This window comes from Coenobita brevimanus, chromosome 43 (assembly GCF_032717465.1).
Source record: "Coenobita brevimanus isolate Jiangsu-jjx chromosome 43, ASM3271746v2, whole genome shotgun sequence".
Lineage (NCBI taxonomy): Eukaryota > Metazoa > Arthropoda > Malacostraca > Decapoda > Coenobitidae > Coenobita > Coenobita brevimanus.
In genome coordinates this window covers 1,477,197-1,549,285 of record NC_136996.1, presented here as the reverse complement: position 1 = coordinate 1,549,285, position 72,089 = coordinate 1,477,197, and the positions used below count along the sequence as shown (strand labels likewise).

Here is a 72,089-nt window from a genome sequence, read left to right as displayed (position 1 = left end):
CGGGTGTTAGCATGAAAACATACTATGAGCACATATGTACAGCTAATTATACACTGAAAATCGTAAAAAAACGACGTACTAGAAAATATGAAAAATTAAGTTCTTGGTTACCACAAGCGTGGTATTGGTATCGGCTTAACACGGTCGCAATTTCGTGCTGGTAATCTGACCGGTAAAGAAATGTCGTCATCAGCCACGTCCTATGAACATGAAGGTTGTGACCGATTGCGACCTCTCAAACAGCAGCACGAAACTGTGGCCTTAGTGAGAACTGCCAACTGTTACGTATGTTCGTTGTGTGCCTCTATAGCATGTGTCTGCTCCCTCCCCTGCATTTAATTTCGCCCTCACCATTGCACATACACTTATCACCCTAAATGACTCTCCCAGACTAACATAATCACTTCACAACGTGCGTAACAGGAAAAAAATCGTCTGCTTGTTTACAAATAAAGGCCGCGCATGCGCAGTGGCAAGGGCGGAACCAAATGCAGGGGAGTACGCCACACAGTTCATAATCTCAATCAAATCACCACAGTTAACTCACTTCATAGCTTAGACATTCAGATTGTAGTGCGCTTGTCTCCTCTCTGGCATACACAGCAGTAATCTGTCACTTTACAATATACCTGTACAACGTGACTGCCTAATAGAAATCGGATTCCCCCGTCTGACTCACAGCTGCCAAATAAAAATCGGATTCCCCCGTCTGATTGCCAAATAAAAATCGGATTACCCCGTCGTGTATCAACATTGCGGCGTACCAAAATACCAAATGCTCTAGTATTGTGTACCAAACCCCCTCTCATGTCTATCTGAATGGAAATTTCAATATAATTAATATTCAATTGCAAGCATATTTCGCAGCAAAGAAAAGTTAGTACAATTAGAGAATAGCTATACAGACCGACTGGCAAAATCTCAGAATTCCATAGGGAATTCAGGTCGAATGGAACTATTACATTTTGTTTTGTATTAACACTATCGCTAAGGCAATAACAATCTGAATGTGAATAACCATGAGCTCAGTTTATCCAATGTCTAAACCAGTATAATACTGTACCTTGCTTCTTCCCAGCAGTCGCCATCATCGTCCAGAGAAACTCCAATGACAGAAATCTTACAGAATCCGAGTTCAGTATGCTTTTGGTGTGGTTGGCGAAGTTCAGTTTTTCATATACAGTATCACTAGTGGTTTCAAGACATCCTTTCCTCCATTCGTCTTTAAAATGTTCAAAAAATATCGGTTTTCACAACACACTACTCTGACCACACATACTGCTCTGCTGCGTTTTGACGAAGACTGAGCAGTGACAACAAAGACCGTCGCTAAGTTACAATATCGCAGTAATTCCGCTTTATGATACGGATAATTGAAAATTCATTACGTGATTAATATAGATATTATAAAAACTTAGTAATATAAACATATATTTGTGTCAGTTCAACAAAGAACTGTAATAAAATAGTTCATTGTCGACGTCGGTATTCAAGTTTGTTATGTCAACTGGCGTCTTGTCGCCATGGAGTTTCATTTCCCTCCTAAGCAATCCTTCCATTTTTTCCATAATCATCCCTTTGTCAAGAAAACATTAATACGCAAATAACTAGAGCATGTGGCACCTCCGTCACGCCTGAATCAGTGAAGGACTGAATGCATTCTCTAATAGTGTACAGTAGGGTCTGACGTTGATATACTGCGGTCGTTTGATCAGAGTTGGTAAAACGCTAACAGATTGGTCCCTACCACACTAAAAAAAACTATTTCAGTAGCATCGATAACCTATCCAAAACGTTCGGATAACTGTAATGAATAAAATGCCATGACTGTGTTATCTGAACTACACCAACAAAAATAAACACAGGTTGCTATTTTCTGATGGTGTAGAAGGCAAGTAATTTTTCAAAAATCGGTTAAGAAGATGAAAATAAAATATTGAGTTCCATATTGGATCAGATATTGCTGTTCGTCTTCTGTCGTCGCTTTTGAAACCTACGACGCCTGTATGTTGTCAAAGGAACCAATTTCAGCCACTGAGATGCCTGATCTAGCAGGTACATTAACTCTTGCTGCAACACAGTACACCATTTTGCATCACATTTTTTATTTACATGCCTTACAATGTAGTTATTCACTCAGAAAGCAAAAAATGGTTTGTGATGTAATAGAAACTTTTGTTTTTGGTCGGTTGGTTGGGTGCCAGACACTGACTTTTCGACAATTTTGCATATTATTATAGGCTAATGATTTTTAGCAACTCTGAAGAAATTTGTTTCGGTACTTGATATACATTCATGTATATTCGCCACTGAACAAAGAATTATATGAACGAATGCTTCTGCACAATCTACCTTTAATTTAATTCTTTATGCGTGTAGTCATGTTAATGCTTCGTTACAGAGAAAAACCGAAGTTATCATAATTGTTATTGCTTTCACGTTCTTCTGCATAGAATTTACAGTGACGCAGGATATAGATATAAAAGAAATAACTCGTTTCCATTCAGACATTTTTTCTTATAGTGCGCCATGCCGTGTGGGTGTATTATGTTCTACACTAGCATTACACTACCACTGGTCATCCCAGCTGTGGCCCAAAGCTCATGTGAACGTGAACCAGGTGAACTACATGATGAAGATGACCCTCTTCCTCAGTCCACCTTCCTCCTTTTGGGGGATAGGAAGGGAGCTGAGTGACAGACTGTTCTCTCTTTATTCCAGGACTACTAACCCCCCCCCCTTCCTTCTACCTCAGGCCCTGCTTAACGAGGAGGGACCCAACTACGTGCGTGACCCGCCCACCTCACACACGTACAGCGGAGGACTTCAACTGACCGTACCCTACCCCAGCCACGTCACTAAGCACAGGGTACGGCAGGCGGGGAGGTGGATTTGGGCACGACAGGGAAGATAGGGCAAGTCTTGGAGAGTTAGGGCAGGGTAGGACAGAACAAGGCTGGTAGGGTTAGAGTAGGGGAAGGACAGGGGAAGGCGGAGGGTTGGGACAGGGAAGGGGAGGGGAGGGAAGGACACAAAAAGAAAGTATGGTAAAAGAAAAAAGAGTTAAGGCAAGGGGGAGGGAAAGGGTAGGATAGGGGAAGGGTAGTCAAGACAGGGTAGGGGAGACTGGTTCTGTGCAGGGCAGGGAGAGGTAAAATAGAATAGGACAGGGTAGGAGAAAGTGAAATTGGCCAGGGAATGGGGGACAAAGCAGGGCAGGAAGAGTAAAGGCAAGGTAGGTGAGGGTGGATCTGGGCACGGAAGAAAGGGGATAGATAGATACATAGGTAGATAGATAGATTAGATAGAAGTACACAAATAGATAGATATATAGATAAGTAGACAGATAGATTTCATTACTTCTTATTTGATATTTTCCTTTGTTAATCTCAGAGTGCAAATAAGTTAAAACAGAATCCTAGGGAAGTGAAAGCCGTCTGAGCAGGTGGACGAGTAGGTAGCAGACAATATTAAGAGGAGCAGTGGCTGTAAATTAAGTGCCCGACGAAAGAGGAGAAGACGAAGTAAACATAGATAAATGAGACTGTTAATGTGTATGAAGGTGTGAATTGAGAGAAAGTGAGAGAGGATGGGAGCGTAGAACTGAAAGTAAGTGTGCCGAGATGGCATCTTTGGCCACGTGAGCTCCTCACGGTGGAGGCCAACTTTCTCTCGGGAAAGCTGAGCGAAAGTGATGGTTGTGGTGGTGGAGGTGGTGGTGGTGGCGTGTGTGTGTGTGTGTGTGTGTGTGTGTGTGTGTGTGTGCACTAGGATAATACCGTAACACTACAGAAAACCATGTGCACGGTTAAGTAAGAAATGATAATAACCTTATTATAACATTTAGGTTCCACCTCATAATTATGTACCTCATTGTTGATGCAGACTATACTTACAGTAATTCTTATTAAAAAAGTTTCTTCAAAGCTGAAAAATCGTTCATTGGTGGCAGCAGCAGCAGCAGCTGCAGTAGTGGTAATAATAGTAGTAGCAGCAGAAGCAGTAGTGGTAGTAGTAGTAGCAGTAGTAGTTGCAATCCCAGGTTCGTCTGATTTTGAGCCAAGTGTGCTGCAAGCTGACATTGCCCTTTTCCTACAAGTCTACCATCCTCCTTTCGGGGGATTGATTATTTATGGGACACTTGCATTACTGGGCAGCGGAGCCAACTGGTTATATCAGTGCCATCGCTAAAAGGTATCCCTCTCCAGCACCAGCAGAATGGAAAACACATAGCTGGAGTGAAGTGGTGTACTAATCCCCTTCTTTTTCAGCTGGGGTTACGATTCCACGTTGCCCCCAACCCATATGGTCGCCTCATCCCTCCCATGGGCCTCGGCTTTGACTCACAGGTAAAACTACACTTTCTACTCTAACTTGGCCTAAAATGTTATCTCTCAATCTTGAATGGCGAGTTGTAGTAATAGATTTAGACCAAAAATAGCGCTAGCCATGAAAAACTGCCGTAGAGAGGTTGTAGAGCAATAACATTGCCTTCTTCTGCCACTGAGCTGCGTGAAATGTGCCACTAAAAGATGAAAATCTGAGGCAAATTAAGATGAAGAGTAACAATTTATCGTTTTCAAAGCCAGATTCGAGATATTCATTGCAGCTTAGCAAGTGGTCTAGTGGATTAAGGTGCCCCAACCAGATCTGGCCTATAGGGGTTGGCATCTGAGGTACGGTTTGGGTTTATTGCTTACTTAATGCCACTCTGGGACGAGCAAATGGTCATTCTCGCCTTAAATGTCTGGATTCAGCAACCTAGCCCTTGGATAATAAAGGAATGGGTGGTGACGAGAACGCTTTTAGGAATGTTTACCAATTTTAGCAAATCTTGAGCCAATTTAGCTTATTTTCTTGAGTTTTTTTTGTGTTTACCGATTTTTTAACACTATTTGGGGCGTAATCTGGGTGACATGAGAGGCTTCGTAGCATAATTTCCTTACCGATTTATTTTGCATATTACACCTTCACGTTCGCTTATGTTATTTATATTGCTTTTATATAGACATGGTTTGTGTCCATTATATGCAAGAAATTATTGATGTGAAATGCGCAGAGTAAATCCCTAGTGAAAAACTGTTACGGAATCTAACAAAGCCACTTAAAATCCGACCCTCAGAGAATAAGATTGGCGACCTTTGTGGAACTTAAGTGGGATTCTCGAACAAACGTACGCTCAACTTCCTCTCGTAACTCGAAATTTCTTTTGCAGGAAGGATAGGAGTGTACATAATACCCGACATGTCTCTTGTTCTTCCTCCAAAATAAATCTTATAGTGACATACAAGAGGAAAATTGTAATGGTTTTTGTTTTACAGGAAAGACGAAGGGGGCATGTTTAATTTTCTCATACCTCTTCTTCTTCCTCCAAAAGAAATCTTGAGTTACGAGGGGAATTCGATCGTAAATTTCTCATAGATAAATCTTAATTTTTCCCACCTCTTGTTTTTCCTGAAAAACAAATTATGACTTACGAGAGGAATTAGATGGTAAGTCTGTTCGTAAATTCCACCCCCTGATCTCATAACTTCACTCCTGCAGGTGGTGAAGCGACCCGTGCCTGATGGGAAAGATCCTCCGCCGGCGTTCCTCGAGCCTTACACGGATTCCATCATCACCTACCACCCTCCACAGGCACCTCCACCACCTCCACCACCACTGCCACTATCCCCTAAACCTCCACTACCACCACCACTACCACACAACCCTCCACTGCGCCCATATTACAGGAACAACATCATGCCTCACGTAGGAATCAAGGAGTGTAGTACAAACAAGGAATGTGAGTTGATCTTTTCCACACTCGGCCACAATAACTACTCACTGCTCTTCTACCCTCCACCCGACAGCCACAAAGCTCCTCGTAACAACAGTCCATTCACACTTAACCACAAAAAAACTGACCCTAATCACCCTAAAGCTCACCCACAGAATAAGTACCCACGCTTTAATAACGTATGGCCCTCGGAAGGCCGCCCAAATCACAACCATCAGCACAACACACCCACTCACAAACATAAGACCCTCAATAATAGTCTGAAAACCCATAATCCCACTTTAAATTATCATCACAACACACCTAACCACAAAAACAAACATGGAGACCTCAGCAATCACCCCCAAAACCACAATCCTAGCCTAAACTATCCTCGCAAGTCACCTAATCATAATACCAAACACAGCAACCTCAACTATCATCATAAAACCCACAGTCCTACCTCAGACTATCCCCACAACATTGACGAGATAAAGGCTATCCTCCAGGACCCTTCCTACCCTGGTGACTACTACAGTGAAGCCTTTAAACCCAAACACACAGACGTTACTGACCTTTCTCCAAACCCTGATATGGAACTTGTGGATCTCGACCTTACTTTAGAGTCCCACATTCCCCCTAAACTTGATCCGGACTCAAACCTTCCCTTCACCTCCTTTTTGGACTCAGCTCCTAAACCCTTCTCTGACCTTGATATAAACTCAAGCGCCTCTCCTGAACCCTCCTCTGACCTTGCTGTAAAGTCTTTGGAAACCTACCAAGATCATGCAGCTCATCCTGAAACACTCTCAGATTCCAACACTTCTTTCAAATCTCACCTATCACCTTCCGCGTCCCTTCCCCACCTATCATCATCTACTTCCCACCTGTCATCATTTGCTTCCCTCTCAGACGTCCACACCTCTCCCCCAACCTCTAGTACTCACTTTGCATTCCCTCATTATTCAGTTTCAGATCAAGATGAACCTAACTCACATCCTGATACTCCTTCCACAAAGCATCCTCCCTTCCCCTCACATCCCCATAACATTCCTTTAGTTCCCTATGTTCACTTCACATTCCCTTATCATCCCCATTTACACCCACACTCGCCTCCATCAGATTTTCCTTCTACCCTCTCAGGCTCTGAGGTTCCTCCGTCAGTCAATTATTTTCTTCAGCCAGACATTCATCCAACTCCCCTATCAGAATCTTCCACTTCTCTTTCAGGGACACCCTCTCCTTTTGCACGTTCTCGGAATCCCGTTTCAGACTCCCACAGTTCTGTACCATACCCTCATAGCTCCCTTACGGACATTCACAGTTCCCCCTCAGGCACTCTCAGTTCCCTCATAGACCCCCACAGCACCTTTCCAGACTCCCACAGCCCCCTCACAGACTCTCTCATCTCCAGCCCCATCCTCTTTCCTGGCGGAGTGTCCATAGAGTCTCTCCTGAACCCCTACAGCACTGAGGAGGAGCTAAGGGCGGCCATCATGGAAAAGGAGGAGGAATTTGATGTCTTGAACGCCATTAGTGATCCCTTTGAGCACTTTGATGAGGTGTTGGTGCTGGAGGATGAGGGAGTGAGACGGCTAAGAGGAAAATAGTTTGAGGGGGAGGACGTGGAGTTTGGGAGAAGGAATGAGTAGGAGAGGGGGTGGAACATGTGGAGTTTGGGAGGACTGAGCAGGAGTATGGGAGTGAAACATGTGGAGTTTGGGAGGACTGAGTAGGAGTGTGGAAGGGGAGCATGTGGAGTTTTGGGGAAGGACTAAGTAGGAGGATATAATGGGGATGATGTGGAGTATGTGAGAATTGCATGAAATAGGAAAGGGATGGAACTGAATCCTTAGGTGAGAAAAGAGGCCTGGATGATGATGATGATGATGATGATAAAAGGATAAGGGAGTGAAAAAGTTGGGAACAGGAAGGTGAGAAGGGGAAGAAGTGGAGTATGAGAGAACTGCATGAAGGAAAGGAAGGGAATGGAAATGTGTGTGAAAAATTAAAGAATGGAAGGAGAGCCTAAAGAAAGAGAGACGAGATTCTGGATGACAAACGAATGACATGGGAGTGAGAAAGTTGGGATTTGGAGAGAGAGAGAGGAAGTAGATGTTGAGTTTGGGAGAAGGGCTACATAAGAGAAAAGAAGGAGGGGAAAGGTGTATGTGTTTAGTGGATGTAGAAATGAGATAACCAGTGCTGTAGTCAAGACCAGGCACCTCGAGACCAAGACCAAGACCAGACCCTCCGAGACCAAGACCAAGTCAAGCGAGACCAAGATCAAGACCAAGACCACATCAAACCTGTCTCTAGACCTACAACACTGTGTGCGCCGTGAATCGAATTAGCCATGATTTTTCTCCGTGTATGATCATAAATTCCGACCATCCCCATTCCGCGATGCACTTTGTATTGCTGGTCTCGACCTGGTCTCGAGTCAAAACTCCGAGACCAGAAGTTTCGAGACCAAGATCAAGACCAAGACCACATCAAACTGGTCTCGAGACTTGTCTCGAAACCAAGACCGGTCTCGAGACCCACAACACTGGAGATAACTGAGGAAAGGAGGATAAGAAGGAGAGTATGTGGAGCTTGGAAGAAGAACTGAAAGACAGAAGGGGAGAAAATGGAATGTATAAGTGATAAAAGGACGAGGCTCACAACTGTAAGAAAAAAAATAACAGTAATGTAATGAGCATAACTGTGTATCTTCTCTAGAAAACTACACACACAAAAAAAGTGATTGAGATGGAAATTACCGAAACATTCGTGCAAGAGTTGATTACATAAGTCGTTTGTTATGTTAAAAATTCAAGAGCTGGCCTCTTGATTATTTAATAAAAATCATTCTTAGCAAGCGTAATCATTACCCTGAACTATATATAAACACTCCAACATTGTGAGCTGGGACAGTAGGCCCACTGCTCGCTAACTGGCCAGGGCTGTGGTAAAATGGAGGTTCACCCAATCATTTACTCGATAAGCTACTTCTTTGACTTTATGTCAAACTGCAGCTTACTTCAGGACATGAATACTACATAGATCACTGTGCTGCTTTTGCAACCGAAGGTCTGTAAAGTGTGTAACTGCATGTTGATCCCAGACATGGCACGCATATTACCACTTCAGGATATTACCACTTCAGGAGGTTGTATGGTATGCAGTAGCATCCATCGGGTGCCCGAAAACATGAGGCAACCCACGGAACAACAACAAAAATCGGAATTCTGTCATAATTCTCAGACCTCTGCGTTAGAGTAATGACACCTGATAAGTAAACAGATTGGTGCAAAATATTCTCACAATAATTATTTATGATGTCCTCCCTGTGAAGAGTTATTTCTATCTCAGGGTGAAACGAAAAGGAAGGGTTGCCAACTTAAGATTCTGATGACACAGAATGAGAAATCTAATGGAACAGACCTCTGGAACTGACTGCTACAGAAGGGACACTACCATGACAAAAAATGGATGTTCTGATGCTACAGAATGGACACGTTTTATATGTACTGCTTGCAACTCTTTTTAATTTCATGAACTCAAATTATCTGGTAATTTAGTAACTGTCCTCAAATACGAAATCCTAACAAACAAATACAGAAATAACTAAGTAGTTTAGTAATTGCATCTGAGAATAAAGTACAGATGTGCATTGAGGATATACTCTTGAGTCAAAAAATAATAATAATAATAATAGCAAGGAAAAGTGGAAACATAATTTTCTTATTTCTACATTTCCTGGGATTATGACTGATAACACAGTGATGTATAAAACAAAAGCATTAAGGAAGAAAACACACCCCAGGAATTATAATACACTTTTATCAAAGGTATAAAATATAGATCATGAAAAGTCTGTATATTATAATTACATAAATACATATAAATCTCCAGCATTAAACTGCTCTCAGTACATTACACTTTCGAGCGACAAGTCATTCTGTGATATATGTTTACTGTCTATAGATAGACTGACAGATATTTGCGGTTCATGACACCAGCAATTCCCATCATCCCTGACAATAATCAGTAGCTCACCCAGAGGAGAATCCTGGTTGCCCAGAACCACTGTCCCCTTCAAATGACTTCTCAGGTTGGTAGCTGAGGTCATCAATAGCTAATTAGGTGCACCATCGACTACTCCCTACATACTTCTATAAGCAGTTTTGGGTGATCTAATCCTTGGTGTGTCTACATGATCATAATTATGTAAGCTATCTTTCAGTTCTACAGTGTGAAGCTCACACACCTCAGCAGGGTTAACTTATGTCGGCACGCAGAAAATAATACTGGTATATGTGTTTCAGTCTCAAATTATTTCAGAATGGACCACAAATTTTAGAAACGATGCACTGCATCCTCTTGAGTCCTGAACGCTGTAATGAAAGATTCTTGTCTTTTTACGAGTAACAGAGTTCTGTAGAGAAACTGGAGATTCTAATGTTCCTTTGCTTTGCCGCATCAGTTTTACACCAAGACTAGACTCAGGAACTCTCCTGTTTCTGAGTGCGGCCCTGGTAAGGTAATGGAGTTTTAACTCACGGGATAAATATGGCCACAAGTTCGGACCCGAAATTCTATTGGCACAGAGTTACTACGAGTGGTGTATGGCGTGTAAGGGCGTGGACACACTTGTTTGAGACATGTGACCTACGAGATGAAACGAAGTACTGGGTTGTGTTGCTGCACTAACAGAGTCTGAACTTGGACGGACTCATGCGCCTCAGTTTCTCTTGTTGGTAACATGTTTGGGTCAAGTGTGCACGCAACCTACTGCAATTGTTCAGACCGACTGTGGTGCAGTGACGGTAAATCGAGAAAGTTACTACGAAAGTGAGGTAAGGGACGTAATGCCACACCTCAGGATGACTTTGGAACGGTGACGACTTTCTCCGTGAGGAGGCGGCGGTACAATGAGATGTACCTCGCGGCGGTGGATGTGTGGGGCAGCAGGAGGGAGGCGCACAGGGACAATTTGTTGAGGCTTTTCACATCAACGCCAGGAGGCCTCAGGGTCTGCAGGAACTCCAGCACGAAGGAGTAGCAATTGAATGACTTCTCGCAGTACCTGAGGGTGACATAGTGGTGTAAAGACAATAGTTTTTAAAAGATAGGAGAGGGTTAAGACGACAGATATATAGTTATTCAAAACTATATTGTACCTATATTTCTTTTTTTTCACCTCTCACAGAGTCCAGCTACTGTGGAGCAGCATGTTGGCTATCTCAGGGGCTGGACTAGTAAACCACCTAGAAAAGATAATGCTTGAGTATCAAAAAGATATTTAATGCAACAATAATGAGTGCTGGAGAAAACTAGCAAGAGAGGTGATTTCCACAATTACAGTTTTTATAAAGAAAATGTAAGCTAAAAATTAAACCTAAATTCATTATGTAACATTCTAAGCGCATATAAAATTCATCTCACCATGGGTCTTGTCATGACCTGAGGAAATGAACAAGCCTGAAGCCACATACTGAAACTGTGTGTATTGCGATTCACCCTTTCAATCCCATGGCATTTCTTATTCTGGAACTCCTATCTCCACAAAGTTTTTTTTTTTTCCTTTTTTTCACATTACCAACTGGAGGAGTTTGATTCACCTTCATTAACTCCTTCTGTATTAGAGTTCTTTTCTAATTAAAAAAAAAAAGTAGAAGCAGGAAGAAATCAATATAATACGCCATCGGGCTGGTGGGGGTTAAATACACTTTCAGAACATGAGTATAATTTCTCCCACTTACCTCTCCATGGTCCAGCTTGAGTCCTGCGCCAGAGTGTGAAGGGTAAAGTCCCAGTACTCTCGCCACACAGGGTCCAGACGGCTGCTGGAGTCCGTGATGAGGGGGACGGAGAGGCACTGAGTCCACGAGGCGGTGAGGTCCGAGTGGAGTCCATCACTGTCATACTCGTGTACACAACCCTCGCTGTCCGTCACGCCGATGTGGAGGTCACTGCTGCTGCGGTAGTCACTGAAACACAACACGTATTAGGGTTAGAGGAGAAAGAAGGAGGAGGAGAACGAGGAGGAGGAGGAGGGATGTTCAATAATATATTACCCTTAACGCTACCTTACTTCAAATACAGCCGTTTCACTCTCTTACTCCATGAAGTCTTTGTATTCACTACTAGTAATTGTTGACTGAGTGTCTATTTCTTGACATCCACATAACGTAACCTGCTAAATACATGAAGAGTCGTTCATTTTTCTACCAGCAAAATAAAGACCCATCCTATGATTACATGAGATTGAGAGAAAATATTATCAATTATACAAGCCTATACTATAAATAATGAAAAAAGAAAAATAAGTAGAGGTTGTAAACATACTGTAAAAAATCTCCCTTGGAAGGTTTGATGACGAGACAGCATGGTGCCTGTGAAGCCCGGACGAATGGGTACGGTATCCTGGGGAGAAACACAGGCTCGTCAGTACACAAAAGAAGGTTCCATGTCATCTCCTGGCCAGTTTATTGTTGCCTATAGCGTCTTAACAATCTCCTGCGTGTTATTGATGTTATTGTTTTTCTATTTAACAGGTACCGATATAAATAACGTATAATAGTTAGGTGTGAAGGTGTGATCTGTAAAATGTATCGCTTGAGAAGTGACATTATAGACTCCTGGGAAAACGAAAGTACGCCTAAATATTTGACGACTATGGAGCTTCACAGTGGGGACATGTTCCCATCGGCTCAGGCCGCTCTCGAAAACCTCTTCCTTGATGATGGTGATGATGATGATGAGGAGGAGGAGGAGACGTTAAGAGCGCATCGCTAACCTGAATGGAGGCGTGCTGAGTGGTTGGGTGGTGAGATCGGCGCCACACAGGGTACAAGAAGGCGGCAGGCAGAAGGCAAAGAGTCGACCCTCGCAGTGCTGGTAACATACGATGCCGGGGTCCAGGTTCATGTCGCTGCGTTTCAGTTCTGCGGAGGAATTCACAGTTACGACCAATTCCCTCTCGTAACTATAGCACGTTTACTCTAACCTGACAAGAATCACTAATCCCTATCAGCTCGATTGATGGTCAAGTGTAATCAAATTGTCTATACCCTTTCTAATCTAACCTGACCTAAAATTGCCATCTCTCCATCTTGAATACTGAGTTGTACCAATAAATTAACACTCGAATACAGTGCTAGTCATGAAGAAGTGCTGTGGAAAGGATGTAGAGCCATAGCACTGTCTTTTTAAGCCACGAGGCTACGTGAAATAAGCTGTAAAAGGACGAAAATCTGGGTCATGTTAGAGTAAAAGCACTATAGTAACTAGGTAGACTCATTTTTACCCCATAACTACGGCTCAGCGAATGTCATGCACTCACGAATCAACATTTAAGTTATAGGATTGGGCCAGTTCCGTTAGATGAAAGCAAATTGTCTGGCGGATTTGCTTTTGCTGAAGGATGACGAAATGGGAGAGAGAGAGAGAGAGAGAGAGAGGAAATGAGGCAGACAAGAAGGCAGGAAAGGAGGCAGGTATAATGTTGACCTGATGTAACTTTCATTTTCAGGTAGATAACGTAGAATAAAATTTCCTTTCCCTCTTTCCTCTGAAATTTCCATGAGAGCTTTTCTATGCTGCATGGTGGTCCTTCTCACTCTTTCCTTCCGGCTTTGGCTGGAGGGTTTGGTGGTTGGGGAGGGGGGGGACCTTCCTGCTTTTCTATCCTTGGCTTCAGCTGGTGGAATAGTTTTATTAGTTATAACCTTCCCTATACCAAACAGCCACGAAAGGACCAACATGTCAGCTGGTGTTTGCTTTCCTGTGTACTCGTGTGTGCTCCCTCACGTGGAATATGGCGATGGAAAAATGAAAGAGACGAAGTGGGAGGCGTTAAAAGAATAAAGGTATTACTCCCTGCCTGAAGCACTTGAGGTACTGTTCAGGCTGAGGCTACAGTGGCATTTGGAGCACCGCCTTACGTCGCACAGACCGTTCTTCGTGCATGACTATAGACCTATGCTATTCCTGAAAAAAGTAAGTAATTAAATAAATAAACAAGTAAATAAAATAGAATAGAAAGTGGGGCTGAGCGGGTGCCGTTTCCGTGAAAGTAATATTATATCAATTTATCTTGATATGAGTAATTAGCAAACAGGCAATTAAATAACCAGGCCATTGCAAGACAATACCCCTTCATCTTTATGGCGTATCTAATTGTGTATTGCAGCGATAATTATGGGTAAATAATAATCCGAAATGATTTACACAAATTATCACCTCTCCCCAACATTCAAACAACCAAACCTCTTCCATATCACTGTCTCCTTTTTCAACTATCTTCTCCTTCACCGTCTGTGCCTTGTAACTATCCAACCCTCCCCTTAACCCCTGTGACTATCTTACCCTCCTAACCCCTGTGACTATCCTACCCTCCCCCTAACCCCTGTGACTGTCCTACCCTCCCCCTAACCCCTGTGACTGTCCTACCCTCCCCCTAACCCCTGTGACTATCCTACCCTCCCCCTAACCCCTGTGACTGTCCTACCCTCCCCCTAACCCCTGTGACTATCCTACCCTCCCCCTAACCCCTGTGACTGTCCTACCCTCCTCCTAACCCCTGTGACTATCCTACAACTTCACCTTCACTGCTGGCTAGGATGGCGTTATGTGAGGCGGGGTGGTGGTGTGTCTGGGGTACCTTTTGTCTGGTTCCTATAAAAGTGGGAGAAAGTCAGGTGGGAAAACTTAATGTCTGGCTTGTAATGCTTCACTGCCTGGACCTATGAAGACCCTTACCTGGCGTCCCACTTTCCCTGAGGACTTGCTAACGTGCCATGTCAAAGCCAATTTAAATTAATATATACAAAGTAGTTCCTATATAACGTTCCTCTGCCACTCCCCCCAGGCGATTTCTCGTGTATTCGTAGGACGGCTAAATCAAACGTCATCAATGTCTACCCTGCGTCATTTATCCATTTTATTACTCCCACTGCCTCACCCACACCCACACCAGCAGCCTGAGCCATCCCCTAAGCACGTAAGGATAAGATACTATAAGGCAAATTTTAGTAGAACGCATTTACGCATCGCCCTGCATATACAGTATAATAACGAGATTTCCTCTGTAAATACCTACACTTAAGCTAACGATACGGTACTAAATATTATTCACTATTAATCTTCGTGCCCATTTTGCAGGATAATAGATGCAACATATTATTCGGGCCAGGGGAGAGGGTGGAGGGTACTGAGAGACACGACGGCGCGGCGGGACGTGTGTGTCGAGGGGATGAAAGTGAAAACCCAGCCTGGCCCGGGTACTGGTGGTGGTGGTGCTGGTGTCACTCTCTCCATCCACCGCCCCCACGCCTACCACCTCCACCACCACTGCTCGTCTGCTACTTGGGGTTAGGTTAGGTTAGTGTGGCTAGGGGTTAGTAGCCAGATTAGTTTAGGTTAGGTTAAGGTGTTGGTGCTAATGATAATGGTGTCACTCATCATGGAAGAAGATATTAAAGGGTAGTCATCAAAATAAATCGCTAAGGAAGAGGCATCAGGACACTTATTCCCACGAAAATGAGTCTTAGTTTTCTTCCTCCTCGGTGGCAGAGCTGATTATGTGTTTTCGTTTAATATATTCGTAAATGTAACCTAAATATAATCCAAGTTAATCTTAACTTACAAAATCTCTAATCTTACCAGGAAATAACCGGTTTCATTCCTGTGAGTGTGTGTGTGTGTGTGTGTGTGTGTGTGTGTGTGTGTGTGTGTGTGTGTGTGTAATATAGCAGTCAACGTACACAAACACAGAACAAGGGAAGGGGATATAAGGAAGGAGGGAGAAGGGCTAAGGATCAGGGCTGAGGTGAGGTGAGGTAATAGTTTCCAGCAATACTTCGGAACCCTGCCTTTCCCCCCCTTCCCCCTTCCCCTGAACCCCCTTCCTTCTCTCCCCCTTCTCCTGATCCCCCTTCCTCCCCTCCTCCCTCCCCTGAACCCTCATCCTCGCAACACGCCTCGCAACACAAGGTTACACGCCTTGGATCACGTGCAGTCTCCTAGTGTATTCTTTTAGCCTTAATTTTTGCTGCCCCTCTCTCTCTCTCTCTCTCTCTTTCTCTCTTCACACACACACACACACACACACACACACACACACACACACACACACACACACACACACACACACTGGTTAACAGCTATATGATTTTGTGTGCGATGGTGTCAAAATCATAAAAAAACATACAGTATGGTTATTATTTGATATACACAATGGAAAGTTGTGTAGGAAGGAATGTGAAAGATATACCACACAACCTTGCAGATTTGTGTGTGTGTGTGTGTGTGTGTGTGTGTGTGTGTGTGTGTGTGTGTGTGTGTGTGTGTGTGTGTGTGTGTGTGTGTGTGTGTGAATGGAGGTGACCTGTAGTCTGGTGTATGAATTTCTTTTTATTTAATTTGCTTATCCTTCCTCTGTTTATCTTCTGTACAAAAAACAAAAATGACTGAAGCGACACGACTATCACATTGCCTTTTTATTCATTAATGCAGCTTGCGAAACTGCCCATTATGTTTATCAGATTCAGTATATTTGTTTTGCAGATGCAGGGTAAATGACCACGCTTATGATTCAACTATGCACGTCGGAACGAAAGCAACGGAGCCACTGACAATATCATTTTTGTAGCTAACGGGTGAATTCAGTCTCTTGGTTCAGACACATCATCGCTATATGACATACGGATATTACCCTTATGTTTAGAACTCACCGTTGTTATACGTATCCTGCAGCAGACAGCCAGTGGACGAGTGTATGCCTCACAACACCTCACCTGATGCAACACCGTCCCACACTACACTACACACTGTCAGTCTGTCGCAGCGCCTTCCTTCCTCTGATCCTCTCTCGTGGTCGGGGTCTGGAAGCTGTGACTCACCTTAGACTCGCCAGATCTCGCTGTCACAAATTTTGCCGTGATTATCTCTAACTGTTTAATCTATGGATCAGCTGGGTGAACTTATAATCGCGTATTTTCCAATGTTTTAAGGTGAATTATGTATCATCTGTGGATTTCACACCGAAATGTAATTTTTAAATAAATTTCCAGGTATGTGGCATCTCGTACCTGGGATTATAAGGGTACAACGGGTGCCACGTAGTGTTTTTATCCGCTGTTCTATCTGTCTATCTGTAGCCAGAATCCTTATCGCGTAAGGGATGGCCACGAACAAATCGCCTCCATGTTGCCCTGTCCCCTGCCATGTCGCTGCCCTCCCCTCAACTTACACTCCACTCTGTAATTTTCTTCTCTCCTCCATCCCTCCATCTCATCCCCGGTTTCCTCCTCCCTCTTCCCCCTTCACCTCACTCACATACATTCTCTCACTCCGCTATTGTTGCCACTAATGAACATCCGATACAGCACATTTTTACAATAATACTGGAATGCCGAAACCCATCAAAATTACTAACGATGTCTATGTGTATTCGACGATAAACTATTTTTTTATTAGAGCAGGTGAGATATTTACTACTCTAACGCGGAAGTCCTTGTAGGCTCCAGAGTAAAGTAGCTTCACCTCTTCACCTCAATGACGTCTTTGTCTAGTTTATTCTCGTACCTACCAAACTCTCATGCGTGGGGAGGCTCCCCTCATACAGCTCTTCTCAACAAGGTGGAATAGGCTTTTCGTCCCCTCTTGCCTGGTTCCCTTCAACCTCTGTCTCTTCGCCGCACTGTTGCATCTTCATCTCTTTTCTATCGCTACTTCAATGGTCACTGCTCCTCTGAACTATCAGCTTGCACCCCTCCACCAGTACGACGGGCGCGTAGCACCCGTCTAACAACAAACTCTCACCCCTATTCTGTCCAACTTTCTAATGCAAGAGTTAACCGTTACTCCTAGTCCTTCATTTTATGAAACAGGTCGACTCTGAAACTGTCTCCCTCTGTCTGTATTTCCTACTTTCTGTGATTTCCAGTCTTTCAAACGCAGTGTGTCCAGGCATTTCAAAATGAACGGATCTTGATTTTGGCTCTCTCTGTTGTACTTTTTTTTTTTTTTTTGGGGAACTGTCCTTCTTCCTTGCATTAAAAAATAAAAATGTTTAGCTGAATTTAGGACTGGAAGTGAAGAGGTTAATGAATGTTATGTGTAATACCTCTGGTTCAAAAAGTTTATCCTTATAATAAAATAGGTCAGAAAAAACAAGACTAAAATACACCATAAACATCAAGGTCGAATCATATAATTTCAGATCGTAATAACTTTATCATACCTGGCGCAATGCTCGACAGATGTATGGAATGCTTTGACTCACATTAGAAGTAAATTGCGTGTGTGTGTGTGTGTGTGTGTGTGTGTGTGTGTGTGTGTGTGTGTGTGTGTGTGTGTGTGTGGTAGCAGGGAACGCTTGGAAGTTGGAGGCCTAGATTGTTGACTCACATTAGAAGTAAATTGTGTGTGTGTGTGTGTGTGTGTGTGTGTGTGTGTGTGTGTGTGTGTGTGTGTGTGTGTGTGTGTGGTGGCAGGGAAGGCTTGGAGGCCTAGTTTGCCCAGTAACTTACAGTTCGTCCACCTTAACTTGGCGAATAATTTTTCCCTTTTGCAGTTTATGTCACGTAACTCAGTGACTAAATATAAAAATAATACGGCTCTATATCCTTCACAGACCATTTCATTGTGGGCAACATCATATTCTTGTATAAATCTCATGTCACAGCTCTGCATTCAAAACAGACATATAGCAATTTAGGCCAAGTTAAAATGACGAGAGTATAGGTGCCAGAGAGGAGACAAAAGAGACAGAAAAACACGACACACAAGGTCAGACTGGCTTAGCATCAGTGGACCTTCAACCCTTAAAAATTTCCCGCCCACACACACACACGGACCCTCAACGCTTACCACTGTTTCCCGCACACACACACACACACACACACACACACACACACACACACACACACACCTTAATCCCAATACTCCCCTTTTATGTATTTTCTTGTTTGTTATATCCGTGGTCTGCGTTCTGAAATGGGGAAAACAAAATTCTTATCAGCTGTCGTCAAGCAGAAAGCACTTATCTTGGGTGACGGCGACTGGTACCATTCTCAGCCCACCATATGTCACTTTACACGGCTCTGCGCTGGAGTGAAGGTGAGTGCTTTCCATCTCTAGCAGCGAAACTAAGGAGTAAAAGTACTAGGCATTTATAAGAAGAATTAAAAGAGGTAATAAAGACCAAGGAAGAGGAAGCGGAAGATACTGCAATTAACCCCTTCAGTCAGGTGACGTATTTCATAATTTCCTCTTCCTATTTCCTAGCGATTTTATTTTATGGGAAACCTTTCGAACTGCAAGGGTTAACTGTAACTATATTTCCCCATGACTACTACAATCCTTCCCGAGTTTGATAAAATCGTCTGCAGATAGGAAGAATAAAATAACAAAGTATTGTCATCAGATTTTTTTTTTCTCATAGAATAAGACTTCAAACATATATGCATAAAAAAAAAATCATATAGGGACATTTTTTAACCACGAATAGGATGGATGGACAGTGTGAAGAGAGCACTGGATGTGAGAGGGATGTCTGTTGAGCAAGGAAGAGTGGCTGTGCGTGACAGAAATAAATGGAGAGAAATTGTGAATGAATAAGTGATGACGCAGCCCTGAGGGGATATTCTCCCGCATTTGGTCTGATCAGCTAGTCAGGTCAGGTGCGGGTAAGGGGATGGGTCTGTTATGATGTGGCAGGGGTAAACCAGCTCTGCTGTCGGGTCCTCCTGCGGATGTCACTGATTGCATTGCGCAGTTGACCCTTGTGCGGTGTGGTGCGGTGAGGATCTGTCCGTTCTCCCCTTGGGGCTAAGATGCGAATGAATGTGTTTGAATGGATGAGTAAATGGCGAGTGTGTCGTCCTGTCTCGGCTACCTCCCTTTCCTTGGGGGAAGCAGCCTAGGTATATAGATAGATAGATGGGAGTCCTCATAGCAAGTCTTCCTTATTTTTTAAACAAATTACATAACAGACATTCTCTTGTATGCTATTCGTGTCGTCTTATATCGAAGTCATTTGCGCTGACACCATGCGAGTGAATATTGAGATGCAATGTTCAGACTCAGTTGCACAGGAAAGAATCTTAGAAACCACTTAATACAACTCATGTTGCCAAAGATCTGTAAACACATACATATTCCTCCCGAAAGAGCTAGTAACTCATTCAAACCTGAAAAAAGTTGTAAAGCGAAGCAGAGAGGGACTTATACGGCAGGAACAGTACACATACTGGTCAGCTGATAACACTCGGTACTCAGTGATAAGTCGATTGTCTCTCACTGATAGCGGTAACCAGAAAGTACCTACCTAGGTCCGAATAAAGTGTATTATGTGTGAAAATAGTGTAATGCCTCTTCCATTTGTGCTGCTGTGCACCTAACTACCAAATGGCCACAGTATATGCTTGTGAAACTGGATGTGGGAATTGTATGCCTTCAAGTTAGGTAATGTTGAACTTAATGACTTGGTGATAGCAAGGCTGCCTCTCACGTGGAAGTTACCCCATCAGTCCGTTGTGGTATATTATTATCTTTTCATACTTGTTTCGTTCAGACGCTTTCTATCACATCCACATCCACAACACAGCGCTCCTTCACTTCCTCATTCGCCAGTCTATCTCTCCATGTGACTTCACAAGCTCCTTTCAAATAACTCATTTCCACTGCTCTAACTCTTGACTTCTGTCCCTCCAACAAGTCCAAGCTTCATTTCCATACGTTAGAATTGGTATCACAACACTGTCACGTATAGCGACTTGTTTACTTCCATGCTCACTTCCCTGCTTCTTATCACTGCTTTCAAAGAACCAGCATCTTTTCTTCATTGTTGCACCCTTTCAAGCACTTCGCCTTCTAAGCTTCCATTCTTACTCATCACACTACCCAAATACTTAAACGCACTCATATTACCCATTTCCTCCCCATCCAACCTCAATGTACATTCAGTGACTTCATTTCTCTCGAAGACTATAATTTTACTGTTCACTACATTCACCTTTAGATTTCGTTTCTTACACACTTGCAAACCCATTCACCAAGCCTTGCAGTTCCCATTCGTCTTCACTTAACAACACAGTATCATCCGCAAACAACAGTACAGGGAGTTTCCACACACTGCCCTCTCTCATTAGGGCCGCCCCAACATCCACTGTCCTACCTTGTATCTCTTTTATAACCTCATCCATATACAGACTGAACAACCATGCGGACGTGACACATCCCTGTTTCAATCCAATCTTCAGATAGAAAATTTCACTCAATTCACTATCCACATGCACTGCAGCCTTAGCCCCCTCATACATACTCTTCACGGCATTCAACAACTTCCCATTTACTCCATAAATTCTTAATACTTTCCACATTCCTTGTCTATCCACCCTGTCATGTGCTTTCCCCAAATCCATGAAGGCTGCATACAACTTCTTTCCCTTCTCTATAAACGTTTTCCACTAAAGACCTAGGAATGACTATCTGATCTACACAACCTCTTCCCTTTCTAAAACCTCTCTGATCTTCTCCAACTAATTCCTCTGTTATTTCCCTAACTCTGTCAATAAGTATCCTACCATATGCTTTTCCTATTACACTAAGCAGACAAATGCCTCTATGATTACCACACGCTTCTTTTTCCCCTTTTCCTTTGTATAGGGGAATAATTATATCTGACTTCCAATCCTCCGGGACTGTACCTTCCTCCCACGCCAATCTGCACATCTTCCACATCCATTCTACTACTATCTCTCCCCCATGCTTCAGCATTTCACCACACATTTGAATTTCTTCATTGCTTCCACAACTTCCATCCTACTGATTTAGTCCTCTCTTCTCACATCCCTCCTCCCAGCCCCTTATACTTGCATTACTTTCATTCTCAATGTTCAACAGTTCCTTAAAGTGTTATCTCCATCTGTTCACTTTTTCTCCATTCTCCACTAGCAATCTACCATTTTTATCTTTCGCTCCCTGACTAACTTCTTTATCGCCCTGTCCAACCCTCTTTACCCCTTTCCAGAACATTTTCTTACATTCCCTCCATTTTACGCTCAAATTCCTTCCAAATTCCTCATCCACTCACTTCTTACTTTCTCTTATTAACCTTTTCACCTCTCTACATATAACTCCCTCTTTGGTTCCTCAGCTTCCTCCACGCCACTGATTCTCATCCACTCACTATATGCTTTCTTTTTTTGTACCACAGCCTGTCTCACCTCTTCATTCCACCATGCGGTTCCTTGCATCCCTTTTCGTCTTCTCTTCACTCCACACACCATGTCACATGCTGCACAGATTACTTCTGTGAATATCTTGCACACACCTTCCATGTCCCCCATCTGCTCCAAATCATGTTTACCCAGTCGCTCCTCAACTTCTCTTTTATATTCTACCTCTTTTTCCATCCTCTTGCAACCTTTCTACCCTCCCTGTATGAAGCACTTCCTCCTGTCCTTCCATTCTTCTATTCCTCCATTTCATTTGAACCTTGACTTCGCCACCATCAAGTGGTGGTCAGAAAGTCCACTCTCCCAACCTCTGTATGCTCTTGCATCCATTACACACCTTCTCATTCTGTCATCCACATACACATAAGTCAGTCATTGCCTTCCGTTCATTCAGTTCACCACCCACCCTTCTCATCACTCGCCACGTATACCTGTGGATCATTTTGTCTAAAGAAGGTATTGGCTATCGCCAACCCACTCCTTGCACAAATGTCCACTAGACCACTGCCATTCTCATTCACATCTGCAGGCACACCCCATTCACCAACTACTCCATTCACTTTCACATTCCCTAATTTTCCATTCATAACTCCAATCAAAAACACTCTCTCATTCCATTTAAACTTTTCCATGCACGCTTCCACATTTGTCCAGAACACTTCTTTCACTCTACTTGCACGATCTTGCATTGGATTGTGTGTACTTAGACTTAGAGAAGGCCTTTGACAAGGTACCTCATAAGAGACTAATGTGGAAACTTGAATACATAGGAGGACTGAAGGGGAAACTTCTGGAATGGATGAGAGACTTTTTGAGAGACAGACAAATGAGGACAGTAATAAAGGATAGGATGTCTGGATGGAGGGAAGTAACAAGTGGAGTCCCTCAAGGCTCGGTGTTGGCGCCAGTAATGTTCCTGATTTACGTAAATGATATGGTACATGGAGTGAACAGTTATGCAAGTCTGTTTGCTGATGTTGTAAAGATCTTGAGGAAGGTAGAGGTTGAGGAGGATTGTAATATGCTGCAGGAGGATTTGGATAGGATACACGATTGGAGCCGGACGTGGGAAATGAAATTTAATGTAAAGAAATGTAAAATATTGGAAATAGGTAAAAGTACCAGGAGGCCATCACTGAATCATTTGTTGGGTAATGAATTAATCACAAAAATGAGAGAAGAGAAAGATTTGGGAGTGCTGGTCCAAGATAGTTTGTCACCAGAAAAGCACATTAACAAGATAGTTGGAGAGACTTATAAACTCTCTTGACTAACATAAGAGTAGCATTTCATTATATGAATGAGATGATGAAAAAACTGATAGTGGCCATGATCCGCCCCAGGTTAGAATATGCAGCAGTAGTGTGGTCCCCACACAAAAAGGAAGATAATAACAAGATTGAGAGAATACAAAGAACAGCAACCAAGATGGTCCTCAGTCTGGCAGACCTGTCATACAGAGACAGGCTGGAAAAGCTGGATTTGCCTTCCTTAGAGGAAAGGAGAAAGAGGGGAGACATGATTGCAGTGTTTAGGACCATGGTGGGATAAAATCGACAAAGAAGATCTGTTTGTATGGGATAAGAGAGTAACAAGAGGACACGGAATGAAATTGAAAAAGTCAAGCTGCTTGAAGGATATCAAGAAATATAGCTTTCCCTACAGAAGTATAGACTTATGGAATAGCCTGGAAAAAGAGATCGTCCAGCCTAGAATTTTAAACGAGTTTAAAGCTAAATTTGACTTATTGAGAAAGAGAGACGGAAACCAACGAGTATAGCATATTCTGTGTATATCACAATTAGGTATATTAGGTAAATACATAAATATTTGGAACGACTTACGAAGAGGTGGTGCATGAGAAAAACATTCATGTGTGTAAATGTAGACTTGATAAATGTGGATTTGGAGACAGGACAACACGAGCATTGCTCAATTCCTGTATACTACAAATAGGTAAATACAAATAGGTAAATACACACAATCGCCCACATTTGTAGTCCAACTTTCAATCTTACCCATACAATCCCTGAGCCAACTGATCCATATTCTCTCACATTCTCCATCCATCTCTTGCACACAACAATACACATTCCTTTTGCCCTCTCATTCTCACCTACTCCCGCGCATATACCCTATCCATACTTCCATTCGCTCACACTCTCACCTCCCTATTTAGTCTCGGTTATTCCACTTATATCCACTTTTGCACCCTCAAGCACCTGAACACTCTCTCTCTCTCTCTCTCTCTCTCTCTCTCTCTCTCTCTCTCTCTCTTTCAGTCCATCATTCGCACCTCTTACATTCCATGTCGCAATCTGTACCCTGTCTTTTGTTCGTTCTTTAATCGTCACCTGCTGGCCAGTCCTGGTCCGCGGCTTCTTATTCGTATTTTCAGTTACAGTTGTTATCCGTGAAGGGGCACCCTCCGCCAACTCACTTGTTGCCACGTAGGAAGCACGTGTTGGTTGTTTATTAGGTTATCACCCAGCGTCGTCAATTATTTCCTGGTTTACAGGAAATCATTTGACTTGCCGCTCAGTGTAGAGCTACCCTAAAAAAGAGTACCACCACACCAAGTGGGTGGATGATGGGCGCCCCCACCTACCACCTACTGTAAAATCACCAAGGGAAAGTTTGAGGACAGAATCCCGCTGGGGCTACTAAAGACCTGTTAATAACAAAGGTTTATCACCTAGTATTCCACTGTATATCTATCTATCTATCTATAGCCCGACCCCCTAATCCCGCAAAGGGTGGCCGCAGACAAAACGCCTCCAAGTCACTCTGTCACCCACCATTTGACTCCCCTCCCCCCAACTCACCCCCCCCTCCCTCATATATATAATGTTGTGTATTAAATTACCGAAAATACAGTATTCGTTGCAGAAATACGTCAGATAACTGTACAGTAACTTACTTGCTTTTCTCGTTAACCTTGACCAATGTAAAAAATATACCGTACTATCGCAGTACTGTTGGAAAGGAATACCTTCACGTGGTGGCACCGATATGTCCGTGCGGCGGCCACCATCCACCAAGTTCGTGCGCACACAGAGTACTTTGTGCATAGTTCATGCATGCTCGAAATACCTTATGCACTAAGTAATCGATACCACATCCCTGTCTTCCTTTGACAGAGGGACAGCTTGTGTGCAAAGTTAAACTGTTCCTTTATCATAGGAAATCATCAACTTAGGATTACATTCCCCCAAACCAGGGATGTGGCATACGCTACTTTAGTGCATAGGATGCTGTGTGCATAATGGTCCCTCACTCATATTATTTTCCTCAAGGCGCATGGTTGATTGCAGGAGAGGGACAACTTCAACCTGCAGCCACTGGATGTACTGAACATCCGGTCTACTACTGCTATAGGTTTCATACTGAACGTATGGTTGATATGCACCAATAAACGATTTAACTTACAACTCCGAATCAGTAATTTCACAATAATTCCAGAATACGTCAGGGGTGAAAAAAAAATTGTACACACAATATATATATATATAAAGATCGGTCTGAAGCAAAACCTACAGTACATGTTCATTCATTCATTGCCAGACGCCATGTATCCCAAACGGGGTGGCCAAGGGCTTAGAGTTAATTGTTTTACAGGGAGGGGCACTAATCCTCCACCAACCCTACTTCACACGTAGGGATGCCAACAGCATCATGTGTTCCCAGGCGGTCACCCATCCAAGTACTAACCAGACCCAACGTTGCTTAACTTCGCTGATCAGACGGGAAGCGATGTACCCAACGTTGTATGGCCGTTGGTGCAACCATTTAATAATATTACCACTGAGATAGACCTCATTGAGTATATTACTCAGCAAAGATTTATGACATTACGCCAAGTGTGCATAATGCACTAAAAACAGCTCACTTGCAAAAGCTGTATTGATATCTAAAACATATAGCGTATGATAATTTACTCGAGTAGTGCTGTCAGCGTTTGTCTGCTGCAGCCTGATGCTGTCACACACACACACACACACACACACTTATTATTCTTAAATTGGTATACATATGATTCCATCAGTTCATAACCGTACGGTTGGCAAGGCTGAAGAGTTGACAGGAAACAGCCTACTCGCTTCACATGATACCGTCACATGATAGGTAAAATACCTGGGGGCGTGTCGTGCTTTACTTTTGTTGTAATTCAGTTTTACAAGATTTAATGAGTCTTCATCCTATCGTCATTGGTGCTGACTAGATTAATCGCTTTATGTGAATTTGTTACTCCGATCAAAAGTAAATAAATATGTGCAAATATCGTACAGCATCCAGCTATATGTACCCAGACTCGAGTCTCACTGTGCAAACAAGCGGTGTGGTGAAGTGCTGTAGCTGTATTATTACAGGTAGAAGATAAACGTGTTATTTATAGTCGTATAGAATCTCTTAAATGTGCTTTCTTTTTAAAGCCAAATGAACACACTATGGTAGTATTTATTATTGCTGCACAAATACGAGCTACCTCAGAAGCTAAATCCATAACATGGCAAAGCATTCATAATAATGCCTGTGTAATTCTGGGCAGATTTTTTTTTTAAACTTGTCACGTCGTCACAAAATACGTGGACTTGCGTCAACGGAAGTGACAAATTATTGGTCACGACAACTTGACAGGCAAAAGTACTAGTCACAAGAAATCGCCTGGAAGACTTGAGAGTTATTTTGCCGGACCGTTCATGTAAGTTAATTTTTAGCAGTGTTAATTGTAACTTAGCATTCAGAGAAAAGATAACTATACTAAAGGCCAGTTTTTACTATATTGATTTTAGAGTGTGAGTATTGGAATAGCTGTGCTTTTGTCATAATACATTACAGTACTGTATATGGTTTTTCATCGAGTAATTATTTTCTTAATTATTGAAGTGCGAGGACAGCTGTTTGGTATGCATGCTTCTCCATTTAGGTTTGTTATTTTTCGTAGATAGCAGATATATTGGGCCCTTTATTAGTATTTGATTTTTAAAATGTTCATAAATAGGGGGTTAAATTGTTTATTACTTTGATTTTACTGAATATTACATGTTTTACTATAATTGTCAAGCATTATTGTATTAATTTATGTGTTTTTTGTTTGGACATCTCCTGTCTGATGTTCGTAAATATTTGCTTTATGATCACACCTACCATAGCCTTTGCTAATTAAATGGTCATGTGATTACCACTGAACATAAATTTCTGAATGCTCTTAATACATGGGTCAGCTTTGGCAAGATTATGGGAGTTTGTGGGTATTGTTAATATTTTACCTTAGAAATACTTATTCTAAAGGTGAATGTAGGGAAGAGTAAACTTATGGTCTTCAAGAGAAATGAAGCCACTGAATGTGCAGTGAGGCTGGATGAGGAGGAATTGGAAAATGTGACTGTTTAAGTACTTGGGTAGCGTAATGAGTAAGGATGGAAGTTTAGAGCGTGAGGTGCTTGAAAGGGTACGACAAAGAAGAAAGGTTGCAGGTAACCCTAATGTGTGGAATTGAAGCTTGGACCTTGTTAGAGGGACACATGTCAAGAGTGAGAGCAGAGGTTATTTGAGAGGAGCTTGTGGAGAGACAGACTGACAAATGAGGAAGTGAAGGAGCGTTGTGGTGTGGATGTGGATGTGATAGAAAGCATTAGAAATTCATTGCGGTGGTTTGGCCATGTGGAGAGGATGGAGACTGAGAGACTAAAGAGGAGAGTGTATGTGAGTGAGGTGGAGAGGGGAACAAGGAGAGGGAGGCTGAGGATGAGATGGAGGGATGGAGTGGATAGGTATATGAGAGGGTGGGGGTGTGAGCTGGGAGCAGGGTACTGAAATGGCGAGGGACAGGGTGACATGGAGGCGATTTGTTTGTGGCCACCCCTCACGGGATTGAGGCGTCTGGCAATAGATAGATAGAAAACTGGTGAAATCAGTAGGGTTGTTAGAGAGGAGTGGATGGTCTTGGAATGATGGTGGGGTAGTGGGAGAGGGTGGAATTAGTGCACCTTGTGATGAGAGGCATTGTACAGGTATGTTTGGCAGTCGTGCTGGTGGGAAGTTCCAGGTCCTCGATGTCTTTTACAAACATGATACATGGTCAGTAAAAGAATGAGGTGGCCAGTACAAGTTGGAATGATGGTTGATAAATAAAGGGAGGGGAGGGGGTCATATATCCTGTAAAAATGGACATTGTAGGTTGAATGGTGTCAGCATGATGAAGGTTTAAAAAAAGGTTTTCTCCGTCGACACACAAGAACATGGAAAAAAAATTGCTGTTCTTGTGCATTTGGTGCAATCTAATAGGATATAATACAGGCACAGTACTTTTAAATGATAAAGTTTCAGTATTAACACTCTAATAAACTCATCAACACTGATATAGTTTTTCACAGACTTTTCCAGATGAGGTCGACAACAAGAATATGGAACATACTTGCCACAGGCCTGGCTACCCTGTGTGTGGCTGTGGAGTCCAGTGACAACAGTTGGGGTGGTTTGTATCCGCGGGAGTCTGAGACCCGAGAAGTGCGGTCGCTGGATGGCTTGTGGAACTTTCGCCTTGCCCCACTCCATGACCCTGATCAGGGTTTTCGGGAAGAGTGGTATGCTCAGCCACTCTACAGGGTTTGTAACTAGTTGATGATGGCATTTTGTGAGACGTATGATGTAAGGTTTATATTATTGTACTGTATTGTAGTGTATATCTGCTGGTGGATGAATAGTCTTTGCATTTCATGATCCTTTACTTGCATTTGATTCGTATTTCACAGCTCAGCTTCTATATCATTGTTACTGCTGTTTTAGTTTGTCATTTTACCACAGTTATATGTATTGCATGTGAATTGAGACATGTTATGTAATGTTAGCTTAAGAAATGAAATCATATCATAATTACAACTTACATGAAGAAGTAAGTTAATACAGTAGTTGTTAATATAATAACGATATTATTAATTATGGTGTACCAGACAGGACCAGTGATATCTATGGCTGTCCCAAGTAGTTACAATGATGTTACACAAGACAAAACCCTGAGGGATCACATAGGATGGGCATGGTAAGCATATTTGTATCGTATCATATTATACTGTTTTTAAAGCCTCCGACATGCTTGCATGCATTGGCCATGCATGCATGTGTTGGTATTGGTCACCTAATGGTGGCTGTCCATGCTGCTTGATCTCTGGCAGCCTCCTTCTCCAGTCCCTAATCCCTGAGGTCACACTCTGTGACCTCCTCCCAGGTCTTTTGGGGGGCTGCCTTTATCAGCCCTACCCCAGTCATTCACACTGCTCACCTTCCACACCCAATTGTCATCCTCTATCATCTCATCATCCCCAGATCATCTCAGTCTACTCCTTCTCATCATATCACCAATATATTCTAATTCCATCCTTCCTTTCAACTTTTCAATCACAATCCTAACCTCCCCAGGCCTTGGATTCAAGGATGCACTACGCATCCATCTGTTCATTGTCATTTCTGTGTTTCTGAGCCTACACATATCCTCTTCCTTTATTACCCAGATCTCCCTCTGGGAAAGTCAGTACTGTAAATATTGTCCATGGTGTTCTTTACTGTTGTTTTAATACTGGTATGTCATTTTACCTCAACAGTTAGAATACAGTGTAATACTAAAATTTGTTGCATCATGAAATTCTTGAGTGCTCTTCTGATATATAGTATTAATGTTTTATCAGGTATGATCGGACGTTTTTCGTCCCTTCAAGATGGCAGACAGACAAACAGCGAGTCGTGCTACGATTAGGGTCGGCTCACTATAATTCGGTTGTTGTAAGTACTGTATTAAAGGATGCTTTGTTATATGATAGAGTATATGTAAGTATCATACAGTATTAGAAGTATAAAAACATTTGTAATGCTCGGATGATATTGGCTACTATTTATTTTGCATTCTATATCATTCACTTGTGTTTTGTGCTGGAGAGGGATGCTTACATAGTGGCACTGATATAACCAGGAGACAGAGCTGCCCAGATATGCAAACCACTCTCAGCTCCCTCCATATCCCCTGAAAGGAACCTGGAGGACTACTAGAGAAGAGCAAGTTCACCCTGGGGTCTATTGGATTTATATTCCAATGAGCCTTAGGCCACAACAACAACACAAAGCTTTTATTTGACACATTTGTACTGTATTTATTTTTATGATGTTTTGTTATGTTCTTTGCAGTACCTAAATGGCAAATCTCTGACATCGCATGAAGGTGGTCATCTTCCTATCATGGCTGAAATGACAGCAGAAGTGATGTATGGTAAAGAAAACCTGATAACTGTGGCCATCAACAACACACTTACTCCAGAAACCATCCCCCAAGGCAGTATTGTGTACCGTAATGACCCAACCATGTGAGTCACTTTGTTGAAGGTTATACAGTTACTGCACTTCCAATTTTTCTTTTGAATATAGTTCCAATTTGTTTGTTCGTTTGCATACCTCAGGGCTAGGTTTCACAAAGAACAGTTAATATATAAGTATATAAGTACTGAGTGAGGTAGGTTTCAGTAACAAAAAAAGGGAAAGAGTGAAAATGGGAGGACTGTTAGCAGTATGTTCAGTGACGTGGGGTACATAGTCATCTACAGTCATCCACTCATGATTCAAGCGTTTATACTTCTGGCTCCACCTCACAGACATAAGTAGCTGCACATTTTATTCCCTTTATAAATATATTTATGTAAACCTGTCAGATAGTAATGCCGTCAACTATGAAACTGAAAAAGATGTGCCAAACTTTGTTTTGTGCTTGTGTGTATATACTTCATTTACCTTTTTGAGTTCCTTATCATTTCACTGGTTTCATCAGCTTCCATATGGTACCTTGCTCTCTGTTCAGTTATCCTCCTACTTCATGACTGGCCATGCCTGATCCTGCTTTCAGACTTGCTTATAAATACCTGTTTCTGCATGTTGTATATATTCACTCTCTCCATATGACCATACTGTCTAAGCGCATGCTTGTACCAAATAACTGACTTAGATGATGATGATGATGATTTACTCTGCATCTTTCATAAATCACTGTTTTTCATCCTAACCATTCTCCACAACCCACACACACATTCCTTAAGTCAAATTTCCACAGCTCTTACTCCTGTCTTAATGCATTCATGCTGCACCTAAGCCTTACTGACTCCCATGTTGTAATGTTTGGACCAACACACCATCAGGCAATCCACTTGCAACTTCTACACTCAGACTTCTGTTTCGTATCAGAGTCTTAACCCTTAGACTTACCAATGACGACCTGCGTCGTCATGCATTTGTCAACCTGTGATGTCAGTATGATGACTTTGCCCATCATCCGATGTAATCTCAAAAGAAGTATTTAGGGAGTCGTCATTTTTGTTGGATGATGGGCAAAAGTGGGCGGAGCTTAGCCTGCCACAGCTAGTGCGTGCGTGCTCACTTGGTTTGCTCGGTTCATTGTGGTGTGAAGTTCCTCACAGGTAGGATATACAGCTCTTGACCTCCCGCCGAACACTTATGCTCCTTTTTCTCGCGTATATAGCCTATGTGGTGTTATTATTTAAGAAAATACAACAAATAATGCATTATTGGAAAGGAAATTTATTCTGCTATGTATTGACGCAAAAAATATTATTACTTCTTGAATAGTTTTTTTTGGCGAATATTTTTTTAAAGGACAGTGTAAAACTTTAGCATGTCAGCTAAATTCTGCTCACTTTTTTTGCATTTTATTTTGTACATATTGTCTTTCTGGACAATGTGCAACAGAGTAAAACTCTTCATCTTCAAAATGAGACCAAAGTGGCCTTTCTGTGATGATTAGTAAAACTCTTCATCTTCAAAATGAGACCAAAGTGGCCTTTCTATGATGATTAGTAACATTCCTACGAGCGTTAGAAGTAAAATATCTCTACGTGACTGTTCTGAAAGCTCTCGAGCGAGAGTTGCACACACAGCCAGAATTTACGCTTCTTCCTTTACGGGATAGGGTTAATGGCACCAGCCACCGTCTTTCTGTATGCACCTATTTTCTTCATTTTGTTGGCACATGTACTTCTCTATTTCTGCACTGAGGACTTTCCATTTTGCAGCATATCACACAGTCACCATCTCTCAACATTATCACTTTACTCTTATCCATGTTTACTTTAGAGTCATGGTGCTCAGAGACATTTACAGAACTCTGCAGCAGTCTGTAAAGATTTGTAACCATCAGTAAGCAATGCAGCATTATGTGAATAGCCTTCATTAACCCCTTCATCACAAGACTCTCCTGAAGTTGAATAAAATTGTTTGGAGGCAGCAAGAACATATCAAGAATTAGAACATAAGAATAAAAAAGTTAAGTCAAACAACATTGGTATTGATGAGATGAACCTTGCAGAGTAGACTGATGTCCATTTTGCCAGGATCAGCACACCAGAGAAACAAATCTCAACCCTATCTCTCCTCAGGTGCCTGATGTTTGGCACCCCCTTCACTTTGCTCTCCCACCTGTTTTGGGTGCTCTTCCTAGGCTGCCTCCAGATGAAGAGAGCACAGACTGAGAAAACAGCTTATTGCATAGCCAGAAAGCTGTTTTTCACTCATAGCAAGCAAGTTTTAGAGGCATCTGGATTATCAGGCTTTACCTGAGTGTTTCTTCCTACATTGCACCAAGAGGGTGCACAGAACAATACAGTGGTGACATTACTTAAGTCCGTGAAACAAAGTAGTCAAGCACAAGCTCCAACTAGCCTTGTCATCTGAGGCTTGGATACTTCGCATGTTTGGTTAGGCAGAAATCTGTTTTTTTATCATTTGAATCATTTTATCTGTTTGTATTTTTTTACTATTTGTTTTGACTAGTAAAATACCTCAGCATTTATTTATTATTTCTGTAATGTTAAATTTGTATTAATCCTCCTCCTCCTCCTGTTTCTTATTAATAATACATGGTGAGGGAATGATCCAGAAAAAGGAACAGGAAAGCACAACTGTTGGAGAGCTACCCCCAATATGGCAGAGCAACATGGGATACACATTCACTCACTTATCATTCAGGCTTTCAAAATTATTGATTCCAATTCACGAGCCAAACAAGTTACACAAAAATGTGCATCATAATACCCATAAAATAGTAATGATTCTGTTGGCTCTCAAAAAAAAAGAAAAAATATCACATACCGGTACTGTACGTCTCATATAATCTCATCCATCCATTTCAGTACTTTGTTACATCTTAGGCTTCCTGAGCATCTATAACTACCAGATTATTTAACACATGCACCCACTAAATCCAATAGTGTGTGCTTTGTGGAGTGAGTGTGGAATAAAATGCTCTTATGTGCTGTTTGGAGCTTATATGTAACATGTGGAGTTCATGAATGTATGTGCAATGTGGAGTTCATGAACCTATAGTCATAGGTGCTTTGTGGAATGAAATGTTCATGTGAGCTTTTTATTGGAATTATCATTAGCAACAGCTATTGGCCAGAGTGTTTCATATTGTTTTGTTGTGTGCCCAGGTACCCTGCAGGCTACTTCTATCAGACCTACAACTTTGACTTCACTAATTACGCTGGCCTACACCGACCAATCTACATCTACACTACTCCTCAGACATATGTTGATGACATCGTAATTACTACTGATATTGAAGGGACAAATGGTAAGTGCATGGATGGATTAAATGGAAAGAATAAAATTGTCTGTGATGCATGTTGTGAATACTGTACTGCAGCTGTATCTGGTGCCAAATAGGGATATAGGATTTTGAAGAACTGAAATTGGAATGAGTCACGTGAAAGTTAATGATTTGTTTCTTTTATGACTGTGGTGGAAGTGAAATTAGCTGTAAAAAACTTAAAAAATGGAAAGTAATTGGAAGTTGATAAAGTATATAGATTACAGAAATGGTAAAATGTAAAGAGAGTAGAGGGAACCATTCATGGAAGATACTGTACGGCAAAGTCTGGTTGGGTATTGTACCAGTGGAGTAAAATTAACCGAAGTAGGACAAAAATGATTACAAAATAAGTCTGGTAAATGTTTTAGGGAAAAATATATATATGGAAGACCAGTAGTAGAGAAGGCAAGGCAGTGATCAGAATATGGGATGAGTCACGAGCAGGCTGTTTCAGGATATATAAGGGGATGTATGGATCAGATATTAGTACTGTATATGACTAATGGTAGAGAAGGTAAGGCAGTGATCAGAATCTCTGGTGAGCCATGAGTAGGGTGGTGTATGGAGAAGCAAAGAGATGTGTAGCTCAAGTATTTGGAGTGATGTATTGTACCACTTGACCACCAGGCAGTAGTAGAAAAGAGTTACATGTGTAAAGGAAGGACAGTAGACTGTAATGTGACTCAAGGATATTGAGTGGCTGGTGATTTGACCAGCACCAAGTTGAGCAGAAATGGTGGTGATAATGCAGTATTTGAAGATACTATGAGAGGCTTAATGTACAATAATTGAAACTTGTTAGTGTCATGTTTCACATGGATATGATTTTCCTTCCCCTTCCCTCCTTCCATTTTTTCCCTGTGAAACTGGGGGAGAACTCATCTGTGGCAACAGAGAATGACTGTACCAATATTGGGTGAGAAAACACCTCATGTTCAAAAATTTAAGGCTACCTAACAGTCAGTGTAATCATTCTATCAGTGGAAGATAAGAGAATGGAAAAGAGTCTCATGTATTTATGTATTTAATGCTTGAAACATGGGTAAGATAAGGTCACAAGGCAGTCATGTGCACTGAAGCATATGATGATAATGATGAAGTGGGCCTGAGGAGTGTCAGGTAGAATTCATTATGAAGAGTGGCTCTTGGGAGGATGTGAATTTGATCCCAGGCTGAGACAGGAAACAGTTTGATGATTTGAATTTCCTTAAAACAGATTTTACCGATGCACCACAATACCTTCCATCATATCTGTAAACATCTCTTGTAATGTCATTACACATGTCCTGAATGAAACTGCCCCAGCATGAAAGTCAGTACAGTATTTTCAAATGCAAAGGTTTTGTTTCATTTCTTTTCGTTTTTGAAGGCTCCAACATGCTTGCATGCATCGGCCTTGGTCACCTTATGGCAGCTCTCCATGCTGCTCGATCTCTGGCAGTTTCCCTGTTCAGTCCCTTATCCCTGAGGTCACACTCAGTGACCTCGTCCCAGGTCTTTTTCAGTCTGCCTTTCCCGACCCTACCCTTGACATGAACACTTCTCACTCTCTGCACTCAGTTATCATCCCCCATCCTCTCAATATGCCCAAACCATCCCAATCTACCTCTCCCCATCACAACACCAATACATATTACAAAGAACATACTACTGTATATTAATCAAGTTGTCAGAGGGTGTAACTTGCAAATCGGAAATCTGTACTCTGTGAGAAAATTCCTGAAAAGACATTGCTGCTTAACTCTGGTTCATGCAGTGGTGTTGTCTTGTGTCGATTATTGTAATTCACTGTGGATTGGTCTTCCAAATAATATACTAACAAAAATTCAGTCTGTTTTGAACAGGGCAGCATGGCCTATCTCTGGTCTCCCCCTGAGAACCTCAACTACCCAATTCCCAGTTAAGTTGCACTGGTTACCAGTAAAGTCTAGAATTGAATTTAAACTGTGTCTTATTACATTCAAGGTTCTTAAGTTTGATGAACCGAAGTATCTTGCTGAATTGTTATAACTCTCATCGGCACACCGAGATGTGATGTTACACAATGAAGATGATTCCATGCATCTTGATGAGCCTGGAGCCATTCACCAGTCATCTTTCTCTGATCATTCTTTTGTGTATAGAGCTCGTAGATTATGTAATAGATTGCCATTGTCCATGAGACAAGTCTCTTCTGTTGAATCCTTTAAGAGACAGCTGAAAGCCTTTCTTTTTTCAAAATGCTATGACCTGGAGAGAGGTATAGTACTGTGATGGATGATTATAGGGTTTAATTATTGCCACTTTCATATTTTTTTTAACGAAGCTTGTATTATAAATGAAAGATGTCACTGTTCTTGTCCAGTAATTGTAAATATATCCATCCACCCATCCATCATCCAATCCTATGCTGCCCCATGAGAAGCGTAGGAGCCTGGGACTAGGCAAATTGGTCTTGATATTTAAGATGAGAGTGACCAACTTCACTCATCCTTAAGTGGCATTATGTGAGCAATAAACCCCAACCATCCCTTGGATATAAACCTACACAGGCTCAATGCGATTGGAGCACCTTAATTACCCATTAAACCACCAGGTGCCATAACATGGTTATATGGTTACCACCCAGCGTAGTAAATTTTTTCCTAGTGTACAGGAAACAATTTGGCTTGTCACTTAAAGTAGAGTCAACCATAGGCGGCAAGAAGAGGAAAGAGCAAAGGAAAGACAGAAGAGGGAGTGTATAGTCATTCATAGGCAGAAGGAGGAGGAAAGAATGAAGGAAAGAAAGACAGAAGAGAAAGGAAGGAAGAGAGGAAAAGGCAGACACCCAAAGGAGCACTACATGGAGTGAGTGGAAGGTGAGTGCTCCCACCTAATTGTAAAAATACTGTACAGTATATGCGTGTTGAATGCTAGTGAAGTCCCCATGGAAGAACTGGAGCTTTTGAGAAACCAAGGACTAGATTATTATTATTATTATTACCCCTATTGAGCCGGTGAAGGTTTATATCCAAAGGATGGTTGGGGTTGATTGCTCATGTAATGCCACTCAGGGATGAGTGAGGCTGGTCACTCTCATCTTAAATGTCGGGACCAACTGCCCAGCCCCGGGCTCCTACGCTCCTCATGGGGCAATGTAGGATTGGATGATGGATAAATGGATGGATTATTACCCCTCAACTCTTCCATTGTAAACCTATTCCCCCCAGGCCTCACACTCAGGGATGCACTGCTCATCCACCTAATCATGTGCAGTGTGAAGTTAGATTTATTAATGCTGTAAAATCTTCATTTCCATATTTGATAATTTTAGTCATTGTCTTATATGCAGCTGATTGTTCGAAGCATAGTGGGTTATGCAGTACGCTACTTGATGGAGAGGGATCCCTTTCCTTGGTGGCAAACAACAAAATTTGATGGGAGAGCTTCCTGGTTACATCCTTCAGATTTCTGTATACTCTGAAATGGGGATGGTGGACTGCAGGAGAAATTCAGCATCAGCCTGTAGTCCACATGGTTCTTGTTCTGATGAGCCTGGATCATCAGCAACGTCAGTGATAGCCACATTGATTTTCTTGTGATGTTATTGGTGTATGACTTTGCTCTTGAATTACAGCACAGATCATTGAAGTTTTATTGAAGACATTGCCAGGAGTGCTCCTGAAGTTGTTGTGTATCACTCCATTCTGTACTGGTATATACTGCATAATATTTACTAAAACTGTTAAATATTGGCAGGAATTATTAACTACACCGTTCAGCATGCCTCCACACTGATTGGACCCCGGAGATTGCAAGATGTTGGATGTTCTATCAAGCTGTTGGATAATGATGGGGATCATGTTACTAGTGCTATGGGCTGTGAGGGCACCATTATGGTAGCAAATGCCAGTTTATGGTGGCCCTACCTCATGTCAGAAAACCCAGGATACATGTACACATTATTGGTAAGTCCTCTAGCAGTAATTTGAACTTCATTGTTGTGTATGCCATGTATAAACTGGATTTTATTTATTTTTGCATTTCTTGGTGTAATGTGCTCGTTAAGAAGTTCTTAGCCCCAGCCCCCTTTTGAGACAGAATAGCCACGTAAGAGGAATAACAGTTTTATAGGCATCACCCATTATCTTCTCATGTAGCATTGCCATTCATCTGTTGTAACAGTTTCATACCTCCTTTCACATACCATAACTTAGTCTGGTAAGTAGCAGAATCTTAAATGTCAGGACCAGCTTGCCTAGCCCCGGGCTCCTACACTCCTCGTGGGGCAACCCCAGATTAGATGATGATGATGATGATGATGATAAGGGAAATGCATAGTTTACAAATTTCAAGCTACTTCACAATGCAGCTTTTGGAATCCTAGTCATTGTAATTGTTTTTATTACAAGTAAACTTTTTTTTTTTTTAATGCAAGGAAGAAAGAACCAAAGGCCAGGAGCATTTTCTCAGTTTACAAACATTAAGAATTCCACCCATCCATCCATCATCCAATCCTATGCCACCCGATGAGCAGCATACGGTAGGAGCCTGGGGCTAGGCAAGTTGGTCCTCACATTTAATATGAGAGTGACCAGCCTCACTCATACCTGAGTGAAATTACATGAGCACTAAACCCCAACCATCCCTTGGATATAAACCTATGTAGGCTTAATCCAACTGGAGCTCCTTAATTACCCACTAAACCACCAGGTGCCATAATTAGATCATATGGTTACCACCCAGTGTAATAAATGGTTTCCTGGTGTACAGGAAACTATTTGGCATGTCACTAAGTGTAGAGTCACCCATAGGCAGAAGGAAGAGGAAAGAGTGAAGGAAAGAAAGACAAAAGAGGGAGTGTCAAGTCACCCATAGACAGAAGAAAGAGGAAAGAATGAAGGAAAGAAAGACAGAAGAGGAACGAAGGAAGAGAGGAAAAGGCAGACACACAAAGCAGCACTATATCAAGTGAGTGGATGGTGAGGTGAGTGCCCCCACCTACCATATCCCAGCTTACTTTATTTTCCTTGGTGTTCTTGCATTTTTCTCTTTGTACCGTACTTTTTTAACTCTGGCATATGGGTAACGCAAAGCACGTATCGTAATTATGCATATGAGGTGGAGTCATTTTCTCTCTTTATATATACAGTATATATATATATATATATATATATACTTTATGTCTTGGTGGTCCTCTTGTCCAACCGCATGTTACATCAGTAACTCTCAAGAAATTGTTCTTGAGGGCTCCGTACTGTTCATTAACGCCTCTTTCTACAGCTTCCTGTTCAGCCACCACTCTCCTCAACTCGCTATAGAAGGCATCCCTTACTACTTGATTTTTCAGCTTCTATATTTTCCTCCTAGGTACATAAGTCCTCTTTTTCATCACTTGTTCTTTAAGCACCGTATCACAAGTCAATAGTTTGTGCTGCTGCACACACTCCTCACTTCCTATAACTTTAACATCCCTCACTAACCTCCTATCGGCCCTCCTAACCAGAAAATAATATATCTGACTGCTATTTCCCCCAGACTCATACGTAATTAACCTACTGTCTCTTTTCTTAAAATATGTGTTGCACACAATCATGTCCGTTGCCTCCCCAAACTCGAGTATCATTTCCCCTTCTGCATTCCTTAGACCATACGCACATCCCCTCATGCACTCCTTCATAACCTTGTGCTGCTTCACCTACATGACCATTTAAGTCCCCTCCCAAAATCACTATCTCATTGTCCCGCATACCACCCACTACACGTATTAAATCATCCCAAAATCTATCTTTCTCTGCTTCATCCAATCCTGCCTGTGGAGCATATGCCGATATAATCGCAGCTATCTTTTTACCCAACAGAATTTTCACTACCAATATCCTATCGCTTACTCTCAAAACATTCATAACATATTCCACCCATTTCTCTGCAACCATCACACCAACACCTCCATATCCGTCTGTCCCCCCCTGCCAAAACAACTTATAGCAACAGTCCTTCCCAACAGTCTTTCTGGCTGATCCACCCCTGTACTGGACTTCCTGCAAACACTCCACATCCACCCACCTCCTACTGAATGCCTCAGCGACATCCCCTGCTCTTCCCCTCAAAACTTCCCACATTCCATGAAACCACCCTCATCCCCATGGGTGATTTACTGTCCTCAGGCTTGCTTTGAAACTTATTTTGTTTTGTCATCTTCAGTATTAATAAAGGGGGACAGATGTAGCACAGGTTCCACTCACTGCACAGTCCCAGGTCCAGGCAATGGATCTGGGACCCCTAGCCCACCAGCTTACCAGTGGCTGTGGTAGTGGCCTTGGGCACCCTGCGAGGACAGCTGCAGGGACACCCTCCAAGCGCGCCTTGGCACTGCAACTATCCCGCCATTATACACCCACCGATAGGGCAGCCTCCTGGGGCGCTACTCCCAGGTTCGGGCCCCTCTCTATTGGGCGGAAGCGGCAGCCTGGGAACCGCAATGCCCTGTACCCTCTAGTACAGGCCCGACCCCCATCTCGCCCTGGACCCACGATCTATGCCGGCGGAACCCCCGCCACGCCTCCCCCCAGAAGTCCGCCACTAGGTAGCGGGGGCAAAGTTTTCTGGCTGCATGCCCTTGCTGGCCCCAACCCCTGTAACGTAGTGGGATACGTTGTGTGAAATGTAAAGTGCATGTGGTGTAGTGCATAGATAGTTAGAGGAAATGTTTGGGAGTGTATGCTGGTCTACTCTCCATGTTACTGTCACACTGAAAAGGTCAGCAAAGGGGGATGGTTAGATAGCTAGTGAAACAGGAGCTCCAGCTCTCCCTATCACCAGCATTCCCATTGCCAGATGCCTTAATCCCATACGGGGTGGCCACAAACAAATCGCCTCCACGTCTGCTTGTCCCCCGCCATTTCACTGCCCTGCTCCCAGCTCACCCCCCCCCCTCCCTCATATACCTCTCCACTCCATTCCTCCATCTCATTCTTGGCCTCCCCCTCCCTCTCTCCCCCTCCACCTCAATCACATACACTCTCCTCATCAGTATCTCACTCTCCATTCTCTCCACATGGCCAAGCCACCTCAGTGTGTTTACAGTAAACTCTGAGTTATCCTTTGTCACAATATCCAGTCCAACGCAATATCCGGTGCTGCTGGCTTGGCTCTATTAAAGCAATTTGCAGTGAAATTATGCAATATCCAGTGCTGAAACGGGACATAACTGGTGGTTCTATGCAACATCTGGTGTCGAGGTGTATCACCCGGCCCATAAACAGGAGCCAGCCGGCTCTTTATTACTATATTGTATTACAGTATTTTATCATTATTGTATTTTGTGCGTAATTTTCATCTTTTACTCATGAGAAAGTGTTTAAGGTGGAGGGTTAAGACGGATAATAACGCAATATCAGGCACAATGCCAAATATTGAGCCATTGGGGAGATATATGCAATATCTGTCATTTTGCTTTAACCAGTGTAGGGCTTGGTCGAATTACGCTGGATAATTGAGAGTTTACTGTACTGTATATCCTTCATCTGTAAGGTATGGTGTAACTTCCCATTGTTGACAGTGGTATGATTTTTCTTTGTTACAGGTAGCAGTCTCTGATGCAGAGGGTAACTTGGACATGTACCCACAAAAGGTTGGAATTCGTACTGTTGGCTGGAATTCAACAACCTTGACAATCAACAATGAGCCAGTATACTTGCGGGGCTGTGGAAAACATGAAGATGCCGATGTGAGTTTTTTTTTTTTTTTTTAATGATTCTAAGTATTATAGTCTGAGAACAATGTTTTTCTAGCTTTGATTAATTGCTGGAATTACTCACAGGATAGAAAGTAGTCTTCCCCATTACAGTACACAGTTCTGACTGGATGGATTGGCAACATTTTATTCCTCAAAAGTGTTAGTCTACAGACTTCTCAGGGCTTAATGCCTGTTTAGCTTGTGTGTCTTGCAGGATTGGTTATGGTAACTTTCTTGCCTGCCTAGGGTTAGTCATCTATAGCATCCTCTGACAGCCCAAGCCAAGGTGGTTTTATTTATTACTGCATTTGATCAAGGGCACCAAGAGTCTAGTAGTTTGTTTCATTTGTAGTTAGATATATTGCTTTTTATTTGTATGGATTTTTGTCAGTATATAATAGATATTTCCATGAAAATTCATGAGGTAAAAAGTTTCAAAATTTTCCCAAGTTTCCTACACCTCAGATGTAACATCCAGTAGACACGTCGCAGTTTAGGATTTAGAGAATGACACCACCACTTTTCAAAAATAATAACTTGTACGGTACACTTCCTTTCTAAGGGTCAAAGTACTGTAAATGTTTCACTGATTTTGACATTGTGCATTATCTTTATGACATTTCTTTTAATTGTTTTGTCTCTTATTGGTAATTGATTAAACTGATGATTGAGTGGGCTTATGGACAAGGGGCTGGGTTGGTGGGGAAGTGTTGTTTTCTTCACCCACAGATAGTGCAGTTGCTTCACTACCTCACCTGTTATCCTTTCCCTCATTTTTCTTCTTCATATTAATGTTTAAAAAAAAAAAAAGTGGGGTGGGGGGGGGAAGGGTGCTAGGTGCATCAGGATCCATCTTCTGGCAGCCCTGACACCTCTTTTGAACTTTCATCTTTGGCATTCCTCAGTTACTGTTGCAGTACTCTGCACTGTTTAATGTTTCATCTCACTCTTTAAGCCACCCAGGTTCACCTATCAGCCTGCTGCCCTACCTCCAGTCTTATAATCCCTCATATGGGTGGCTCCAATGATTAACCATAATTAGAAAGAAGAGCATTATTGTGTAGTCAATAAAATATTTTCTGTCATAGTAATAGAACTGGAGCCCAGTCTCCACCAGCTTAAGTTCCATTTAATCCTTTTGCTCCCAATGCTTCAGATCATCAGCACTTCTTTTATATAGTTTAGAGAATGGGAAGGCAATTCCCTATAGAACATTATGTGGACAAAAGCATATAGAGCTGCTGGCAGTGCTTCCTGTAGTCAGTACAGTACCACCCACCGCCTCAGTCTTTCTTGGTTGAGGAAATGTGTAATTTTTTATTCAGTCAGAACAGTTATCTGTAAGTAAGAAAGACTTCATTCTTATGGGTGGCTTCAGCTCATTCATTTCAGTTGAAAATGGAATTGTGTTTATTCGAGAATACATTTATTTTATTTTGTTTTTGAAACAGTTGCATATTTAAAATATTAATCAATATATTGTGGTATTTTAATGCTACATATTGTCAGTATATTGGCATTGGCATATATTCTCTGTTCTGTTAGATTCGAGGGAAAGGTGTTGACTACCCATTAATTGTGAAGGACTTCAGCTTGTTGAAATGGCTGGGAGCAAACAGCTTCCGCACCTCACACTATCCCTATGCTGAAGAGATAATGGATATGGCTGATAAAGAGGGCATCATGGTCGTTGATGAGAGTCCTGCTGTTGGCCTCAGGTAATTTTTCGCCAGAGGAATTCATTTCTCTCTTCCTACCTTCATTCCTTCCTTCCTGTTCTGTCTTTCTTTCCTTCATTCTTTCCTCTCCCCTCTGTCTGCAGATGACTTTACACTGAGTGACTAAACAAATGCTTTCCTGTACACCAGGAAACCATTTACTGTACAACACTAGATGGTAGCCATATAACCAAATTATGGCACCTGGTCCCTTGTCATAGGTGGGGGCACTCACGATCCACTCACTCAGTGTAGTGCTGCTCACGGGTGTCTACCCTTTCCTTTCCTCCCTCCTTTCCTTTCTTCCTCTACTGTCTTTCTTGACTTCATTCTTACCTCGTCATTCTGCCCATGGGTGACTTTACACTCCCTCTTTTGTCTTTCTTTCCTTCATTCTTTCTTGTTCCTTCTGCCTGTGGGTGGCTGTACACTGAGTGACAAGCCGGATGGTTTCCTGAACACCAGGAAACCATTTACTAAGCTGGTTGATAACCATATAGCCAAATTATGGTGCCTGATGGTTTGGTTGGTAATTGTGACGCTCCAATCGGATTGATCTGGTGAAGGTTTATCTCCAAGGGATTGTTGGAGTTATTGCCCATGTACTGTAATGCCACTCAGGGATGAGTGATGCTGGTCACTCTCATCTTAAATGTCAGGACCAACTTGCCTAGCCCCGGGCCCCTACGTTCCTCGTGGGACAACGTTGGATTGGATGATGGATGGATGGATGGTGGTTAAGTGGGTCATTAAGGCACTCCACTCAGATCGAACCTGGGCGGGTTTATATCCAAAGGGGTGGTTGGGGTTTATTGGTCACTTATTGCCACTCAGGGATGAGTGAGGCTGGTCACTATCATCTTAAATATCAGGGCCAACTTACATAGCCCCAGGTTCATATGCTCCTCATGGGGAATCACAGGATTGGATGGTGGATGGATGGATAGATTCATTCATTTGCTCATTCATCCATTCTGTCTGTCTCTTACTACCTCCTGTGTTGAGTTGGGTCTTTCAGTTTAATTATGGTACCTTTAGATTATTTTGTGTAGCTTATGAGACCTCACTAGTAGTTGTTGCTGTGGCCCCAGGCTTATCTGGATGTGAGCCCAGTAGACTGCAAGAAACTGGCAACTTCACTAAGCACTCCTAGAGATCTTTTGTTGAGGAATTGTGTGTTATGATTGTGAAGTGCATGATGTGAATAAGGATGTTCCATTTTGAGGGGCTGCATTATAGATAAGCACAGTGGATTGACTGTGAGTTGTATTTCATGTTGGTACTGAAGCAAGAAAAGTTGAATGCTGCATCATAGTCAGACTAGGTACACTTGGGCCTCTCTGGGAAGAGCAGTTTTTGATGGGTGAATGTCTGATAAGATTTCGTAAAGGATGTTGTTTGACTCGAGGTTTGGATGCTTGTGGTGGCTTTGTGTGTGTTGAAGTGTTGGGTGGAGGAGGGAAGTTGTTGAGGTCTTACATAGTGTCAAGATTTTTTTATTTTTTTTATTTTTTAATGGGGTATTTCCTCACCCTGCCCTAGGGTGGGAAAGGAGGTCCAAATGATGATGATGATGGTATTTCAGCATAAAGTTACTTAGGTGGGTTGGATCCATTGCTGAATGAATTTTGTTTAGTAACACCAGAAGTGACTAGCCTGGGACAGTTATGTTCCCACAGTGAATTTTCTCAGCTAGAATAATGTACGGGATTGTTCAAATTACATTTGTTTTGCAGAATTACAACAAACAGTGATATTATAATAATATTCAAATGCATTGTTAAATCTTGATTTTTAATTAAATTAGATTGGAACACAAAAGTGGTGAAGTGGTGGGAGGCTGTGGAAGGTGATCTTGGAATTCTCTTTTCTTTTCCTTTTTTCCACAATAACAGTGGATTTGGAGAGGTGCTGATGAACAAACATATCTCAGTGATGCAGGAGTTGGTAAGGCGTGATAAAAACCGTCCAAGTGTGATCATGTGGAGTGTTGGCAATGAACCACAATCAAACCAGCTTGCTGCCAAGGATTACTTCAGGTAGGGTGACAGTATTTTTTGTTGCAATATTACACGGTCAAACCAAGTCTCATATTCCAGGGAATGGGTAGTTAAATTAGAAGTGCAATTGTAATTACTGTATAGTATGAGGGATGGTTGCTATTGTTTAGGAGTATATTAAGTACAGGTTTGTTAATGGGTTTAAATTATTCAGTATTTTTTCATTTGGGTAGCTGTTATTTTGTTTTTAGTTTTTCTTGGAGGGAAAAATCTTGCATGATTCTTGCCTGTGGTCCCTTCTTCATTGCATTAAAAGAAAAAAAATCAAGTGTACTTGTGCTGCTGTACTAGGGTGGTGATTTGTGTACAGAATAAAGTTAGATGGTTGTAGGGATGTCTCTTATGAGGTGTTCAGCATCTGACAGTTTCAGCATATGCACCATGGTGAGTTGTTTGATTTGGAGATTTCTGTTTGTACAGGTACATTATATTGCAGCACGTATCAGCTTACCCACCAGTGTTGAACAAGAATAAATGTGATATCTTAAAGTATGGAGAAAAATAGTACATATAAATGCAGCTAGTATGCATTTAGTTATCATTGATTGTTTCTCATGTTCAGTTGTTAGTTTATGTCTGTATCACTGTATCATTATGTGATTTCAAAACCCTCAGAAGTGTAGCTACATCCTGTTGGAATTTGTGACCCTGACTTTGTTTGTTTGTCACCTGTAAGTATCGTCGTTCATAAATTCCAGTGTTCTTATTTGGATATGTGGTACTCTGCAGGTGAAATAGCTTTGCATGATTAATGGTACTGGTATTCAGATTTTGAAAGCACTTGAAATTAATATTATGTTTGTTTCCAGTTTTATACAAGCAGTTTTAATTTGCAGTAATATTTAATCCTCAGGTGATATTTGTGTCTTCTAGTCCCATTCATTTTCAGATTTTATGACAAGGGAATTTATTTGCAGTAATGTAACTAATGCCACCAAGGGGTTTGATTCAACACGCCCTGTCACTTGTGTTCTGTCAGCAGCCAGGACTGAGGACCAAGCTGTATGTAATACAGTAATTAGTTTTATATGTACTGTACAGTGGTGTTGTTTCATTGGAACTTAGTCCTATGCTGGTGAGAGAAACATGCCACTAGCTTTGGTGGAGGGATGTGAAGGGGAATATGGTTATGGTATTAAATGTGCTTTTATAAATATGTGTATTTCTCTGTCATCAGTGAAAACATCTTGATTCTGCTTATTGCACTAGAAGTTGTCCGACTTGGTGCGTATGTTATCTTGCGCCAACACAAGACTGGAGGGAAGATATATGCTGGCATGTTACCAGGCAGGATTTTTTTTTTTTTTTTTTTTTTTTGTAATGGTAAATCAATGGAAGGCCATAAGCTCTTTTGAGCCATCCTGAGGAAGGGGCTTTAGTCATCTAAAATCATTGCTCATGTATTTTAAGTGGTGATAGGAGGAATCATCCCAGGCAGAGTTTAGGAAAAAGTGCATTGATTTTTGCCTTCAGTTAAAATGCATCACAAGCCAAGGTAACTTTCCTCCAGGTTAGTCATCACCTCAGCAGTCATGATAGAGAGAGGGCAATTTGAGGCTAGGTTGGAGTAAAAAGGGTACGTAACGTATGTATTGTGACCCATTGTGTCCCACTTAGTGAACATTGTTATAGCTGACGAAAGTTCGATGGGCTTCATGGCATCCGTTAAATCCAGTATCCACTATACCAGGGTCCAATATAGTAAGGGTATACTGTACTTTTTATTATACATGTTATCAGTATAGTGATTGGTTACTGTAAATTTGTCTACAATAAATATTTGGTGAAACAGTAGTACCATGGCCAACAGCCTGGGCCCATGAGGGCATAGTGGCCTCATGTGGGAGAACTGAAGTTGCCACCTATCAGTTTCTGATGTTTACGCTCCTTCTGACTCACCCAAAATGGTGGGAGGGTGACACTGTATTTTTGCATCAGCCACCTTGTATGTCTACGAGGTGGTTGGGAGGGTGACGCTGTATTTTTGCATCGGCCACCTTGTATGTCTACAAGGTGGTTGGGAGGGTGACACTATTTTTGCATCAGCCACCTTGTATGTCTACAAGGTTGACCCTACAGGTTAAGGAAGAGATACTTGAAAGTTTTTTATGCTGATGAGCATACAGGCCTTAAAGCACTCAAGTGTGGACAAGATACTGACTGCTGAGGAAGAAATTTACCATGCATTGAAGCCTTTTAATGAGACAAGAAACAATACATCTTCTTCTCTGGTCTCTTGAGTTGTAAGAGGATGCTTCCTGTCACGATTCTGTGTGCATAAGTGATTTATAAGATGGCTGAAAGCTTCTTCCTTAAGATGTCTCCAAAGAGGTGGCATACAGTATAAAGATTTTTTATACAGTATTTCTTTACTGAGGGTAGATTGCTTTGGTTTGCTTCATCCACTTTTTTTTTCTTTAATCCCAGAAGAATTTCTTGCCAGGTTAATGAGTATTAGGTTGTTCAATATGCTGCAGACCCAGAGTGTTCAGTTATGCGTAGGACAGTCAGAATATTGTACTGATGTGGACTGTACAGTTCTTGAATAACTGAGTTTTTCTGTGCCTGTGTACTGCTTTATTTAACTTGGCATGAACAACGATTTATTTACAGCAATGTTACCAGTGCTACCAGAGCATCTGATCCGAGTCGGCCGGTCACTTGTGTTCTGTCATATCCCAAGAATTCAGAACATGCTGTATGTCATTACCCCAACAGTATACTGTACTCCATTGTATATCTAACTTGCTGATATTGTTGCATTGGCGTCCAGTGTTGTACAGAAACTTTTCTTTTTTTTATCATAATCCAGGAGGTGGCTGTAGCAAAAGGGTTTCTTAGCAATTTTTTTTATTATACAGTTTCATTTGATTTGTATAAAGTCTCCCCTCGCTATTCTTTCGCCCCCACTAATAATTTTTTTTTTTTTTTTTTTTTTTTTTTTTTTTTTTACACAAATGTTTTCCTTCCTCCAGCATTTCTCCCTCATTTGCAATAACCTGCTTAACCTTTTCATACTGAGAATGTAACTCATGTAACCACTGCACAAGGATGTTTATCATCACACAAAAGATGTAAAATCCACATGGCACCACAGGAGGGAGTGGGTACGTGAAACTTGGGTGAAGTAAATATGGGGAGGGAGGCACAACCAGCATTGTAGGTACACATATATTTAATTCAGAATGAATGGCAGTATTTAGTTTGGAAGACATCTAGCTAGGAAATGTGGACAAGAAAACAAAAAGTTATAGTATATTCAGTTTCATATGCCTGACAAATGTAAATCTTAACATAGTTCATCATGAAGGATGTTGGGAAATGATAATTTAAAGTATAAAATGTTGTTTGGTTAGTTAATTACCTTTGTATTGCCGGACTGATTACACCTAGGTCTCTAATACTAACTAGGTGTATTGTAATGCAAGACTTGAGCTTAATATGTGAAAATCAGGAATATAATAATACCATAGTAAATAAGTAAGTTGGAATAAAACATGCTTGATGATGAATAATGATCACAGGCCATTACAGGGCTAGAATGCATATAGTAGAGACCAAACATCATATAATATTTACTAACTGTCTGTGGTAATATAACAAAAAATATAAAAGCATATAAATAACTAGAACATAGTTGTTGTTGAGTAACCCGTCTTTCTTAATATGAAGGAACAGAGAAGTGTGTTTACGAAGCACCAGTAACAAACAGCTGTCATGAGGGCACAAAGTGATCAACAGTAGATACACAAAAAACTGAACAGATCCACATCAGACTGGAGGCCACAGGAAAAGCACAAAATATAAATTAAGAGAGCAGAACATATTGTACACTTGTGCCTCTGAGTGCACCACCGAGAAGTATGGGATACTGCCAGCCTTGTGCCTAAGGCATGGGAACACAGGACAGGCACTCTTTTCAAAGAGTGGACAAGACATTGATAACTTTGGAGAACTGTTATTATGCTGTGCGAGACATTAAAATTAGAGACAAAAAATAATGCTCCCATTCCATAGCCCTTTGAGTCTGGGATGATTCCTTTCATCAAAAAAAAGAACTCCAATGTCTTCTGGGTGTTCCGAGCAGCATGCATCTACTTTGCTAGGGTACTTCCAACAAGAGAGAGAGTAGAGGGGAAAATACATAAGCACTCAGCTGTGAATAGTTGTTTTGCATTTTTTCTTTCACATTGGTAGGTAGTAGATGGTTGGATACCATCTGCTGTGAGAAGTACTACCCAGCAATGGCCTTAGCATATGCTGCAGAGGGTCTTGGGTCAGGGAGTTATGTGGAACCCTGTAGCATAACTTGTGATTTTCATTTCTTGACATTAAGATACCAGTAACTTTTCTACAGATCAGCCCATGTTATAAAATATATTTATTTAACCATGATGCTAAAGGGAAGGTTGAAAACTGAAATCGAATTAAGATGCCTTTCATTCATATTACAATATTAGCCAAAGCTGGGGGGCCCCTTTGTGAGGGAGCCATGGGCATTTGTCCAATTTGCCCACCCCTAAACCCATCACTGTACTACCCTGAAAGTGAAATGTGGCTACAAGTTTGGTATTTAGCAAGACAGTTATCACTCCTGCACAGGAACCTTGGTCACTGTTCCACACAGAGACTCACATTATTGCAATACATATCTTGTTGCTTTAGTTCTCAATCCATAGAAGATGTTAGTTATACCATAGCCAGTCTCAGTATGAAGGTTCCTGAAGAGGAAGCTTGGTGCCATTTGATTTGGTTTTGATGAAGCTAGAGAAATTTAGCTTCATGTGGCTGGCTTAAATGTGGTTAGGCACTTTTTTTTTTCAGTAAATATAAACATTCAAGTGCATTATGTAAATGTTTTAGCAGTTATTATAATTAGTGGAGGGGATTCAGAGGTACAGTACTTATGTATTCTTGACAAGGCCCATTTCTGGGATGTACTGTTGACAATTATTCTTCTCTAATGCTTTCTCATGCCTTCCTGTCTAAACCTCACTTCATTACATCCATGGGTGGGAAAAATAGACCAGGATGATGATGATGATGATGACTACCAGATGATTTATCCATGTTCATCAGGGCTGTGGTAGCTGCCACCCACACAGCTGACATGACGAGACCAGTAACGTGCGTGCTCTTCTTAAGTGCACTAGATTTTGCTGTACGTGAATTCTAATTGATGCTGAATTAAATTTTAGGTTACTCGATCTTAAGTACTATCTTGCACACTGCTATGCTGATTTCCTCATGTACAGTATGGATTATTTTGTTTAATTTTTAGTAAAAATTTAATACACTGTACTACCAGTGTAAGCAGTGTAGTATAGCAGTCTGTCATAATATATGTGGGTGGATTGAAGATGGTGCTCTTGAAGAATCATTATTTCAACTTACTGAGTAAGAGGTATTTTGTATATACATTATGTGATATTATTAACTAATATTCCAGTTCACATTTGACTTCATAACTTTTGTAAGCTTCTGTAGTTTTATACAGTATTTTGCTGCACAGGTGTCTAAAGTACACAAAATTTTATTGAAAAGAAAAATGAAAAACTTTCTAAAAACTGTTACATTTAATACTAAATATAGCTACTTCGGTATTCTTTTATAATTGTCTAAAGTATATGCAGATCCAGAAGTAAGTTATGAAGTCCTTCTTAGTGTAGTGAAAATACAGCCTTCAGTAGGGTTAATTTATGATAGTGTCTCCCTACAATTGAAAATAAATAATTTAATTTATTAAAAGCAGATAATCTGGTTTATTATATTGTTTCAAGCATTCATGAAACAGTAATTTTAACTTTCTTTGATAGTTCTTTCTTTGACCCCCAGTGCAGTTGTTAATGCTACTAAGTCTGCTGATTCTTCTCGACCTGTTACTTGTGTCCTTAATCGACCCAAAGGGAAAGAGCACGCTGTATGTCCTTTTTATTATATATTTATTATTTTGGGGAATGCTGTGATTGCATGATTTACACAGTAGAAGTTAGCATTTTATTAACCCATTCTCAAGTATATAAACCTAATGAAAGTTTACCATACTACCATGTACCATTGTATACTTTGTAAAGAAAAAAATTGATGTGAAAGTTGTACACAGAACATTGTTGGAAAAAAATGGCAAGGACATTACTGCCAGGACTAAATATAGAGAAATTTTAATTTGCCAGTTTGATGAAAATAAATTATCACATAGCTTTACATGTAGTAAAGTGTCCCACATCATCATTCTGCAGTGCTTTAACTTTTTATTGGGTATCCAGTTAAGAGGTTTTAGCATGGGTTGGAAAGACAGAGGATTCAGTCAGCGGGGTGGACAGAAGCAGTTGAAAGAGTGGTCAGTGCCTTTGTTCTTTATGCAGTAATTGTTGTTGGTGGTGTTATTGTTGCCCCTGTCCAGTCCACTAGCTATAACCCATGTTTTCTATATATTCACCCTCAAACCTCATCACTGCATATCCTCCTTTTTTACTGAATTTTTACAAAGCACCCTCCAATGTCGTGCTATTAAGGAATCCACCCCAACTCATTTTGTATAGAGCAGCAACTACAATAACACCGACCTGCAATCTCATGACAATATCAAAAGCTCTGTGGTATGGAGACAGGCAGCTGAAGACAGATTTATGTAACCTCTTCTTTCCTGTAAACTTCTCACCCTCAACTCCAAACAGTACACATGCTATCGAACCATCATAGATTTTCATTACCACATGTGGGTGCAGTGGAGCAGTCAAGAGTGAGAGCAGTGGAAATGAATTATTTGAGAGAAGTATGTGGAGTTAGTGGAGAGAGAATGACAAATGTGGAAGAGACGGATCAATTTGATGTTGATGTGGATGTGATTAAGAGAAATATTCTGAGATGGTTCGGCCATGTGGAGAGGATGGAGAATGAGAGTTACCAGAAGAGTGTATGTGAGTGAGGCTAATTGGGGGAGAGGGAGTTGGAGACTGAAGATGAGATAGAGGGATGATCTGGAGAGATATATGAGAGAGATGGGGTCTAAATTGGAGAGAGGACTGGCTGATGACTGAGGACAGGGTAATGTGGAGGTGATTTGTATGTGGCCACCACTTATGGAAGGCATCTGGCCATAGATAGATGGATAGATTACCACATGTACCTGATACTGTCTATATGATGTTTGTATGTATCAAATGACTTCCAAATCCACAAAAATGAGATGTAGTTCTGTCCCATCTCTTGGAACTTTTGACATAGCCTAGCTGTGACATAGCATTTGTTGCACCCCTACTTGACATACATTAAAGTCAGATTGCATCTTGTCAGTCTTCACTCTCTTCCTAATAATATTCTTCCACACTCATGATATTCTCCTATAATGTGTGCAGTTTTCCTTACTTGTTCTAACTTCAGACCTCTGTAGTTACCATGCTCAAGAACATCTGCCTTTCCAACAAACTGATTGGATTAAAAGTGTATTTACTTCAGAATGGGTTAAGTACTTTTAGTTTGATTTTTAGCACCAATGAAGAGCGTACATGTGGTGGCACTGTGTGCTGTGGGTGGAACAAAGCAGCTGCAGCATTGACCCAGGAACCAGGCCACCTCTTATTTTCCTGCACCTTGCCATGAGAAAGGACAGTGGTCTGACCCTAGTGAGGCATTGTCTGCTACAAGGGGCTGCAGTTTCCCTACAGTGTATGTGTTGTGCTATACTTGTAGGATGGCCTCATAGAAGCAGTCATTTGCCTGTGGTCGACGGGTATGCTGGCCCAGACAGATCAGGTTTTAGCAACAACAACTAAAGTGCTTTTTCTTGTACTGGGGAAATCTTAATCTGTTTCTACTTTCATTTGTATAGATTATGCATGTTAATGATAATCATTATTTAAGATTACACAAGGAATTTGATAGGTTTGTATAGTAAATTGTACAGTTGCAATACTTATGGCAATTGCTTTGGTGTGTTTGAGTGATTATCTGCATTATATTTGCTTGCCTTGACTTTTTTAACATTAGACATAAATGCTTTTTTTTTTTTTTTTTTGGGCTTCTTGCTTTGTACTTTCTTGTACTAGTAATTTTTTCCACTTTAAATAGGTCATTGGTAGCATCCATAGGAATTCTGTACACACACATAGTGAGGGTTATTAATTCATCTCAATACAACCAGAAATTGAAAAGGAAGATGCATGAACTGCACATTGCTAATAAAGGTCATTTAAGGGAGGAGGTAAGGGGTGGGTTGACTCTCATGTCCATACTATACAGTGCCCACGTCAGGATATGAGCTGATTGCTGTGCAGCCAGGGAGGCTGTTGCATCCTTGACAAGAGTCATTGCTTCTTTACCCATCTCATTCTTCCCATTTTCTTTCTGACCTCCTCCCCTTTGCTCCTCCTTTTGGCCATACTCTGCTTTCTCATGAGTGGCAGAGTCATATGCAGGTAACTGAGGGAGAAGGTTGGTAGGTACCAGGAAGCAGTGAGGAGTTGGGGGAAATGAGAGAAGAGGGAAGAGCATTGGAATCAGTGTAGTTGATGTGCTTTCTCAGCTGTTTTTACCAAGGCAGCCATTAAGGAAGCAGGAACACCCGGTGGACTGAAACAGTAGCATCTCAGTGAATGATTGCACTCACTCAGTGTGCTGCTGTGAGCAAGGCCACACACACACACACACACACACACACACACACACACACACACACACACACATGTACCACAGCTGCCTCTGCACCTCAAAAACCTCCATGCTTTGCAGTTTTTGCATGCTGTCTGTCTCCTTCTTGAGCACTGCTTTGCTGCAAGTCACATATTTGTTTTGGTCTTTGAATACCCTGAATTTAATATTTCATCTGTTGACTTTTCTGATTATAGTCTACAAGGTTGCTGTATGATATTTAGAGAGGATGTATTAGTTTTTGGCATTTTAGAAAATTGTTGATTTTGGATTTGTGAATAAACTAACATTATTGAGAGATCATGCAAGTATGTTGATATTGTACAGCAGACTGCATTTATTTTTGTTTTATTGTACTGGAAGTATCTCAGGTGGAGCTTATAAGTTTGCTGTAAGAGATTCATGCCGTACTGTGTGTGTGTGTATTTACCTATTTGTATTTACCTATTTGTAGTATACAGGAATTGAGCAATGCTCGTGTTGTCCCGTCTCCATATCCACATTTATCAAGTCTACCTTTACACACATGAATGTTTTTCTCATGCACCACCTCTTTGTCTAAGTCGTTCTAAATATTTAAGTATTTACTTAATATACCTAATTGTGATATACACAGACTGTACTATGCTCGTCGGTTTCCGTCGCTGTTTCTCAATAAGTCAAATTTAGCTTTAAACTCGATTAAGTTTTTAGACTGGACGATCTCTTTGTCCAGGCTATTCCATAAGTCTATACTTCTGTAAGGAAAGCTATATTTCTTGATATCCTTCAAGCAACTTGACTTTTTCAATTTCATTCCGTGTCCTCTTGGTGCTCTCTTATCCCATACAAACAGATCTTCTTTGTCAATTTTATCTACTCCCACCATGGTCCTGAACACTGCAATCATGTCTCTCCTTTTTCTCCTTTCCTCTAAGGAAGGCAAATCCAGTTTTTCCAGCCTCTCTCTGTATGACAGGTCTGTCAGACTGGGGACCATCTTGGTTGCTGTTCTTTGTATTCTCTCAATCTTGTTTATATCTTTCTTTTTGTGTGGGGACCACACTACTGCTGCATATTCTAACCTGGGGCGGATCATGGCCACTATCAATTTTTTCATCATCTCCTCATCCATATAATGAAATGCTACTCTTATGTTAGTCAAGAGTTTGTAAGTCTCTCCAACTATCGTGTTAATGTGCTTTTCTGGTGACAAACTATCTTTGACCAGCACTCCCAAATCTTTCTCTTCTCTCCTTTTTGTGATTAATTCATTACCCAACAAATAATTCAGTGATGGCCTCCTGGTACTTTTACCCATTTCCAATATTTTACATTTCTTTACATTAAATTTCGTTTCCCACGTCCGGCTACAATTGTGTATCCTATCCAAATCCTCCTGTACTATTTTACAATTCTCCTCGACCTCTACCTTCCTCAAGATCTTTACATCATCAGCAAACAGACTTGCATAACTGTTCACTCCATCTACCATATCATTTACATAAATCAGGAACATTACTGGCGCCAACACCGAGCCATGAGGGACTCCACTTGTTACTTCTCTCCATCCATACATCCTATCCTTTATTACTGTCCTCATTTGTCTGTCTCTCAAAAAGTCTCTCATCCATTCCAGAAGTTTCCCCTTCAGTCCTCCTATATATTCTAGTTTCCACATTAGTCTCTTATGAGGTACCTTGTCAAAGGCCTTCTCTAAGTCTAAGTACACACAATCCACCCAACCATCTCTCTCCTGTACCACGTCAATTGCTTTTGAGTAAAAGCTCAACAAATTAGAAACACATGACCTTCCACTTCTGAATCCAAACTGACATTCAGCCAAAATATTCATCTCTTCCAGATATTTTATCCATCTATCTTTCAGGATTCTCTCACACAATTTTGCGACCATGCTGGTTAGAGACACTGGTCTATAATTCAGGGGTTCTTCCCTGTTTCCTCCCTTGTAAATTGGTACCACATTTGCCCTCTTCCATTCTTGTGGCACTTTCCCCTCTTCCAGTGAGCATACGATTAAACTGTGAATTTTATCCGCCAGTTATTCTCTGCATTCCTTCAATACCCAATTAGAAATTCCATCAGGTCCTGGGGCTTTCCTTACATCTTGAGTTTCCAGTAATTTATACACTTCCTGTACCTCCACTTTTATATCTTTTATCACCAGAACATTTCAAATCACTCCCTCCCCTTCCACAAGCTCCTTTTCTTTAGTGAAAACCGACTGGAAACGTTTGTTCATTATTTCTGCTTGCATTGCCGCATCCTTAAAGACCTCTCCTTCTACTTTCAGTTTGGTGATTCCTTCCTTTTGTTTCAGTTTGCCATTAACAAATCTATAAAACAGTTTGGGTTCATCCTTGCATTTGTCTATTATACCTTTTTCAAAATTCCTTTCTTCTTCTCTACGTATTCTTGTGTATTCATTTCTTGTTCTTTTATATTCTTCCTTTGTTCTGTTGTTACCTCTCTTTCTCCAGTTGTTCCACGCCTTATCTCTCTCTTTTTTTGCTATCATACACCTTCTATTAAACCACTTCTTTTTCCTGTTTTCTTTCCCTCTTACTCTTGGTACAAATTTTTCCACTCCTAAATTATAGAGGTCTAGAAAGATATCCCACTTCCTCTGTATCTCTCTTGTTTCTCTGAATTTTCTCCAATCCGCATTTTCAAAAAAGTTTCTCAATCCTGTAAAATTTGCTTTCCCAAAGTTGTATCTTCCCTGTCTATGCAGTTAGGGTATTCCAAGCTTTCAAATTTTCAAAGGAATGGACCATAATGACACTTGTTTTTCTTTGAGTCAGATGAATTGCAGAAAATAATTTAAAAAAAATTATACTGTAGTAAAAAGTTAATACTAGATTTGGTAAATTTAACTATAAAGTCGAACATTGGAGACTTTCACATATATAAGCAGTGAACTGTAGTTAAGCCAGTTGCATTATCTTGAAAAGTTTTGGTGATGTAATGCAATCAGTTATACTTTTAGTATTTTGCTGGACATTGAATTTTTTTGAGTATGAAAAGAGGAATATAAATATCTGAAATAACTGTTGTTTACACTGTAATTCAGTTCTTGTAGAGGTAATGTGATGGTGAAGTAAGGCTAGTACTAATATCACCCATACACCCCTTAGGCTATCAGCCTTGATGTGATTCTGGTGAACCGGTATTACTCCTGGTACTCAGACACCGGCCACCTGGAGCTCATCAAACAGCAGACTGAGACAGAGTTCACAGAGTGGCACCTCCTACATAACAAGCCGGTCATGATCTCAGAGTATGGTGCCGGCTCACTGTCTGGATATCACATGGTGAGTACCCATTTAAGTATACTCTTTGGAACTGCTGTATTGTAACTAAACCATACAGTATTGTAAATTTTGAAATATCAGTCCAAACAGTTTATGGACACTAGCTTTGGCAAGGGTTAAAAAGATTGTGGTTTATTAGCTGAGTTTTACATATTGTTAGAGATCTCACTTATGCATGATTGTGCTTGATGTTCCAGCATGAACAGAAGGGGCTTTTGGATGGTAACTGACTATCTCAGTGAAACAGAATGATCGGATTATCTCAGCAATGCCTTAATTGGAGGGAGAGGTGCTGTAACTTCAGAGAGGAAGGGGAGAGATATCTTGCCTAAAGTTTCTTGGAACTTTAATAAAATTTTCTGTGGTTATGTCACAGGAGCCATATTCAGCTCCCTGGATCAGTACACAAGATAAACTGGTCAGTTGTGCAGCATAACACCATACGCTTTGGGTGTACATGTAGTGAATGTTTTATTTTATTCACTCCTTTATTTTTATTTATTTATTTATTTATTTATTTATTTTTTTGGTACCATCATTGTACTGTATATCCTGGTGAGTTTTACATGGATTTTTTTATTTTTTTATTTTATTTTTTTTCAAGCATCCTCTTCCCAGGATGTATTTGGGATGAACTGTTTCTTGTGATGTCAGAATTGGATGAGAAAAAGGTGATGTAGTTGAGTGGGTACTAGGTATATTACACTATGTTCTGGTCACCTTACCTTACCTAGATGTATAATTTTCTTCTCACTATTTTGAATGCTGACCAGTAAGAAGAGAGAAACTTTAGGATGTGATGGTAGTCATGAAAAAGTCCTATGAGGAGGATGTCAAGCTGTAGTTGTCTTGCTGTCATTCTTGAATTTAGTGATGCATTAAACATGAATTGGGTAGTGTTGTCAGATTAATTATTATTTAGAAACCTGAGTGGAAGCCTATCAGACATGGAGGTAATTGGCTGGGAGGAGAGAAAGAAAAAGGTGCATGTACTGTAAAGAAGAGTATGGAAACTGTTGACTTAATATTAACCTTTTCATTCTGATGGCATGGTGATGATGATCTGTCTATCTGTCCATTCCCCGATGCCTTGATTCCATAAGAGGTGGCTGCAAATAATTGTCTCCATGTCACCCTGTCCTCTGCCATCTGACTGTCCTTTCTCCAGCTCACACCCAGTCTCATAATCCTCTTCACCTGTCCCTCTGTATCATCCTTGGTCTTCTCCTTCCCCTCCACCTTACTCACATACACTTTCCAAGTCAGTGTCTCATTTTCCATCCTCTCCACATGACTCTTATCTAACATCAGTGATGGTCCCATTCCAGGACCCAGCATGGACGTGGACCGAGGAGTATCAGGCAGCACTCATGATGCAGAATTTTGAGGCATTTGACATCATGCGTGCCAAGGGCTACTTTGTGGGAGAGATGATATGGAATTTTGCTGATTTCTATACCCCACAAGGTAAGCCAATAAACTGAGTTATAATTTCAGAAAATGTGATAGGTAGGGCACCCACTATCCACTCACTTGGTGTAGTGCTGCCTTCAGGTTACTGTACATTAAGTGACATGTGAGATGGTTTCCCATAAACCAGGAAGCCATTTATTATGTTGGTTGGTAGCCATATAACCACATGAAATCTGGTGGTACAGTAGTTTAAGATACTCCAGCCAGATTAAACCTGAAAAGATATATATTGGAGGGCTGTTTGGAGTTTATTGCCATGGAAAGGCACAGGAAAATGTGTGGGGGTTTGGTTCCTGGATGGATGCTGCATTTGTACCTCCACCCATTTAGCAGGAGTACCATAGCAGGCCCCACTTTACCCCATAATTTAGTTATATGGTTACCACCCAGCATTGTACTGTATATGGTTTCCTGGGTTACAGGAAAGCATTAGGCTTGTCACTAAGTGTAGAGCCACTGGAAGTATAAAGAAGTGTAGAAAAAAGGGAAGGGAGAGAGGAGGGCAGACACAGTGATAGAATGAGACAGGGGAAAGAAGAAGTAGGCAGCTCAACATCAAGTGAATGAATTATGGTTTCCACCACTAACCACCAAGTGTGCTCAGTAATCTAGTTCAGTTGCTGCATTCATGCATTCGGCGTTGTTGTGGTGGTTAGTTTCACCATCATTCCTGTAAATTTAGTGTACCATAAGCCAGAAATTTCCATTACACCAGTTATCAGAATTTCCTCATCCATGTCATTTTCTAGTGATTTTACAAGTTTGACTTTTTTTTTCTTTTTATTATTATTATTATTATTACATTGAACCAGGTCAGTCATTTCACACAGTCAAGTGTGGGTGAAAATCTCAGCAGCTGGAGTAACTGAGAAGAGAAACCTGCAGTTAGTTTCTTGCACATCCCGGCATCTCCCTCTGTTTCCTTCTTATGTTACTAAACTTATTTTTGAAAGTATTAAATTGATGTAATTTTGTTGTAAGCATCATAATGTACTAGTGGCAGTGTAAGTTTGTAATGGTTTGTCCGAGAGTGTTTATGGTTGATGCCAAGGTAAGTGTCACCTGCCTTAAATTTGTAACTGCGGTGACATCATCATCATCATCATCATCATCATCTAATCCTATTTGTCCCATGAGGAGTGTAGTAGCCCCGGGCTAGGTAAGTAGGTCCTGACATTTAAGATGAGAGTGACCAGCCTCACTCATCCCTGAGTGGCAGTACATGAGCAATAAACCCCAACCACCCCTTGGAAATGGAAACCTGCACAGGCTTAATCCAATTGGAGCACCTTAATTCCCCACTAAACCACCAGGTGTTATAAATTGGTTATATGGTTATCACCCAGTGTAGTAAATGGTTTCCTGGTGTACAGGAAACCATTTGGCTTGTCACTTAGTGTATAGTCACCCATAGGCAGAGGGAAGAGGAAAGAGTGAAGGAAAAACAAGACCGAAGAGGGAGTGTAGAGTCACCCATAGGCATAAGGAAGAGGAAAGAATGAAGGAAAGAAAGACAGAAGAGGATGGAAGGTGTGAAGGAAGGAAGAGAGGAATGGGCAGTCATCCGAGAGCAGCACAGCATCGAGTGAGTGGTTGGTGAGCACCCCCACGTACCACTAGCGGTGACACCTTTCAAAAAATGAGATAGGTGAACTTGAGGGGGCCTACCATCCACTCACTCAGTTTAATGTTACCCTCAGGAGAATCTGCACTAAGTGATAAGCCCAGTGATTTCCTGTAACCCAAGAGACCATTTACATGTACTATTTTGGGTAATAACCATATATGGTAACCAACAAATAAATGCCTGGCAGTCCAGTGAGTTAAGGGGCTTCAGCAGGATGTTTTAAGGATGGTTGGAGTTAATTATTCACTTGATGTTTGCTCAATGGCAAGCAACTGATCACCTTTGCACTCAGTGTCTGGACTGAGTAGCCTAGTCCTGGATTCCAGTGTTCTTGATGGGGTAATTAAGGATAAGATTATTGTTAAAAAGATTAATAAGTATGTTCTCTCCTGTCAAAGGTCCATCATTGTATTTATATTTACCTGGTGTTGGAAATATTACTAAAAGAACTATAGGAACAGTGAGCAGAGTAGGTGTTTGAATTAGTTTCAAAATCATGTGTGGCAGAGGGACAAAGTTAAGTCCTATTTTTTGTGTACTTTTTAAAAAGCTTTAATCTTCTTCTAGCCTTCCATAGGAATCTTTCCTAAAAAATTTTCTGATGATTTGTAGGCTCCACCCGTGCAGGGGGAAACAGGAAGGGAGTATTCACCCGCAGTCGCCAACCCAAAATGGCTGCTCACGTTCTCCGTATCCGTTACCACCAACTTGCCAATGTAACTTTGACTGGTGACCAAAGTTCACTTTCTTATGGATCTGTTCTTGCTGGAGTTATGTGGAATTAGTACCGCTGAGCACTAAGTTAACTCCTAGGCACATAGTGTGCCTGTCAGATGGGATGGACGTCCATGGTGTTGGAGATTTGGGAATGTTTGACCATTTCACTTCAAGAATTTTCATAGAAATGAAAACTCCTGGTGCCTTCGTTAATATGTAATGATGAGTCGAAGACTCCTTGTTTTGAGGTGCTGGGACGATAAAATGTTATGCGATGGGCCTTCACTTAATGCAGCCCTATCACATAAGGCCAGACAGCATTTGTTCTGTCTGCCTTTACTGTAAGTTATGTTGAGATTTTTGATGATGTATTGGTACATTACATTTGTTGCATATTCTAGAAATTACAGTACCAGAAAATGATTACTTTTTTTTATTATGAAGCTGTTATTACTGTGTATTACTGCCAGTATAATCTTTCTGTAAATAGTTTTTAGAAATGATTATATATAATTACAAATGTACATGGTATTCTTTCATCCTTCACTGCTTGTATGTGTACCATATGGTATACATTTTCTCCCTTCCTCCCCTCCCCCCTACCAGTATATTTCTAGTTATGCCTCTTCAGTACACTCATGCAGTGCCATGATGTAACAGCCCAACACCCTCACATGTGATGCAAGCAGCCTCTTACATCCCATGACATGAAAGGAGGATAGGAGGACAGTATGTTGAAATATATTAGATCTTCCCATCCGGGTAGTACATAGGTTAAGATGACGATGACAGTGTGACCCAACACAGGTACTGCACAGTACTGTAATCAGGTTTGTCTTGTAATTGTTGTGCTTGTGCATACTAACTTATCTGAGATGCAGTTAAGAGTGCCCTTCTGTACATAATGCTGGTACAAAATTCAGAAAGCTAAACTTAGATGGTTTAATCTGTAACATCACCTCTTATCATGTGAATAAGAGCTGTGGCTAAATGATTTTATGTAGTTTAGGAGAGAATCTGTGAACTGGAGGGGTTAGATGTAACCTTAAACCTTTTACTGCCTGAGGTTCTTATTGAGATATACAGTATTAGATTATCAGATGGAAGAAAGAATGAAGTAGAAAAATTATCATTGTTATAGTGGAATTATCTCCCTTGTAGCTTGATGATGCCTTTGTATTGTATACATATTACATTCTACCATCAGATTTTATTGACCTTGAGAAAGACCTTTTAGCAATGAGGCAAGAAAGACCCCATTAGCCTGTTTGGTATGATAATGGTTGTTTATATTGTATTATTGCAACAAACAGGCTTGTTCAGGTTAGGAGAGACCACTCATAGTAAAGGGGTTAATGAACATCAGCATAGATTAACTGGTGTGTCAACATACTAGTTAACTAACCTGAATATGCACACTAATTCATGAGTGGCTCACTAGATAATTTTTGCATACTCAAGCACAACATGACTCCATCCCATCAATCATAGTCATGGATGCAGTTCAAGAACAGCAGTGTTACACACAATTATCTCCAGCTTAGTCTTCCTACCTCATACATGTTACATCCTGTGCACCAGGGCTATGTTACCGGTTAGCTTTACTACCCAGCATAATTCTACTACTACTAACCAACCTTCATTTCTGATTCTTTTACATTATCCTTACATACACGTTACCCTGTTTACCTGTAAAACTATACAGTATGCGAAATTTCTTACTAACTTACAGTTGTACTTAGCTACTCACAAATGTCAAAACTGAAATGAAATATTTATCCAGGCCTGTATACAGCATACAAAGCAAAAGATCTTGTAACACTGTATGATAAAAAGTTGGTATGCATCAGTACTGATTATCTTGGAATATCTCATACACAAAAGATTAGTATTCGATGTGCTGTAGAGGGAAAAGATGCATTTCCTATATAGGATGTGGATTTAAAGCTTATTCTTGATTGTAACGTCATTCATTATTACATTAAGTGCATTTGGTGGTAAGTTGTACTGTATGTTTACTTTAGATCTCTAGGTAAGGAGGTTAATTTTGAAGCACCATATTTTAAATGTAATAAATGCTCAGAATTTGTTAGCTAATATCATGGTGTATGACTGTCATTTTTTGTCTGTAAAAGCTAGAAATGGAGTGTGCAGAAATAACATTTTCTCTTGCTCTGGCATTGATTTTTGTCATTGTTCATTATGCATTAATTAGCAATTTTGGAAGTGTGATGATTCCTCATTACAGTAGACCTGGTATATTCTTGAGTAATGTTTTTATTCCTCAAAACTGACTGCAGTACTGTTACATAACATCAGATGTCTCCCAGTGACACAGTAGCTATTGCATGTAGATAAGGAATACGGATCTTACAAGTCATGCAGATGCTTAGCTACAGAACAGGAATGATTACTATAGTTATACGGCATGTGGTAGGTGGGGGCGCTCACCATCCTCTCACTCAATGTAGTGCTCTCTTGGGTGCCTGCCCTATCCTCCCCTCCATACTTCTTTCCTTCCATCCTCTTCTGTCTTTCCTTCACTCTTTCCTCATCCTTCTGCCTACGGGTGGCTTTACACTCCCTCTTCTGTCTTTCTCTCCTACATTCTTTCCTCTTCCTTCTGCCTGTGGGTGACTCTACACTGAGTGACAAGCCAAATGGTTTCCTGTACACCAGTAAACCATTTACTATGCTAGGTGGTAACCATATAACCAAATTTTGGCACCTGGTGGTTTAGTGGGTAATGATGGCGCTCCATTTGGATTGAGCTGGTGAAAGTTTATAGCTATGGGGTGGTTGGGGTTTATTGCTCACATAATGCCACTCAGGGATGAGTGAAGCTGGCCACTCTCATCTTAAATATCAGGACCAACTTGCCTAGCCATGGGCTTCTACGCACCTCATGGGGCAACGCAAGATTGAATGATGAATGAATATACCCTGGTACGTTATGTGTCTACATGAAATTTTGTAGAAATATTATGTAACTACATACTGTATGTTATTATGAAGAGAATCATGTTAACTTAATATGATCTCCACTTCTTGCAGAAACGAACCGTCCAGGTGCTTGCATGAAGGGACTGTTCACAAGGGCACGACAGCCTAAGTTGGCTGGCCATGTGATGCGTGCACGGTATTGGTCTCTGGCCAAAACTCTCAATAATGTGACTGTTCCCGAAGGTGCTGGCAGACTAGAATTTAGTATTGTACTTTAGAAAATCAGTGGTGACCATCATCCACTCGATGTAGTGCAGCCTGCTTCCTCCTTTCCCCTTCTCAGTCTATCTCTGTCTGCCCTCCTGTCTTCTTACTTTTCCCTTCCCTTCCTGCCACTATTTTATTCTTTTTTTTCATTTCTGGTGGCTCTGCACAGAGTGATAAACCTAATGGTTTCCTGCAACCCAGGAAACAATTTAGAATGGTGGGTAGTATACATATAACCAAATTATGGGGTGAAATGGAGCCTACTGCAGTAACCCTGTTAACTGGGTGGAGATGCAAATGTAGCATCCATCCAGGAACCAAACTTTCACATTATTCCCAGCACCTCACTGTAGTGAGGCTTTGTTAGCTGCAAGAGGACTTGGTTGACTGCATGGGATGGTCCTGTAAGGGCAGTTGCTTGCTTGCAGTTCATGGGTCTGCACAGCTTGGCGTACTGGGGTTGATCAGCAGCAACTACAGCCATTATCAAGCTGATTATTATGTTGTATGATAATATGTTTTAGTATAATTTTGTAATAAACTAAATAGTATACAGTTGCATAACCAAAAAAGTTTGTGAAAGTGAGACCAAGGGTAGTGCTGGTAGAGGAATGGCAGTGAAACAATATACAGTATTGGTGAAAGAAAAGGAAGAGGAAGAGGAGTGTTTGAGAGAGTATAGGAAGTATGTGAGGATAAGGTAACCTGGAGGCATTTTTGTCACAGCCATTGCATGTTTAGGGGTGCCCATGAGATTATTGGAGATGATGATGATGAATCTTGCAAATATTGTAGATAATTTTCAGCACAAGCGAAATACTCTGTACAGATATCAATGTTTCAGAATTTAGCAGAATACCCATTCCTTGGCATGGGCAACATGTAATCTTTATTAGTTTTACCATTTATCATATGGAAACAGACTTTATTTCTTTACTTCATTTGTTTTTACTTTATATCCCCAATAGCACAAGGTTCATTTCAAAGGAACCCGGCAGCTCCAAAAAACCTGGCCATGGCCTGAGGTTGTGGTTGGAGCCATTAAGAATGTGTTAAGATTTGTTTGAAAGTAAAGTGTTTGGACTATCATGGCATATGAACTATGCTGGGATGGGGAAGGAGGTATGTGTGGTTTTATTTTGTTCAGGACAAGTTTTTGATTAAATCTGCCACACTAGATGAGAAGAGATATGGGGCCTTTTTTTTTTTTTTTTTTTTTTTTTTTTTTTAATATTGTCAGGAATTACTTGAAAGTGTCATTTGGGAATTATTTGTTTTAATATTGTCAGGAATTACTTGAAAGTGTCATTTTGGAATTATTAGTTTTAATATTGTCAGCAATGACTTGAAAGTGTCATTTTGTGCAGTGAGATCAACTGGACCTGGATGTTTGAGAAGGCAGTTTGATACATTATCCATACCTTCTGTGTGTGAATTTTTGAGATTTGAATTCTTTTTGAGTGTCTTTAGTGGTGAAGGGGAGAATGTTTTGAGGTATTCACATGTAACTGGCATATGATTTTGATTATTTTCCTATTTATTGGAATGTGTGTTTTAGCAGCTACTGTTGGAGCATTTTTTTTTTTTTTTTTTTTTAGTTATGTTTTTTGGAAGATAGTTGTCTATTTTGACACATTTGTAGGGCCTCTTGTGTGGGGAAAGGTTGGTTTAAAATGAATTGTTCATAGTTATGGTATACCAGAGTTGTGTAGTGTTGGTTTTGTGATTCATAATACCAAGAAAATTGACCAGATGGTTGTTTGGTATGTTTTTATGGGAGTGGTATTGTATTATTCACTGCTTTAAGTTGTTTCAGTACCCAATTTGTTGTGTTTATGATTTGCCTAAAGGTGTTTGTTTGTTAAATCAGATTTGCTGTTTATGAATCAAGTTTTGGATGATACTGTTATCTTACCTTTTGGGATGCATTTTCTGCTGGCATTTATGATGCTGTCAGTGATGTTTTACTGCTTTATAGGTGAGAACAGATGTTTAAATTTCATTCAGTATATTGTGTAATATTCCTTTTTTTTTTTTTTTTTTTTACAGTTGTCATCAAGAGCAAACAGTTTAACAGCCACCTTTAATGCAAACATTGTTGCCTATCAGGGATGAAGATGATTTTGTTTTTAATATTTTATAAAAGACATTAATGTTACATTTGTATTTTAAAATAAATACTTGAGACAAACATATAATAACTGAGTGTTTGTTATGTCAGTCTGTTTTTCTCCCCATTCAATACAGTGGTGGTTTGCTGGTAACACATTCAATTCACGGTGTACTTGTGTCCAAATCCAAGGTTCAAAACAAAGCATTCCAAACACTAAAATGGGTACTGGTAGTGTGTCTATCTATATATATTGCCAGACGCCTGAATCCTGTAAGGGGTGGCCACAAACAAATTGCCTTCATGTTGCTCTGTTCATTTCACTCCCCTGCTTCCAGCTTACACCCCCTTCTCTCGTATACCTCTTTACTCCATCCCTCCATCTCATCCTTGGGCTCCCCCTCCCTCTCCCCCTGCCCTCCACCTCACTCACATACACTGTCTTTGTTAGTCTTTCCTTCTCCATCCTCTTTACATGGCCAGACCACCTCAATGTATTTCTAATGCTCTCCATCACATCTACATCGCAGTGCTCCTTCACTTCCTCAATTGTCAGTCTGTCTTTTCATTGCAACTCCACATACTCATTTCAATTACAAGTGGGGAGAGGATTTGTAGGTAGAAGATAGATGGTTATAATCATCTTTGAGAGATTTCTATGATGGGGGTGGTGTGGGGCCTTGAGCCTAGTAGCTGGCCTTGCATAACACTCCCAGCTGGGGATACCAACTGCATTCACACACAGTCCAGACTGAGAGTACAGCACACATGCATATCTCCTCTACACAACTACACTCCGTTCCTTAGGGTGGTCTGGACACTTTAGCCTTGGATACTAAGTGGCCTAAAACAAAAAAATAAGCAGTATTCAAAACCAAGGATCTAGATAGGGTTGGCAACCATAACAGTACTGTATACTGCCAGTGAAAAAATACTTGTCCCAAGCTACTTGGTGATGACACATTGGTGGTGCTGGACCTGCATGGAATGTAGCATTACTGTTACCAGCCATCAACCACCTGAGCCCAGGGTGTATAACAGCAGGTGAAGAGAGACTTATACTTGCATTCATGACTTAGACCATGAAAAATGTAAGCAGAAATATAGCATATATGCAGTATGTTTTGCCTTAAATTTAATGTATCTTGGTGTGCAGAACATACACATACTGAGGAAGACGTTATGTGCTGGAGGTGGGGCTGGAACTAACTCTGGCTAGAGTGAGTGGTTGGAAGTTCAGGGAGCTGTTGCCTCTTGTGATATTGAGAGGGCTCAGGGCTCTCCCTCCATGCTAAGGGATCTTTGTATGCATGCATTTGTTAGGAGTGTATTGATGTATGGTAGTGAGACCAGGGCAATGAAGGAAGAGGATATTTGCAGGATCAAACGTACGGAATGACAATGATTAGGTGGTTGTGCAGAACATCCTTGAATGCAAGGCCTCGGGCCGGGAAAGGCAAGGTTTAAGATGGAAGAGTTATGAGGAGGGATGGAACTAGAATGTATTGGTATTGTGATGAGGAGGGATAGATCAAGATAACATGGGCATGAGGCGAGGATGGAGGATGACACTTGGATGTGGAATATATAGTGCTATGATCCACTGAGCAGCTTACGGATGCAAAAATGGGTACAAGAATTCATCTAATAGAGATGGCATTACATTTCAACGGTAAAAAATACAATCTTGTTGCTTATTCTGTAAGATTACTGATAAACAATAGACTTGCTTATATTCGTGCAAGATACAGAATATTCCCATCGCATATTAAAAATTTTCAAGGTGCGAAAACTAGGTGTTCAAAGAAGAGAGAGAGAGAGAGAGAGAACATAATTAAACAGACATTTGGTTAAGGTTTTAAAAAACAAAAAAGTATGTTCTGCATTGCAGCAACCTATGATCTTGTTTCATTCATCCTCTTGGCTAAATTTATCCCATTTAATTCGTTGAGTTAGGGAGGGAAAAAAAAAAACATTATCTATATGTAAATTTTTATTATGATTTAAACATGTGTTCATAGAAGGAGCACTGAGACAGAAAAAGCAAGAACTACGGCGGAGGCGACGAGTGCAGGTGTTTCAATATGGCGATCTAAGTCACACACTCTCTGCGGAAACAGCCCCTCCATGTTATAGAACTCGGCAGTCGGCAGTGGGTAGAATCTACCAGTACATTATCATTAACCTATTGCATAAAGAATTAGCTGAAAAGGTAACAAAATTTTCCCGAATAAATACAGAAATGCATTTTTATTATTAAGTTATAATTAAATGATTGAGGATTTTATTCAACTCGGAGTCTTTATTTTCTTTACATTTCTTCCCCAGCGCCATGTTTGGAGGTAAGATTACTCGTATTGACGGACTCTTCCACCTGTTTTTGCACTTGTAGAACTGGTATGAATGTTTATACCTATTATAGGAGTTCTGGGGATTATATTGGTGTTAATTTGTTTGTGTATTTGTGTGGAGAGAGACTGACTAATGAGGAAGTGAAGAAGCGTTGTGGTGTGGATACGGCAGATCGTTAGGAGAAATACACTGAGGTGATTTGGCCATGTGGAGAGGATGGAGAGCAAGAGACTGAAGGAGAGTGAATGTGAGTGAGGTGGAAGGGGAGGCCGAGTATGAGATGGAGGGATGGAGTGGAGAGGAGTGTGAGCTATGAGCAGGGCAGAGAAATGGCGGGTGACAGGGCGACATGAGGCAATCTGTTTGTGGCCACCTCTTACGAGAAGGCGTCTGGCAGTAGATGGATAGGTAGCTTTGAGAGTTGGATGGTTATTATTATTATAGTTTGAGCCAGAAACACAATTATGAGGTTTTGAGCCATGTTTTCGGTATTAGACAATTGTAAGCCTTCTTTATGCCATTTTTTGTTGCAAAGTATTTTTCTTTTACTCATGAAGATTAGGTTAGGTTATCTTCAAGAGTAAAAAAATAATATTTTTGCGATGAAAATGCCACAAAAGAAAGTGTCCTAGAACTGTACAAAATACCACACATAAAAAAAAAGGATCCAAATCTTGTAATTGTGTTTTGGGCAGAAACTACATTTTTATCACTGGATGATGCCAATGCTAGGCTTATACTAGGTAGGTAAGCCTAAGTCCCTTCAGGCTGTAGGTATATCTTTTATGCTGAAGAGGGTTGCTTTCTTGTGGTACACTCTGACATAACCATGAAGTGGGTCTATACAGTACATGATTATGCATACAGTACCTGTTTGTATATGCATCCTACAGTCCCCTCCTTGACCCACAAAGGAGGATGGTGGCCAACAGGACAACTTTGGCTGGCGAATCATAGTACTGTACTTCTTTATGACTAGTTAATATTCAACCATTAATCAGTTTCAAGAGCAAAATAACATAATTGAAGAGGAAGGGTTAAATCTTAGGGATGACTGGGGTTGAATGCTTCCAGCCTTTGGTTCATTCTTAAAAAAAATGTTGATGATACTCATTGTCTAGTGATTGGCTATCCTTTCATGACAGAATAATTGAGCCTGAAGCCATTACACTCCTGATGGGCAGTGAATCTAAATAAGAAAGTCAGGCTATGTCTGTGTATCGGTGCATTTGTATGTGTATTTATCTGTGCATTTGTTGGCTTCTTTGATGGAGACCTGTAATAGATATTGACCTAATTCATTTTGCATTAGGTTAGAGTAAATTCAGGGAGTGTCTGAAAAAATGAAAATTTTGATGGTCATGCTCAGTGTGATGGAATGAAATTTTTGGGTATTGTGACTCAGAAGTATATGAAAATAAATTCATTTCTTCCAAGAGAATGGTAATAGATGTAGACCAAATTCTTTTTTAATTAGGTTGGGGTAAATCCAGGTTTTGCCAGAAAAATCAAAAAATTTTGGTGATTGCGTGCAGTGCGACCACCTGAAATTGTTCGAAACCACAATGCAAAACTATGCGATTTTTGTTGTTGTTGTTACTTTTTGGTCAGGATTGGTCATTGTGGGCTCAATAATGGTATGAAAACAAAGATAAGGGTATATGCAAACATTTTTAATGGAAAGGCAATTAGTTAATCCCACATTTTTGTGGGCAGGCACTAGTGATTTTGCTAATAATGTGTGGATGGATGAATGAATTTAACCACAATGGAGTTGCTCCCCCTATTATCACAATTTAAAATTCCGCTTTGCATTGCACATATTTGCTTTATGATGTAATGTTTTTGTTTTTAGCTACAGTAGCTTTTCATTTCAGATTACCCCACGATGGAGGTGTGTGTGGAAGAGTGTGGTTGCATTCAAACATATGATGGCAGTGCAGGACAGCTACCAAAACCAGACTTCAGTACTGTATGCAGTCATGAACCTCAGCTCCCCTAGTGAACTACATGTGTGAGTAATATTTCATTTTGACATGGTAAACAGTTTTCTGTATCACTCCAAAACGAAAATCTGCACACTCCTGCTGTTATCATGCGTTTTTCTTCTGAAAAACATCATCATCACACATCTGAACTGGTTTCTGCTAACAATGATGGTATAGTGTCTGTGGTTTCTGATGGCTTTTAGGGATTCAAAGATGAAGCCTTTCTCCAGAAGTGAATCCCATGTGATGGAAACCACCTGAACTGTCTGCTTGTATCCCTGCACCATTACGGCGGGCACGTAGCACCCATTACTCCCAGTACCAATACCTTGTTTTTGCATTGCTTCGTTTCTTTTATTAAATTCCAGTTTTTAGTTTCTCTAGCATGACTCTTGAGTCTTAGTGGCTAAAATGAGCCTGGGACCACCACAACAGCAGGTATTATTAGCCCAACAGATCGTAAATAAATGTGGCAAATAAAAGGACTTTGCAAAAAGCTCTAATGCTTTTTTACCAAACAGTAAAAATAGATGTTTTGCATATATTATTATTGATGTTGGTTATTATATTTGTATGCCAATTTTTATGCCCATTTTCTTGTTATTTTTGCATTATTATTATTACCGTGTCATAATGATGTACTGCACAGTCTGCCACAGGAAAAAATATGCTGAAAAAAAAAATTTACTCATGCCCTTCTTTGGTTGATATTAATTGGCAACAGGTCAGCTATGAAATTGTCATCGTCAGTCTGTATTTCCCTCTGCCTATGACCTCCAGTCTCTTAAACACAATGTGTACAGGAATTTCAGAATTAACAGATCTTGACATTGGCTCTCTTTGTGTATTATTTCTTTCAGTCTTTATTTTTTTCATCTCTGCACTTAAAAGATAATGTACCCCCCTAAATAGCACTTGAGAATTTAAAACTAACAAGCATCCTTAGTTATCCAAGAATAGTAATCTAAGTTGATTATCTTCATTAATCATCCCCAGTTGATTCCCTTCCTTTATGTCACAAATTAATGAGTTGAGATTTTTCCCTGCATATATATACGAACTTTTGTCGTTAATATGGTGTATGTTTTTAATATTTTGTTTCCTGTGGCTGACTGTATGTTTATATATTGATTTGGATATGTTTTTTGGTACCTGTTTATTTCTGTTGATTTATTCTATAGTCAGTTTGCTTTTGTCTGACGGAGATTCCTAACGTCTAGCTTGCATTATGGCCTTTTGTAGTCAGACTGGAGAGTTAATTTGAATAATAACAAAGGAGTCTCATCCCTACTTGGTCACTAAGACTTATAAAATTTTATGTACCCACAGTGATTCATAACCTCATAGCTTGGATTATGGCCAAGTGTAGTCAGACTTGAGAGTTAATTTGGATAGTAACGAAGGAGGCTCATCACTGAAGCCAATTGAATTTTATACACTAATGATTTAGTACTGATGTTATAAGAGTTGCCTTGTTTTGTCAGATGAAAATAAACCGACTATAGTTATGTATGTGTTGAATTGTAATATGTTAT

At 40.9% G+C, this 72,089-nt stretch overlaps 2 protein-coding genes and 1 pseudogene across 2 annotated transcripts; 1 reads left to right on the top strand and 2 right to left on the bottom strand.

Moving 5' to 3' along the window:
* Positions 1 to 10,295: 10,295 nt before the first annotated feature.
* On the bottom strand, positions 10,296 to 12,676 carry LOC145397737 (MKRN2 opposite strand protein). Its single transcript, XM_080270755.1, has 4 exons — positions 12,546 to 12,676; positions 12,095 to 12,172; positions 11,509 to 11,736; positions 10,296 to 10,832 (listed from the first exon to the last, which is right to left on the bottom strand). Exons 1-4 carry the CDS (start codon positions 12,674 to 12,676, stop codon positions 10,625 to 10,627), a joined length of 645 nt encoding a protein of 214 aa, XP_080126881.1. The 3' UTR covers positions 10,296 to 10,624.
* Positions 12,677 to 25,655: 12,979 nt separating this feature from the next.
* LOC145397929 (5S ribosomal RNA) lies at positions 25,656 to 25,774 on the bottom strand (annotated as a pseudogene).
* A 2,606-nt stretch (positions 25,775 to 28,380) lies between these two features.
* On the top strand, positions 28,381 to 64,509 carry LOC145397784 (beta-glucuronidase-like). Its single transcript, XM_080270807.1, has 13 exons — positions 28,381 to 28,602; positions 28,947 to 29,035; positions 29,679 to 29,772; positions 30,172 to 30,347; positions 33,477 to 33,619; positions 37,358 to 37,566; positions 41,184 to 41,327; positions 42,882 to 43,054; positions 44,950 to 45,093; positions 50,950 to 51,034; positions 56,901 to 57,077; positions 58,406 to 58,544; positions 63,949 to 64,509. Exons 1-13 carry the CDS (start codon positions 28,381 to 28,383, stop codon positions 64,113 to 64,115), a joined length of 1,962 nt encoding a protein of 653 aa, XP_080126933.1. The 3' UTR covers positions 64,116 to 64,509.
* The last annotated feature ends 7,580 nt before the right edge of the window (positions 64,510 to 72,089 follow it).

Coding starts and splice junctions, on each gene's coding strand:
- LOC145397784 (XM_080270807.1), top strand. CDS start 28,381: ATGAGGTCGACAACAAGAATATGGAACATACTTGCCACAGGCCTGGCT. Junction 29,773..30,171: donor CTCACTATAATTCGGTTGTT/GTAAGTACTGTA, acceptor TGTTCTTTGCAG/TACCTAAATGGCAAATCTCT. Junction 37,567..41,183: donor GATACATGTACACATTATTG/GTAAGTCCTCTA, acceptor TCTTTGTTACAG/GTAGCAGTCTCTGATGCAGA.
- LOC145397737 (XM_080270755.1), bottom strand. CDS start 12,676: ATGAACCTGGACCCCGGCATCGTATGTTACCAGCACTGCGAGGGTCGA. Junction 12,173..12,545: donor CTCAGCACGCCTCCATTCAG/GTTAGCGATGCG, acceptor GTTTCTCCCCAG/GATACCGTACCCATTCGTCC. Junction 11,737..12,094: donor TCCAAGGGAGATTTTTTACA/GTATGTTTACAA, acceptor GTTGTGTTTCAG/TGACTACCGCAGCAGCAGTG.